Below are 72,089 nucleotides of genomic sequence, written 5' to 3'. Positions count from 1 at the left end.
TTAAAGGTGCAGTTCTAGATACAACCAAAATGAAGGAATATAATCATTCAAAAAGTGTGTTTTTTTAACCTTGTTAACATTGTAACCAGGAGTTTAGGGTGGGTTTAGTGCAGGGTGGGCAACTCCTGTTCTCAAGGGCCACTAACAGATCAGTTTTTAAGGATATCCCCTGCGTCAGCACAGGTAGCTCAATCAGTAACTCAGTCAAAGACTGAGCCACTTGTGCTGAAGCAGGGATATCCTGGACATTTTACTTAGCGGTGGCCCTTGAGGACTGGAGTTGCCCATCCCTGGACTTTAGTGTCTTATCTTTACCCTCTCCCCCCCGTAACCTGTCCCCTTTCCAAGCTGATCCTTTTACAAGTGCTGCAGAAAGCATAGACATAAGGTAGATTACTACATCACTGGAGTATAGCAAAGAAGATTAAATATCCCTTTTAGAAACTCTGCTGTAATTGGAAAACGTTAACACTTTTTTTGCCTATACAGTATACAGTATATAACAGGCCACCATTAAAGCAGCATTATTCATCAGGGTACCTTTTTGTTTCGTCTTGTTGCTAGTGTATTTCATAGTGAAACAAGCATTTGATGCTAGGTTCAAATACATGGTTGGTGTGCAATTTATCTATGTGTGACCATGTATTATTTGTCATCATAACTCTGTGCCCAGGATATACGACAGGTAACTCTCAATGTATTACTTCCAGCTAAAACATTTTATAAATAAATAAATACATGTAGGGCCATGTTAACTATGTAGTGCTACTTCTAACGACTCCTTCCAGCACGCCTTACTAAATGGTCTATTCACTTGAATAGGCTGTAAGATATTTTCCAGCACAGCAGGTGTGTCATAGTGTAACACTGTTTAGTAAGTTTGGCCCATAGACTTTTATGCAGGTGTTCATATTGGAAGTAAAAAAGACATTATGAAAGCAGACATATTTAACGCCATTCTATTTCTTTTGATAAGTATTTTTTTTTTCATTAGTCCTTCGGTTAACCTTCTCACTGCCAGAGAATCCAGCAGCCCCAATGCCCTTGACCAGCACCAGAAACCATATAGCATAAGGTTATACTGAAACAACACCTTCCGTCAGAGGGCAGAAAGGGTTACATTTCCAGCAATTGAAAGAAGAGAAGGATACTTAGTGTGTGTGAAAGAGTATTTATTACTCCACGTTCAGTAGGTGTGAACGCACCATTAAATGATTTCACACGGAAAGAGATGAACCATAAAAATAGATACAGTATGCAAAGATGCATCTTTTCTTGTCAATGTATCCCATGGGAGCAGAGCAGCATGACTGTGTATATGTATTGGAAAAATGGACTAGATTCTTGGAATGCTTTAATGATCCAAAGGTCACTGGGGACACAGATTATTGCTGGGCATCAATAGGATGTTTATGAAGTTATTTCTTCAGAATGTCAATGGTGCCAGCGCTAACAGTATGATTGATACATTGCTGACCTAATAAAGATTGTACCTTGGGGCTTCATGTACTTTCAGTCATTAGACTTTATTGTCAGCCAAGAAAAGCTTCCACCTGCCTATGCTTTATTAACCATGTACATTATATTCCAACATCAGTTCCTCTTTGGAGGTAAACATCACTTCTTCCTCGTTACCAACGAACACGCCAGACTGTAAAAGAGCATGTGCTTTTGTTTCAGTGTATACGAGTGGCTTTTAATCAGTGCTGCATGGATCCCTAATGTTCCCCGGGATGTTACCAGAGGTGCTACTAGAAGAGTCGGTCATTGAGGATATTTAACATTACAAAACTGCATTATTTTTGCTATGTTTTTAATGTGAACTCAATCCTTCAAAAGGGTATTCAGCGTTATATTTTACACTTAGAAATTATATGCAACATAGAAAGAGGGTATTTAATAAATAAAGGGCCTACTACAGTGATCGTATATTTATGTATATAGTAAAGGTAGGTTGGGGTTCTGCAAATACAGTTTTAAAGGGATCCTTGCAAATGTTCAGAGGTTCAAAATCCCTGGACTGTACAAGCAGGTTCATGAAAACATATGGATGGTGTGGAAGGTTAATGGGGAGAAAAGCAATCCCTTTCAAGGCATGGATGGAAGAGCCTCGCATTTTCAGCCTGGGTGACAACAGGTACTATTCTAATAGGCTCAGTACCCCTGGTGATCCTACTCGTGGGAGGGAGAGCACCGCAGCAGATAAGTATGAGTACCAGACATAGAAAAGCGGTTGGAAGTTCTGGTTAGAGGTTCCAAAAATAATATGGGAGGCTGCAGCTTGTATAGATAAAAGATGATTTTCCAAATATCAGTAGGGAATTGGTGATCCTATTCTCAAAACCAGGAGAGCACAATCTATTTTAACACAAGAGAGCCAAACTTGTTTTACAAGAACAAGAGTAACACCCTGTGCTCATTTGCATGTCATTACCCAGAATCCCTGGCTGCAGTGGAAGCAGTGTTTGCTAAGCGACAATGGGGAAAGACATGCAAATGCACCGCCAGTGGGATTTTTATTTAGTGGTACAAGAACAATACACATAAAGTTTGTAGACTGTCCATTTTCTTCCTAAATAAGTGGAGATTAGAGGTTTTTAAAATTGTGATTCTTAGCGCTGCCAAGTACCATCCCACTTAGTGTGAAAATGAGCTTTTCTTCACTGAACTACACAAAACATAATTTTCTTCGTCACATGACTAACAATTATGGCCATTGGATGGTGGTTCCCAACAGGGTAACCTGCAAAGGGACTTCATTCTCCAAGAACAAAGCCATTCAACCCACTGTAGTAACTGTTGTATGGTACATATACCTATCGCCAGTTTAGAAAACAGGAATATATCTTAAAGGCATTATATATCTATTCAGAGTCTGACCTCAGCCATTTCCTCTTGACGTTAAGTATCCTTTTGCTATGCTGTAAATAACATAATTTGACAAAGAGCTCCATAAAGTGTCGAAAATGCCATAAATCATTGTGAAAAGAAACACGGTAACCATGGCTGTTCTGAACTTAAAAAGGGCACTTGTGACCCTTCTCCATTCATCACATGGTGAATGCAATGAACTGCATATCATGTCGCCCAGCAGTCAAGGTTCCAGGTTTCAAATCAGCTTGCAAAATCACACACATGAATTACGGGGGCAGGTTGAGAAGGCGGGAGATTCTTTCTAGGAAATGCCAGCGCCAGCAAGCAGGTGCTCTGGTCCACGTGAGCTAATCTGAAATGAAATCGCCCGCTGTAAATCAAATGCCGAAACCGTTTGGGAGTTTTGTATATTTATATATTCTGCCGCAGAATATAAACCTGCAGTTCAGTAAAAGTATTCAAGGGTAACCCCTTCTCTGCCAGAGGAGCCAGTGAAGGGGATAAGCAACTGCTGTACATATTCCCACACACGAGTTGGATAACACACTTGTATTAGGCTTCAGTGAGCAAATTTGGGGCCTGTTTCCTACGTCCACAATGGAACCTTCTCCTTCTTGCTCAGTCAAGCCTACAGATGTAGCACGCCTTATTGTATTAAGGTTGTGGGGTGACGACTGCTGTGGTGCTGGAGAATTATTGCTGAATGGGGGACGATCCGGAAGCATAGAACCCCCCCTTTCAACTTCAGCTCCAGAGACAGTGCTACATCTGTACCATGCTCCTCTCCCTTACAACCACTAAATAAAGTAGGGAGACTGCGTAGTGGGCTACAGGGTCAGTCATAGGACCGACGTGACTTAATGTCAGTGATTTAAGTAATTGAGTACATGGTCAGTGCGATGTAGGACAAAAAGCACGGGATAACAGTGATCCTAGGAGTTAAAGGGAAGATTCTTGGGAGTCATCTTTACCTTGATGCCCATTTTACAGGAAAGTGGGCACCATCCCCTGGCTCCAGCATCCGGCTTTAATTAATACGGACATCCTTCCCTTAATATCACTCCAAGTTTGAAAAACTGAACCTTTTAGTATACTAGGAACTTTTCTCTGATTCTTAGGAGATCATTCACTGACGTGAGATAGCTAGCAGCCTTGTAAGTCCTTGGTGGCAGGATGTCAAGGTCGCCTCTCATCAGAGGTTAGTTACGGTATTTGAACAGGTCCAACAAGCAAGTTTGATGGCTGCATACAAGGTGGTCTGCAAATTAGTAAAGCTGGCAAGGTGTTGAATAAGTTACGTATACCATTATGAGTAAAGCACTGAGGACATGGTTACCCCAAAACTTCGGGCACTATTCAATAAACTCTGAAGAGTACCGTATATGCTCTGTCAGTTTTCTCATGTAACAAAAAGTTGTGAAAAAGAGGCAAATTCATCTTGTTTCTATTCAACAAAAAGTGGAGAGGCAGCCTTGCAAGCATGTTGTGAATGTCTTTTCAATTGAAATGCAAATGAGCAGTATTTGCAGAATGAAGTATTCATTCAGTATTTAATTTGCTTCAAAAGTGAGTTTCTTTGATATGTGAGCTTTTTAAGCATTACTCATTTTTTCACTGTGGGTTTACTCAGCTGTAAAAAAAATAGTTGAACAGACGTGAGAAGCAAGTAGTGAAAAAGTGAACAAAACTAAGGCTGCGGCCACGCTGCCGCTGAGCGCGCTCATGCGTGAGAGCGGTGACGTCACCAGCTCTCCAAGCATGAGCGCTCGGTTGTCCTTCAATAATGTTAGAGCAGGAGCGGGGGGGCATGGCGTTTAAGGGAGGGGGCGGGCGGATGGCTAAAGGCTGCTGTGATTGGTTTGTGACTGGTGCACTTTCATTGGTTACAGAAGGGTCATGTGACCATTCCCATCGCTTGTAAATCAAATTTCCATGTCTCTCCAAGCGCTGAGCTTTGGACCGCGTACATGCACGTGCACGAGCGCCACCTGAGTGTGTCCGTATTTATTGGGAATCACTGAAGTGATCGCGCTCAGCGGCAGCATGGAGGCAGCCTAAGCTGCTAAAGTTAAAACAAATAATTAAAAAAAAAAAACTGAAAAGCATCCTATGCAAGTGTAGTAGAGTAGTCCTCCACACCTCTGGGGGGAGCTTAGCCAGCTCCTCAGACTGTTATGCGAAGGTGCAGTGGCCATTTTGGGATTGCCAGGGACTGGATAAAGGATACCCTCTGCTGGAGACAGGATATGCTCTGGAACTGCTAGGGCAAGGTCAGAGCTACCTGAGCCCGTGGAGGGGAAGGTACTGTCCTGGGAGTCAGTCAGGCTACCTAGGGCTAGGACAGAGAGACCCTGTATGCCCCAGTTAGTCCCTAACCACCGTAGTGGAGTGTTGAAGGGCCGGCCATAATTCAGGGATATTGCCTGTTAGCCCGACCGCCAGCGAAGCAGCGGAACAGGACATATTGCAGGGACGATTCCCCGGGCCTGGAGGAACAACCGCGTGGCTGCCAGAAGTAAGGAGAAAAGGGATATTGTTTGGAAGGCCCTGCATCGTGGGATCACTGATGCAGTTTCTCTCCTGAGTAGGATTCCCTGGTTGTACAAGTATAACAAGGATGGTGCCCATGTGCACCACTGACACACTCACCCCACACTCACATTTGGTATTACCTTGGCAGACATCTTGCTCTCTTAGGTGCCCGAATGAAATGGTGCCAACAGGAGAATAAGGGGTACATATTGCTCCTTTGGAGAAAGTGGGGTTCTGTCATTATTATTGCTATATTATGCGACAGCCAGATGGGGCTCCCCAAGCGATGCTCCCCTCTGCACAGGACCAACATGCTAAGGGTTAACATTTGCTTGAGCTTTGTGGAATGTCAACCCCACCCACTGGAATGTTAATGAGCAAAGAAGACAAAGAACTTTGTGTTCACAGCTGCATTGAATCTCAACACCCCCAGTGTACATCTGCATTGCCCCAAAGGCGGACAGCCTTTGGCGCAGCGGAAGGCCAGTTAAAGGGTGTGAGCCGTTTGCTGCCGTTCACTGATGTTTGCTGATGTTAAAGTGATGATTGAATAGCTACTCTATTTCAATCTCAAATTCACAAACCCTTTATCCCTTGTACCCAATTTTCCAACTGTATCTGTCCATGAAATGTCTGTGAATTGACTGCATAGCCTCTGTTCTTTTAATGTAACCATGTATTTTTATAACTCTGTGCCTAGGACATACTTGAAAACAAGAGGTAACTGTCAATGTATTACATCCTGGTAAAACATTTTTATAAATAAATATGATACCCTGCTGGTAAAGTTAATATTGTTTACACGGCTGTGTGAGTGGTTATTCACTGTATATATATATACAGTGGCGACACTGTTTATTCTAATGCAGCTAGAGCCGCAAGCCGCGAGGTTTCCCGGCTTTGATGTTGAATCCCCTCGGCGTGCTGCGCGTCACCGATGCGCAGTCACGCTTCATCGGGAGCGTGCGCGCACGGCGTGCGTGCCCAGGGCTCCCCGAAGGGAGCCCTGGTGTCCTGAGATGTGGAAGATGGCGGTGGGGGGCTCCGGTGGACCCGGAGAGGGGAGGGGGATGCCTCGATCGGAGGACCGATCCTCCGAGGCTCCGGTGCGCGTGCGAGACATCTCAGCGCGCGCCCGGTATCTGTCGCGGCCGAGACCGGGCAAATGTTAGAATAAACTCGGCCGCGACAGTATATATACTCGGCCGCGACAGTATATATATATATATATATATATATAAATATATAGGTTCCTGTGAGGGTTCATCTCGTCTGTGTCGGGATCCTCACAGATGGAGGCTCTGCACCTTGCACCCCAAGCTCCCTAAGAGCTCCCACAGTAGCAGTAAAACCCATAGTACCTGCAGATTCCTTAAGCAGGGGATAGGGGTGTTACACAAGTGAAAACAAAGCAGAAACATAGTAACATGAGAGAGAAAGAGAGAGAGAGAATGGTGAGTGACAAAAGTGAGATAATGGTGAGTGAGAGCGAAGGGTGAGAAAAAGAGAGAGAAGGGTGAGTGAGAGAGAAAGAGAGAATCGTGAGAGAGAGAAAGTGGTGAGTGAGTGAGAAAGAATGGTGAGTGAGTGAGAGAGAGAGAGAATGGTGAGAGAGAGAATGTGAGAGAGAGAATGGGGAGTGAGTGAGTGAGAGAGCGAGAGTGGTGATTGAGAGAGACCAATTTAATCGAAAATAAAGAGAGAGAGTGAATATGAATGTGAGCGTGCATGAGCTGAAGTCAGCCATTAGACATTTTTGCCAAAATGGCTACATATCACTGTTTTTATCCTAGATTTTATCGCATGTTTGAATCACTGGTTTTATCGTTCTTTTTTATCACTCCTTTGAACCTGTGCTTTATTTGCGGGATCTCTGCATTATTTGCGGGATCTCTGCATTACTTGCGGGATCTCTGCATTATTTGCGTACGCTAATTAGATGTTTTGTTTGGCAGAAAACCCTGCATAACTATTTTTTATTGAATAAGGTGAAAAGTGTAAACATTTATCGCGGGAAGATGCCACCGCTGCTTTATGGGAGTTTAGAGAATGGGGCCCTGTGTCATTGCATTTCATGAGCGCAAGTTAGAATAATAGGAAGCAACTGAGCATTGTCAAATACATTTACAGTAATGAAATGTGTTCCCAGAACATGAATGGAAATCCCCCTCACGTCAGGCATTGCGAGGCAGGGTCTAATCTTCCGATTTGTGTATGTTTGAGATGCAAAGTTCTGGTGCATGTTTGGATTTATCTGAAGTGATTTCACTTCAGACAGCTTTACGTCACATTGACTTTTCTTGCTCCATTTACCCACAAATGGATGATTACATTTATTTGCTTTTAACTGATTTAAAATGTCAATTTGTCATGATCACAGCATGAATCTCAGTGTCCTAGAAGTTTGCTTTTCAGGGCAGGAATGATATACATGGTATGGTGCATTGGAAAGTTGGGTATATACAGTATGCATGAGCCTTTGAAATCACAAAGATGGCGTCTTCATATATCAGCTTAATGTGGGCTTAGTACTTTGAAAACCTTTCAAAGCAGCCGTCCAAGCTGACGTTTTAAAAGAAAAAAAAATATATATATATATTCCCCTTTAATATGTGCATCAATGCCATCCACATAAGTAATTAGCTAAGTTGCCGATTGATCCGGCACAGGGGTTCACTAAATGGCTGTCAGTGCAGCAGAAGATGACCAAAGATGCAAAGTTCTATGGGGAAGGTCATGTGACCAGGCCATCGCTAGTTACAATTGGTGCACTGCTAGAGAGAGGGTAGGGCTCAAAAAGGTGCCACAGCCTGTTTCAGAAGAGGAAGTTGATGTGACTTTGTAAATGGTTGCTATAGAAACAAAAAATGCTTGTTACATTATAATACATAAAAAATGTCATTCTGAGGTTTTTCTTTTTTAAATGCTACAAGTATTTTCTCATACTACAAAACTGATTTATTAAAAAAAAAACACCTTTTACAGGTTGAACTTGATGGACGTACGTCTTTTTTTCAACCTCATCTACTATGTACTGTAACTATGTAACATTGCAGTGGGAAGAGCTCATGCATAACATTACCTGCATAATGTTCACGTACAGTACTGTAGGTCCCTTCTACAAAACGAAAGGAACAAAGAAGACTGATGGTTAGGGTTACAGCACTGTGAGCATTGCTTCATTTCCTTCTGAAGCTCGAGAGTTTTCATAACTTGAAAATCCCAGATAGGATTCTCTGTACGACACAAATATCATCTCAAAGAAGCCATCTCTCTCTTGAAAAATGAAAGGTGCTCATCCGTAGGAAGATTAAAGCCCTTGGGACGATTAAAGAGTTTGCATTTAGAACGTCTGCTCACGTCTCGGTGTAGACTCACGGCTTTATGACAGCTGACAAAGTAAAAAGGACTGGCTTGTCAGAAACAAAGAATGGCTCTTCTACTTTTGGCCAATGTCCCTCTGGTCTATTCAATTAGGATTGATCAAACTGTGTCAAAGGTCCCCTCATGTTCCAGTGGTCACCAAAAGCTTTCATGATGACTAATGATAGTAGATCCTTTAAACAAAAAAAAAAAAAAAAACCCCACAGGATTTCAAGGTACTGTGTTTTTCTTCTTCTCTGTAGACATTCATATTATCCCTCCAGGTGGTTGAAGTTTTATAAGCTATTGAGTCTAGTTCATTAATCAAAATAATTTCTTGACATTTCAATACTCTCCAATAGAGAAAGTAAAAGCACTTCTTTTGTAACCTCCACACAATATCTCCCTGAATTTCAAGGGGGGTGGGGGGGGGGACGCCTCTGACTCCTCTGTTTTCTTTTGCATGTTGCCGGGACAGAAAAGACAGAGGAGAGAATAAGCTTGAGAAAGGCAGGACAGGTGCAGTAGTGAGGTTTTCTGTTTGGTAACGGTGGAGACTTGTTAATCTCCTTAGATGCCGCAGGGTATGAATGCAACGCCAGCCCTTCCAGCACGCAACTAGATTAATATATTTGGGATGATAGGTATAATATATTTGCAGAGTACGTGGACCCCAATGATCACAGCCCAGATGGATTAACACTGCCGGGAGTCCCAGAAACACGGGCCCCAGCGCCACACACTTTTGCTTTTTCATCCGTGGCGCGGGGGACTAAGGCTGAATCCCCAGTGTAGGCTGCCATGACGTGCGCAACCACACACCGCAGCACAGCCCTTTGTGGGGCAGGCCCCAGTGGCTGTGTGTGTGGGTGGGCAAAGTGCAATGACGCGTACGCTGACAGGGAAGATAAGAATTTTGTCTTCCCATGCCGGGACGCGATAATGTGGTCGGCGCACAGCCAATGGAAGGGCAGATCTGACCCATCATGGCCGCGCCACCCTGCATCCCATCACTCCCCTACAGACCACACAACGCGGCTTTCAACTGTGCATGCGCCGCTAGGCGCGCGTGCTGCAGGTAAGGCTGGGGCCGTAGCCTTAGTCTTGCTTGTATAAGATACTCTTGACTCTGGAGATGTATATCATACAGTAAGTCCACAAACTCCGCTTCACCATTGTCTTGTGCCATAAAGAGGTTCAACTTCAGACAAGGATTCTGGGTAAATGCAAGCAAAAGAGAATGCAGGGTGTCATGTTTCAAACATGGAGGTAGCGCTGGGGCATTTGCATGCTGCATGTCCCAGCATGTGTAGCAAGGTTTGCATTGAAGAAGTGCTGTTATTGGAAACCCACTTAAAGACTGTTTTTTTCCCCCCTTTTGTGTGGGCTCGCTTACTGATTCTGTATTGGGAAGCAAAGTACAATACGGTGAGGTGTACCTTCAGTTTAACCTCTGCATGGCACCCGGCAATGGGGTGAATGGATGGAAGAGGTGTGGAAAATATGCAGACTCAGGGCTTTCTTATCTTTGATGTACGCTGCACAGTGACAGATTTGTGTCTCGCCCTGTTTCGGATTTTACAAAAAAGTAGGGGGAAAAAGCCACAGTCTATGTGGGCACACTGATGGTCACGCCACGGGCGTCGGCGTTGCATGAAACCTCACGATATAAGTGAGCAAGCATTCTCTGCGGCTCAATAAAAAGAAAAGAAAAAATGTAGATTACTTAGCATCACTTAACATTAAGAAACTGAAAACTTCTATGCCCTAGAAAAAAAATAAAGAATTCCCTTGTTCTCCATCTAAAGACACATTCTAGCAATTAGATTGTGCTGTGGAAAGGCTCCAACTTTCTGCTGTTTGATGGCATTATATAACTTCAATGGTTTACAGCCCTGTGTTAGCAGGCACGCCGCGTTTGAAGCCATTAAGCAAGCTTCTGTCCAGGCTTCGTGCCGCTGAGTTGTAAATAAATAGATGGAACCATCACAAGCGAGAAAATATGGTCGCCAAAGAGCCCACTTTGGAAAAATAATATAGTTGGTTGCTAATAAAATAAGCGGTGGAGGCATAATTTCAAGCCTACGTTATTCATCAGATCAAAATGGAGCGGACAAGGCTATGATGGAAAAAACAAAGAGTAACTTGTAACCAAGAGATTCGAGCCCCAAACTATTTATCATTAATATTTATTGCTTTAGAAAGGAAGACATAGGCGGTGAGGCGTTCGAGCAAGACCAAGGGAATGAGAATATCATAAGGAAGAGGAATGAGAGGGTGCTTGTGGATTGCGCAGTGCCGGGCGCCGATAGTATTGATCTGCTGGGTTTGGGATGCCGCGGAAAAACCCCAGGTTAAAAATGACTGTGTCTTTCCCTATTCTGGTCTCTCATTAATCGAAATAAAGTCTGCATCGCTCTCTCCTGGAGTCAGACAGGCGCTAGGTCAACTTGGCTGCACGAAATGTATTCAACAGAGACAAGTGTAAGGAGAGTCGCGTGAGACTTTGCTGCAAGTGAGATCTTCATACTGCGGTGTCCTTTCAGTGTCTTGTACGGAGGCCGAAGTTCAGAGACATCCTTAGGTGCTCTCAGGCCGGTGGATTTGTAATCATTTTTAGCATGTGACAATCAGTCTCAATCTCATGGGTGGCCGACTCCAGTGCTCAAGAGCTACCAACAGGTCACCTTCTGTGGATATCCCTGCTTCAGCACAGGTGGCTCAATCAATCAGTCACTGATTGAGCCACCTGTGCTGACGCTGGGATATCCTGAGAACCCGATCGGCTGGTTGCCCTTGAGGACTGGTGTTGGCCAGTCATGGCCTACCCTACCAGAAGATGATGTGATTTGTAGTAACAGCTGAGCAAACTCTGCAGCCTGCGTACCACATAACTTTCATGTGCGGTTACTTTGGGCAAGTATGAGGACACATTCATAAGACTTAGACAAGACGTGTGTTTATATAGTTAGGTGCTACTGGTGCTGAATCAGTGTAGTTCCTTCGCAAGATCAGATGCTAGTGAATAAAATATGAAGAGCAGTTAAAATACAGGAGCAATATGTTGCAGAAGCCTCCGGCAGGAAAAGGGTTATTTGTATTTTAAATCTTACCTCATTGTGTATAATTCACATTTTATGACTCACAGCTTTAGGGTTTAGTGATATTTATGCGCTCACTTGTATAATGAATGCCAAGGCGACTGTATAAAGGGGCTACATCCCTCTTTCCCCTAAAGAATAAATGTGGCACTACATGATAATAGAGTACTTCCATTGTGTCATCCCATCCGGTTTTGGCTAGTCGGGAAGATCTGGTGTAGATATATAGATATATGTGTATATGTATATGTGTATGTGTGTGTGTATATATATATATATATATATATGTGTGTGTATATGTGTATGTGTGTGTGTGTGTGTGTATATATATATATATATATATGTGTGTGTATATGTATATGTGTATGTGTGTGTGTGTGTATATATATATATATATATATATATATATATATATATATATATATATATATATATATATATATATATATATATATATATATATATATATATATATATATAGAACAACATTACCATTCTCACGTCCGGTAAAGGAAGACTGCACTCAGATCAGTAAAGGCAAAAAAAGTCTGTATTAGGCATCAATACAAAATGAACAGGCCGCCCAATCCGACGTTTCGGTTCCGGAGTGGAACCTTTCTCAAGGGGGGTGCAAAGGAACCGAAACGTCGGATTGGGCGGCCTGTTCATTTTGTATTGATGCCTAATACAGACTTTTTTTTGCCTTTACTGATCTGAGTGCAGTCTTCCTTTACCGGACGTGAGAATGGTAATGTTGTTCTATTATTATTATTAGAGACTGGCACCTGTTGATGTTTTTGAGTACATTGAGTGCAAGCTGAAATTTGTTTCTTTATGTATATATATATATATTCTTGTTGCCTTTTTCACCCACCATAACTTAAAACGTGATGGTATACACACACACACACACACACACACACACACACACACACACACACACACACACACACACACACACACACACACACACACACACACACACACGAGAGAAAAATAATTGTAAATGATACACTAGATACATAGATACATGATAGATGGATAGATACACCCGGATTTAGTCCCACAATGTTCCCCATTATGTGTTTGGGGTCCCCTTTGACAAAGTAAAATCTTTAGATGATATTTGCCATATAATATTTCTTAGCATTGATTAACATTGCAGCATGTTGATGCCCCTAAACACACACACACACACACACGCAGTACTATTTTGTTGCAGGCTCCTTCAGCAACCAAGGAGTTAATTAAACTTCTAATCATGTCCATTTTTTGCTACAAAGGTTATTTAAAAAAAAAAAAAAAAACCTATCTCTCCTGTGATGTGGACCTGGAGGTATTTAAAAGTCAAGCCTAATTACTGCTCTTCTGCACAGAACGGCTTTTCCAGCTCTTCCATGACTGTAAATTCTTGAAACTTAGCAGAACTTCCACAAGAGGAACAAAACAAATCCATAAAAAACCTCATGTTGCAGAACCCCCGGGGATCCAGTGCCTGCCGTGTGCGCACAAAACCAAGAAGCAATTTAATAGAGTGAATGACTGTGGAATTATTATAGGCAACCCGAAGGCGTCACCGTGTTCCTGCGGCATTTTAATTAGGAGTACGACCCCTGGTTGATAAATGAGATAGACGATGGTTTGCTTTGTCTATGAAATCGTCAATCCAATTTACTTCTTCACAGAACAACTTTGTTGGGAACCATCTTTGAGTTTCCATTTCTTCTCCTGATGATGTGATTAATTAGAAGGGTGTTTTTCTTTTGTTCATTGTTAACCCCTTTCCTGCCATTGGCACAGCGGTTAAGCGTCCTCTCCGCGTACGGATAAAGCAAGGCTTAGGCCGTGGCTATGCTGTGTGCGTGCGCGCGACGGAGTGCCGTGACGGAGCGCGCGCCTGTAGTCCAAGCGATCTCTGGCCTGTGATCCGCAGCGACGGGGAGGCATGCCGGGGGCGTGTTCATGACGTCGCGTGAGCGTTTCACCCTCATTGGCAGAACCGCTCACGTGACCCGGTAGTGGCGAGACAAAAAAAAAATGTTGTCCCATGAAAAACCAGCCGCGCCGTCGCTCCCGTGCACGTGCGCGCACTCTATGAACGTTCGCATACACTTAATGTGTCTGTTTGCGTCGCTCGCGCCATCACTCTAAGCATGGACGCGTCCTTATTGTCTCCAACACCCGGGGACCGCGGCTGTCCTGGCGCCTGAGGATCATTGCTTTGATCCGGAAGCATGGACCCCCCCAATGTGACTGCGACTTTTTGCTTTCTCACCGGAAAGTACGTTTTGCTGCATCTGTGAACCTTTGTGTCCCGTCGCCTGAGACCCGCGCACCATTGTTTATTCAAATGTTTCAGTAAAGTGGCCTGTGACTGCGGACACGTCCCAGCTGCACTGCAGCCGCTCTCCTTAACCAGCGCGCTATGAAGATACGTTAGTAATAGATACTTAGAGACGTTTATGTGAGAGCAGCAGAGGTGCCACTTTATGGGGTTGCATTTAATACTGAGGGGCATGAACTGTGGATTCAATGGTTACGTTTAAAAAGCAATTTAATAAACCCTACAGGCATGTTAAAATAACATAAAATGTGCACCGTATACTGTATATGCAATGTACTGATGTGTGGAGGGAGAATTGTAGATTACACACTAGATTGTTATATTTATATACATACATACATACTAGCCAGCAAACCATATATATATATATATAATCAAAAAAATAAAAAAATACATAGATGATACCGTTCTGTGGCTAACGAAATGCTTTTATTTGTGCGAGCTTTCGAGATACACTGATCTCTTCTTCCGGCGATGTTACAATGAATGAAGCAACATCGCCGGAAGAAGAGATCAGTGTATCTCGAAAGCTCGCACAAATAAAAGCATTTCGTTAGCCACAGAACGGTATCATCTATTTATTTTTTTATTTTTTTGATTATTGAAGCTCGGCTAACACGGTACTGATACCTCTACATATATATATATATATATATATATATATATATATATATATATATATATATATATATGGATTGCTGGCTAGTGGCTACGTATGTAGTGCCTGGGAATGCGCCTCCCTAAGCACAAAGGAAGCGTATTACTTTTTCTGCGGCTCTAATGATGAAATGGAACATTTGGTTGCCACCGTTTCGCCGTGACCAAATGACCGCCGGTCATCGGCCGAAGACGGACCCTTCTCCGCAGCCGATCCGCCGCTGGAACCCCCGCCACCGGTCACATCTAAGGTAAGTTTCACTGGGTAGAGTGTTAATTTAAGGGCTTTTTTAGCGTATAGGGAGAGGGTTAATTTAAGGGGATTTAGTGGTTGTTGGGGTTTTAGGGTAAGGGGTATTAGGGTAAGGGGTTAGGGTAGGGGTTGTTAGGGCTGAGGGTAGGAGGTTTTAGGGTAGAGGTTATAGGATAAGGGCTTAGGGTAGGGGGTGTTAGGGTAAGGGACGTTAGGGTAAGGGGTTAGGGTAGGGGTGTTAGGGTAAGGGGTTAGGGTAGGGGGTGTTAGGGTAAGGGGTTAGGGTAAGGGGTGTTAGGGTAAGGGGTTAGGGCAGGGGTTGTTAGGGTAAGGGGTTATGGTAGGGGATGTTAGGGTAAGGGGTTAGGGTAGGGGGTGTTAGGGTAAGGGGTTAGGGTAGGGGTGTTAGGGTAAGGGGTTAGGGTAGGGGGTGTTAGGGTAAGGGGTTAGGGCAGGGGGTGTTAGGGTAAGGGGCTAGGGCAGGGGGTGTTAGTGTAAGGGGTTATGGTAGGGGATGTTAGGGTAAGGGGTTAGGGTAAGGGACGTTAGGGTAAGGGGTTAGGGTAGGGGTGTTAGGGTAAGGGGTTATGGTAGGGGTGTTAGGGTAAGGGGTTAGGGTAGAGGTAGTTAGGGTAAGGGGTTAGGGCAGGGGGTGTTAGGGTAAGGGGTTAGGGTAGGGGTGTTAGGGTAAGGTGTTAGGGTAGGGGGCGTTAGGGTAAGGGGTTAGGGCAGGGCGTGTTAGGGTAAGGGGTTATGGTAGGGGATGTTATTGTAAGGGGTTAGGGTAAGGGACGTTAGGGTAAGGGGTTAGGGTAGGGGTGTTAGGGTAAGGGGTTATGGTAGGGGTGTTAGGGTAAGGGGTTAGGGTAGGGGGTGTTAGGGTAAGGGGTTAGGGCAGGGGGTGTTAGGGTAAGGGGTTAGGGTAGGGGTGTTAGGGTAAGGGGTTAGGGCAGGGGGTGTTAGGGTAAGGGGTTATGGTAGGGGGTGTTAGGGTAAGGGGTTAGGGTAGGGGGTGTTAGGGTAAGGTGTTAGGGTAGGGGGTTTCAGGGTAAGGCACGTACCTTAGTGGTGACGCGTCCCGTGGTGACAGGTCCCATTGGTGGGCTGAGTCGCCGAGAAATGGCTGCAACCATATGTCCGAGACCATCTGAGGAAGTGTGTTTTATATATATATATACAGGCATATCCCGCATTAACGTACGCAATGGGACCGGAGCATGTATGTAAAGCGAAAATGTACTTAAAGTGAAGCACTACCTTTCCCCACTTATCGATGCATGTACTGTACTGAAATGTAAATAACGCATTTGTAACAGGCTCTATAGTCTCCCCGCTTGCGCACAGCTTCGGTGCAGGTAGGGAGCTGGTATTGCTGTTCAGGACGTTATGACAGGCGCATGTGTGAGCTGCCGTTTGCCTATTGGGTGATATGTACTTACTCGCGAGTGTACTTAAAGTGAGTGTACTTAAAGCGAGGTATGCCTGTATATATATATATATATACATACACCCACACATGTGACTCTATGGTTGCTAGCCCTGTGGACATTTAGGGTTGATGTAAATGCGCACATACAAGTAAGTTGACATTTCCAGGTCAGGCATGTTGGTCGTTGCCGCCTAGCAACCGGCCAGCGTCTCCCACTCAAACGCTATTTTTATCCAGCCCACATTTTTCGGCTGTCATTGGGGTATGTGTTGGGGGTACGTGTTGGGGGTATATATTTGGGGTATATATTGGAGGTATATGTCGGGAGTATATATTGGGGCTATATGTGGGGGGGCATATATGTTGGTGGTATATATTGGAGGTATATGTTTGGGGTGTACAGTATATTGTTCACATTAACTGCACCTTTTTATCTTGAGAAAGGTTCTTGCTAGAACTTGAACTGTTGATGCTTTTGTAATATAATAAAGTTTGTCTTTAATAAGACCTGTGAGGGCCTAATCTCTACTACTATTATATAATGTATGAATATATATATATATATATATATATACTGCATGTATGTGTATACACAGTGTACATATATATTGCGCACACAGACACGTACGCAAGCACACACACACACACACACAGGCACACACTGAATATAAACAGCTTAGATATTCGCAGCAAATGTCAAAGCAAATCTTTAAAGAGAGGAAGTCCTATGACCAAGAGTTTACAATGTAACGGGATTATTGAACGGTAACAGTATTTCATTAGCAAATTGCTGTATGTCGCTATGAATCCATATATATTTCCAGGTGCGATTACAGTGGGAATGATCCTTTAAGCGTTATTGTTAATCTTTCTTTTTTTTTTTAAGTCACTCAAGTTTAAATGCTTTATGAAAGCCTAAAAATGTTCTCCTGATTGTATCCACACAGAGTACTCTTTGCTCTATCTGAATGATGGGGTAATTCGATTTATGCGCCCTTCCTGTATGTCATATAACAAATACAAACCGGCGCCTCAAAATTGTCCAATAAATGTCCAAATATGCTGATAGATGGTATTGGTAAACCATGTTGGGAAATCCAATCTGGCATACCCGGATCGGCTTGATTAATCCACAGAGAAGTGTCCCAGGACATGCGGGATTAAACACAAGAAAAAATCATAGTGTTATGATAATCATAGTGCTATATAAAACAGACAAACAGAAGAACAAACAATACAATACTAGCAGACCAAAACGCAACTAACAGACAACAAACTACAGAAACCGCACTACAAACAAATACAGAGAACAAAAAACAGATAAGAACAGCTGAAATACAGTTAAGCTAATTTATTGAAATAATTAAAAAGACAAAGACAAAGTTCCACAAATAGAGTGGCGTGGTGCCGCTGGTCTGGTGGTAAAAACCAGAATCCTACTCACAACAATGCGGAGAAATGAAGGCACATCCAACCGTGGCAAATGCTGCTACTGTCTCCTCCGGTGCAGGGGGGGCATCTGTCTGGGCATTCTGATGCCGTCTACGCGCTCCGTGACCCGAGCTCTGGAAAAGGAGCAGGCGCCGGGAGGGGGAAGTACCACTTGATGCTGCTTGGTCATTTTCACGGCGCCAAGAACGGTGCGCACACATCTCTTGCAATTAGCTGTGACCTCAGAGGTTACAGGGGACAGAGGTTACAGCTAATTGCAAGAGACGCGTGCGCAGCGTTCTTTTTTTGTTGTCTTCCTGCATCTCATAGACGAAAACACGACAAGAGATAAATAAGGCAAAGATAAGGGCAGTAAAACATACCCTAAAGTCACCAGGTTTAAAAATAACATTACTAGGAAAACAATGATATGAATGATATGTGTCTGTCTATTTTCAAAGTAATCTAACCTATTAAACACATCCATGTCTTAGGCTTTGTCCCCAGTGGGCGCGGCTGTGACGGCGTGCACGGCGCACACAAGGTACGGCTCTCTATGGGGCCGGCCCCTGTAGCTGCCTGCGCGCCGCGGCACAATGCGCGAGGCGCCGCTGCCTTTGCCAAAGGACAATCATTTTGTCTTTTGGCGTGGCGGACGAGCATTGGCCGCGTCACGGTGGCGGTTCAGCCAATAAGGGCGAACCAGCCGCGTGAATTAATGGCCACGCCCCCGCCACGCCTCGCCTCCCTGTCATAAGTTGCCAGTAGTCCACCTGGTCGCGCTGATGCCGGGAATGAGCGCCGCCAGGATGCCTGTCGCGCCCACTATGGCCTTAGCCTTAGGTGAGATTAGTCCTGCGCGGGACTGCACTTTCAATGCAAGAATATCAAACGGAGCTAATATTACAGGCTGAAATAACGCAACGAACACATCGTCAAACAGGAACAAACTGGAGTAAGCTGAAATAAACCTTGCAGAACAGAAATAGGCAGCATCCCAGCAATTTGGGGGTTATACATTAAACTGCAATAGTGCTGATCAGTGCACAGAAACTCCCAATACATCAATCAGCACTATCGCAGTTTAATGGATACCCCCCCTTAGTGTCACTTTGAAAAGGTCTAAGTGACACAATAACCATTTGATTGCTGCAGATTTTATAAACAGTGGCATCTTTATTTAAACGATAGGGTTTCCATTGCCGCGAGAGCGAGGGGTAGTGGAATAATGTGGTGAATTTAGGAAATTACTTTTACATGGAAGTGTTTTACACTGTCAGGCATAATAACAGATAAGACTGGGAATTTGTCCTACCCCTGTTACTATAAACCATTAAATTCTCAGACTGTCGATCCTATGTCCCCTAATGACTCTAAGCCATCTGGTATCCATACTCTGGAGTTTAATTTAATGTCTTCAAACAATGCTGTGGAAGTTAGAATTAACTGTAAATAAATGATCTCATGCATGCTATTAAATCTTCAATTATTGCCTGCTTTTTTTCTTTCTTCCTAATGTCATTTTTTGGTCATTTTAACTGGAAGCGCAAAGTCTATAAAACCTCAAAGGAATATTAAGATAGAGACAGGTAAAGTGAACCATTGCTTTGAGACTTCGGCAAGCTCAATTAATGCAACTCAAAGTCTTTTATCCCACTCTCGCCTACAAAAGAAAGCATATTTTTGTTCCTGAATTGCTGAGAGAGTGTAAGCCTGATGTTGCTGGGGATAAGTGTTCATTCCTTTTATTAGTGTTTATTATCATAACTGCTTATTGTATTGCCCATTATGTTAATGAATTAGAACAACAGACCGAAATGTTTGTTGTTATACAAAGCTCATTAGTCTCCGAGAGGGACTCAATGGAAGATGAAGGTTGCAGAATTTAGATTCAGGAATATAACCAATTAAGTCCTATGTGAACACCCAATTAGGTAGGAAGGCATGCATGATTTACTTTGTTTTATTGCTAAGCAGGGTTGGATATAATACATCATAGCATCAACCTCTCATCGTCTATCTCCACCAGTACAGCAAATGTAAATTGAGGATTGAATGGAAGGCAGTAGCCAGCCTGTCCATGCCTATTCCATTAGACATCCAATAGTTAATTCCCATATATATAAATATTATACAAACAGAAGCAAAGCCCCGATTCAATATGCTGAGATGTCTTCAGCTTCCTTGGGCAGATTTCACATTTTTACAAGTAAAAGGAAGACAGCCTCGTGCCATGTTGATTAGGGCTATCAGATGCTCAGTTTTTCTCTATTGGCTGTCATTGCTGACCTCCATGTGTACGGTAAAGAAATGTGGAGACAATAGGGGCCCATGGCCAATTTTTACTAAGTAGTCTTATACTGTACCCCAAGACACCTTACACTCGCAGAAGACACTTTACAGACTAGTCAAATGAATGATAACAAGCACCCAGGAGGTGCGAAACGCATAGGAGGGTTCTATACCTCCTTTGTGGTGATGTATATACATTAAATAAATATATATATTTTTACTATAACCTTGCCTGGCTCCCTTGCTATTTTGTACATTACATCCGGATTCTTCTATCTGCGGCTGGTCATGCCTCACCAAAGAAACTCTAGGAGACTTTATGTTCACATGCAGAAGAGAAGAAAACTGAGTATTCTGTCTTGTTGAAGATTTTCATCTACACTTATTTTTACCCCAGTGAGGTTGCAGCATTGTGGGACAACATTTTTGGCTGTCACCTTCAGGAGGGTTTATTGCTATTGATGATTTCAAGATCATTGATTTCCCCTCATTATAATACCCACTCCATGCATGAGTTTTCTTTTCTCTTTTTTTTAATTTTTTTGATACAATCAAGATAATTCTATATTCCGGAATTATTTGAGCACCCATTCTCTCTCTCTCTCACTCAAATGACTGGTCTGTAATGTGTCTTCAGCCTCCAAAAGGTGTCTTGGGGGATAGTAGTTACAATTTGGATAGCTATAATACCGTTATCAGTAGAGATTGGCCAAATGGACAAAATCCGTTTTGCTGAATTTCCCGAGCTTTCCATTGAAAATCTGATCAGCGGTGTAAAATTTGTCGACGGATACTTCCAGGATCCAATCCATACAAATTACTCCAAAACCACCTGTGTATCACAGACCCAGTATGGTTGTTCTCCCTCCCAGCAAAAAAGAGAGGTACATGAGAATTTTACCAGGTAGTGTTAAGACCTGCAAATTGGTTATTGATGTTGGCTGCAGGCTTATAACGCTTTGGCCAAAGGGTTTAACTAAATGACCCCTTACTCACGAGAAGAGAAGCACTGGAGTATTGTACAATATGTTGTGTCACTCTGTATGTTGCGCTGGGCATTTCTTTTTTTGTTCACCATTGGATACATCCCGCTGGGGGATTTTAAGAACCCAACCCGCTGGGGGATTTTAAGAACCTAACCCGCTGGGGGATTTTAAGAACCCAACCCGCTGGGGGATTATTACAATGTAATTGCGGAATCCGCGGATAAGATTGTCAGTGCAAAAAAATTAAAAAAAGAAAACCGGGAAAAGACAAATCGCTCTTTTTGAGACTGATTCGCGGAATTCCACGGATCCAAATAACCGGCCGATCCCAGGCGGATCCAAAACCGCCCCAAAAACTCACCCGTCTCTATTTCTCAGTCTCTGCCAGTGGCGCCCGCAATGCGATGCTTCGTGGAGGTGTTAAAAAAAAAAACCATATGAGAAAGTCACTGTGTCTCTTTTATTTCAGCATCTATTCTCTAAACCTGTGATGTCATCAAAGTAAATCTCCAATACTCAGGCTAATCAATATATCAGGGCTTGGGTGATAGGTTAATATATTATTTAATTAATCAACCAGATTCCTTCTTTCAAGAGTAAAACATTGTCATCCTCCAAGTATACAAAGCTGCCTATTTACCCAGAGGTGCTATTCCATAATACATCTTTCAGCGCTGGGAGACACCTTATGACACATTGTAGTGGATGAGATGCTTAGTAAATATGGCCATGGGTGCTCTTTTCATTGCCATACTCATGTTTCACCCGAAACCCTATTGTTTCTCGCCTTTGTTTTCCTTCAAACAGAGTACACTGACCAAAATAAACAACAATCTCTATGCCAGGGGTGGGCAACTCCCGTCCTGAAGTGCCACCAACGGTCAGGTTTTCAGAATATCCCTGCTTCAGCACAGGTGGCTCAATCAGTGTCTCAGTGGAAGACTGAACCACCTGTGCTAAAGCAGGGATAGCCCTAAAACCCGGCCTGGTGGTGGCCCTTGAGGACTAGAGTTGCACACCCCTGTTCTATAAAATGTTTTTTTGTTTAAACTTAGGCTTGTGAGATCTCCAGAGCTATGCAAATACAATCTGATAGCAAATATGGAGGACAATGGGTTCTATATCAAAGAACAATACTGATGCTCAGTCATTTCCATTCTTCGTACCAAGTTACTTTGCACCTGCTTGGGGAGCATCCGTACAAGGAGTTCGGGAGAACGTACATATTACAGTATATAGGCATGCATTCAATTCTCTTTAATTTGTCCTCTTTTTTTTTGTGTGTAAAAAATATACAGGTCTGAAGTGGCCTAAACCTCCCTTAAAAAACTGCAACTTGATTAACATCTTTTTGCCTCAACCCATAGCAAAAATACAGCAAACTTTTCCTTGCATTGATACATGGGCTTCCCTAAGTTTAATACACCTGTCCACCTACGAGGAACTAGATAACTGAGATTTGAGGGTTCTGGATCAATAAAGATGGCCCAACATCAGTGAGACTCAGAGAGTTGACACGTGCGAAATCAGTGACTATTGAGGGAAATTGCTACACATCCTTTCCCATGTTAGCATTCCATTTCCAAGTTGACAAAATCATATTTCCCATGGCAGGACCAATGTCAGAGCAAAGTAAGCACTGAAAATCCAGTAAACAATGGTTCGACTCCATGGAGGAGACATATTTCTTTCCATTGAGATTCCGATGGGACAGCTCATTGAAAGCGAGATAGGCAAGGAAACACTTTGTGCAGAAACATCTCACCCAACAGTATAAGGCATCAAATAAAACAGGGCGATTGGGAACCTGTGACTACCGATCATATTTCGGAAGGCCATCCAATGGCTGATCACCAGAGCTTTAGTAACAATTCTTTGCCATGGCTCCCCGAGGGCCTGACCAAAAATTCAACTGCTGCAAATGTAAATCAGACAACTTTAGAACGTCTAATCATTGAACCTGGTGCCCCTGCCTATTGCAATATGTCTGCAGCTCAGAAAACATACTAAATGCATCTGTCATTTGCTGAACTGATGAACCCTTTCGCATCCAGCAAGTCCTGCAATACAAGGACTTTCTGGAAGCCAAGGGGTTAATGGCGTCGCCACCACCATACATATGAAGAAATTGCCATTAATTCGAAGCACATCTCTCCGATTTTCTGGGAGTCTCACGGAATTTGGAGTCCGTCTAACTGACTGTTCACATTAATATTTCCATGTCGATGAATCACATAAAAAATCAAGTATTTCTCCTTCCAAATAAATCTGTCATTTCCTCTTGTGCTTTTTGCTATCTTCAATGCATAACGGCCCACAACATGAAGCTAAAGATGTGTTCCCCGTAGTGCAAAGGATGCTGGGAGATACACAACGGTGGGCTGCTCTATATGGTCATGATTAAAGGGACAGCTTGCATGCTAATTGAGACGCCGTTGTCAGTAATAAAGGTGTTATTGTTGTATCCAAAATTGTAAATTATACAAAGAAACCTACATTCATAAAAGAATGCAATGTCCTGGTGATTTATATGTGCTGTCTTACTTGGCAACGTGTTCTGGAGTTGCAATTAATGGGAAGAACTCAGACATATAACACCTTTTCTACAACTAATTACAGTTGTGTCATCATTTAATTAAGATATGTTTATTGGCTCTTTAAATTGTGACAAGCACAATAACATACCATACAATACGTTTCCTTTATGTCAGACCTTTCTGTACCATTCCATTGGTAGCCATATTTAAAAGTAACACTATATATATATTATTTAACTTTTTAAACTTATTATTTCTTATCAATATTTCACAAAAAGTTCATAACCAGCGTGAAGAGAAAATGCCACGGAGTGAGGTCGTTATTTATTTCGGTGACAATGTGGGACCACACCTGCCAATAAACGTAACGTTTTCTTTCGCTTAATGCCCTTAACTGGAGATGGGCGGACATGGATCCTTCGGTCCGCGGACTTCCACGGATCAATCTCAAAAAGGGCGTTTTGTCTTTTCCCGGATTTTGTTTTATCATTGACTATCCAATCGGCGGATTCCGCCATGCGCTGGTGGATTTTAAGAATCCGATCCGCGGATTTGCGCGGATTGCCGAATTCGTGGATTGGTAAAACCCACCAGCAGATTGTATCCAATGGCTTTTTTAAAAATTAACCCGCACGGACTGAAACGGGCACAACCCGTCGCCGAAATTTAAGCCACGGGACGGATTTTTAATGGAAATCTCGGGAAATCCCCCAAAACGGATTTTGACAGTTTCGGCCATCTCTACCCTCGACCAATCAATCACTTGGGATCATTAAATGGCGGCCGCTCGCAGAAGAACACAGAGAAAATAATCCTTTTTATGGAACACAATTACTGGGGAAGCAGAGATCCTGTCAGTGAATTTTCTGCGTTGTATCTTCTTCCCTCGGGTTTGGGCTGCTTTATAATTCAGCTCGATTCCTAGCTAGGCAGAGAGTTACCTGCTGCCTGCTATTTCAATATAGAGTTTTGACATATCTGCTCAGTAACAAAGAAAGCTGGGAGCCAGAGGAAAGCATAGAAGATGTTGTGAAGCAAATCAGCAGTGCAGGCAAATGACTTAAAAGCTTAACTCTGTGTGTGAAAGGATCATTACTGTAAGTTGCAGAGTGGGGAGCAGAGGGCAGAGGAAGCTTATTCCTTCATTTCTCACAAACTGGTTTTCAGAGAATTGCAGCAGGCAATGCCTCCTTCATACGATGTATCTGTCTTGTTATGATCTTTCATGGAGACCACAATGCCCAGAGGGGGTCGTTTGTTAAAGCTTCTTGGTCAAAACTAGTGTAATTCTGGGGCAAACAGCAGCATGTGTGTAACCGTTAGGGCGCTCTTGTGATGTTCACTGAATGGCACCTGGGGAGGGGCCCTTATGATGTTCCGTGTGTGTCCCTGAAATTTTGGGAAGCCACAGGTCTACAGAAATGAAGAAGAAGACATCTCTAGGGGATGCAAAGTGATCACCCGGTCACGATCCCGGGAGTCGGATGGGTCCCAATAACTTTGAGTATAAATTGTGAATTAAGTGGAAATATATAGTGGAATACATTGTTAGATTGTGGGATTTTGAAAAGGTTCACCCACCTCAAAAGTATTGATGTTACCTCCTCTGCATTATGCCAAACTCGAAGCTGGCACTGGGGGCTAAATATGGGACCTGTACTTCAATCTTACTGCCATGCCCGATTTAGATTTAGATGCACAATTTGATACAAACCATGACAATATGGGCATTATATTACTTTAACCTGGCTCATAATAGTAAAATGATCACAAGCTGGTGCGCAGGTAGAATTGGAACAATGTACTGTAACACTGTATATAAAGGGGAGCAGGAAGGGCAGGAAATGCCTCTCTGCTGTACACTGGTTTTTCCTTGGTACACAGACCCTGTAATGATAACGACATTTGATGGAACATGCTCAGCGCAGGGCCGCTAACTGAATCAGCATTGACTGGAACCTGGTGTTCCAGGGAGCTCTGAAGAAGGCTCGTCCTTTGATTGACAGGCAGAGGACAAACTGCCCAATGTCAAAGCGTTGTATCTTTCCAGATGTGGAACTAATGAGAAGGAAAGGGTCTTGTTCCCATGGACTTTTCACTTTCTAATTACACCTTCGGGTAAACAGTAAAACATGCATACGTATATTTCTTAAATATTCATTTAAATAAACTGTTATTAACGACTTCAGAGGAATTTTATGTAGGTAATAGTTGTAGACCCTTTATAAAATTGCACGGTTGAATTTATTCAATATATATTTTTATTTTTCATCTATATATTTCAAATGGTTGAATTCATATACACTACTATGATAGAAAACCCTAACATGAACAAACAGACTTACAGCTGCAGACCAAGCAATATCCTACATGTGTGTTTATTTAATAAATCAGTTCTGTACTATGAGAAAATACTTTTAGCATTTTTTTTTAATTACTCTGAATGACTTTTTAATGTATTATAATGTAACAAGCATTTTTTGTTACTATAGCAACCATTTACAAAGTCGCATCCCCTTCCTCTTCTGAAACAGGCTATGGCACACCCTTTTTGAGCCCTACCCTCTCTCTAGCAGTGCACCAATTGTATCTAGTGACTGCCTGGTCACATAATCTTCCCCACAGAACTTTGCATCTTTGGTCCTCTTCTGCTGCACTGCCTGCCATTTAGTGAACCCCCGAGCCGAATCTTCGCCGATCGATCACAGGAGAACGGATCGATCGGCAACTTAGCTAATTACTTATCATTGTGAGGATTGTACTGATGCACATAATAAAAAAAATAAAACATTTAAAAAAAACACGGCAGCTTGGACTGCAACTTTAATGCAAAACCAGAAATAAAAACCGAAAACATTTTAGCGGCAAAACCAATACCAGAAAACCAAGGTTAACTACCATGTAGACCAATAGTTCCTTTCCCCTGATCAAACTCCGTCCTCACATTATGTGTTATGCACCAACACGGTGTCTATTCCACTTCCACATTTTCCAACAGTTTCTGTCTGTTGCCATCCCTATTCTTTACATTCACGTTGCATGCTTGTATTCCAAATTGTAAACATCACTCCCTCTAACCTTCCTTGTTCATATGCTCCCTCAGTACAGCTCCCCAGCGCTGTATACACGCGTGGCGCGATATAACACTAAATAGGCGCGTGAGGGAGATAAGGGGGTGAGTGCTCCCACCTGGTCTTGCCACTCCGGTGGGGCCTGTTGGGAGACCCTGGTGAAAATGCATGTTTCCCTCTGTGGCTTTATTCAAATTGCAGTGGCAACCAGAAGAATGATATTAATGTGCAAATTAGCGCAACCTGGCTGACTCCAGATTGCCGCTGCAAATTTGCATATTAATAAATGTTTTTGTGACAGCATTTAGCAGATCAAGAAGGGCACATATTAAAAATGTCTACAAGATTTTTACATTTTTGGCTCGTGTTTTTTTTTTCTTTCTTTCTGGCTATTTCCTTGTGTTGGGCCACGTGTGCGCAGTGCTGTGGCCTTAACCGTTTCAGGACCGACGGGGTTCACTACTAGTACAATATGTTGCAGGCGTCACTGGCACCGTCGGCGTTATAACTCTTGGCAAAGAAAAAGAATAGTGTACATTTTCAGAAAATATGTGAAAAAATATATATATTGCATTTTGTCACTTGTTGAAGGGAAGTTATTAGTGAGACTAATTGGGGGGTTAAAAGATGGCCGCCTGGTGGGGATTCATGCAATGCTAAAACAAATAACTGCAGTCCATTTGCAAAGAAGAATGTGTCTTCTCCGCTGGTAGAGGGCCTTACATAGCATTTTAATAGCGTGTGTGTGTATGTTGGGGGGGCATAAGATTTTCCATGGGGGGTGCGGCGGTTGCAGACGCCCCGCGCTCTTCCCCAAGGCATTAAAATGATCGCAATTTCCCTTACCTTGTTTTCGGCGTCAAATGACGTTGCGGTGTCAAGTGGCGTCATGTTGCCATAGCAACGGGACCCCAGCGGCGTCATTTGACACAGAAGACATGGTAAGGAGGGGGGAAGCAGGGGGAGATGGGGGGGGGGGGGGCCACAAAACCTCATTGAATGTACAGTATGTGGCCGTGCTTCCACATGTATGTGAGTATATACAGATGCAGCGGCCGTTATTCGACCATTTCTCGGGTGGAATCATGCACTATAGTACATGGTGGTCCAAGATTGTCCGCTGCAGACTAAATGGCCCATCGGATTCACACCGCAGTGTTAATCCTACCGGGGTCTACCTGTCTGTAAGAGACGTGCAGTAAGAGATACGCTGAATCAGTCACTCTACCTGCGCGCCTCTAACAGGCGATCGCGGGGGGTTTATTTACATTTTAACAGTACAGTATTGTAGCAGGGGGTCTCCGGAGCTGAACCGCATTGATTTCAGGTCCAGGAACCCTCTGCTTCCCGAGATACAGACCCCGTTATGGGGTGCCGGTATCCAAGCCATGTTTAAATCCTGTGGCTCACGTGACCGTGTATCTCGGGAAGCAGAGCGACGTGTTAATATAGGGATCCTCTAAATGATTATTAACATGGATGGGCGGTATGGAAAAGTTTGGGAACGCCCTTTGAAACGGGTGTTAGATTGTTGAGCGCTTTTTTTGTGATTGGAGCTATACAACACACTGTCATGCCCTGCGTTGCGGTAATCTCTGGCAGTGTAGGGGTTACCCCGTGCGGCTCACCGTGCCTCCACCAGCACGGCAGTGGTAACGCGTCAGGCAGAAGGAGGTGATGCAGGGCTGTATCTTTCCATTTGCTTTCATCTTGCACGGCTGAATTCATTGGGACTCCTGCAAACTGTGATCTTGACAGATACAAGCTTTCCTGGGCCTTGTGTGTATGAAAAAGATAGACAAGAGAAAACCTCCAGGGTATTAGGGCAGAGCGGAGCCAGTGTAAAGGGGTTCCAGCCGCTCTGAATTATGCATTCAGACACAGCACCTTCCTATGTGGCTTGCTTTTCAGATTTTTGAATTCAGTTTTTAAGGCTCTAACATTAACTCTCTCGGAGGCTTGCTCCTCAGGCATGAAATCCGTCTCTGCCTAAGGCACGTTCTATAGTGCCGGGCGCGTGCTACGCCGTGCGCGCGCGCAGAATTTCAGTTGGCTGGCGGCAGTCAGCCTTTCTATAGAAGGGCCGCGCGCGCGCACGGCAGGGAGAGGGGAGCCGACAGACAGCGGCGAAGATGAAGAAATTCATCTTTTCGTGCCGCTGCCTGCGCTCAAATGTATGTATATGTGTGTAGTGTGTATGTATGTATGCATGTATGTGTGGATGTGTGTTTGTGTGGATGTGTGTGTGTGTGTGTGGGTCAAGGATTGTAAAACCAAAAAAAAAATATTTATTAAACTTTTTTTTTTTCTTTAAAAAAATCTATCTAGGACTTACTTTCACTCACACAACCCATGCACACACATATACTCACACATACACACACATATACACCCATGCACACACATATACTCACACATACACACACATATACACCCATGCACACACACATACTCACACATACACACACATATACACCCATGCACACACACATACTCACACATACACACACATATACACCCATGCACACACATATACTCACACATACACACACATATACACTAACCTGCAGCTCCCGACTCTATATACACGGAAAGCATGCGGCACGTGCACGCGCGTTCGCATAGGAACACGAGGCCGCGCGGCCTCATGCTGTGTACAACAGCCCTAAGGAGTCATCAACATATTGCTCTGCAACGCGACCCAGTGACAGGGTGAACGTACACATCATTACGGGGCTTGTTCTTAGTCGTCTCAAGCTGCGGTCGCTCTGCGGGGGGCTCGGAACTCGGATCCCAGCTGGGTGGGAGTTTTTCGTCCGATGGCAGCTTTCGACTATGCAGATCCCTCAAACACACACAGAACCCAGCAGGCGGAAGGGGAATCCCTGATTTTGCTTTTAGCAGCAGATCTCACCAGCAGCAATCGGTTGCATTTTCATTGGCATAGTTATGGCCGCTCTGCCTACTACGGGCCAGATGCACTCACCTCCGTTAAGATCTTTAATTGTAACGTTAATATAAGCGTAGAGTCGGGGATTAGGATAAAGGCTGAAGGTTTGTAGGGTAGGGAATTAACGTAAGGGGTAGCGTTAGTACAGTATTAGGGGGTTTGCCTTAGTGGCGTAACGGACAAGCAAATGTCCTAGGCAGAACGATTGCCCCAGCAGTATGCACTACAGCGGATACCCCAGTGCTACTCCCTAAATGGTCTAGTTTCTGCCATTTCTAAATGGCGAGCCGAATGCGTGGACATGGGTTTAAGGTTTATGGTAGAACTTACTCCAGTACCTTTCTTAGTATATAATCCAGTTACTAACAGGTCGTGATAATCGGTCCAGCATTCTTTCCTAATCTACCGTTATGTAACATTCTCCCTCTTTTAGAAAGCTACTAAACCTCCTTTAGGGGCGGTGACGCATAGCACAGCGCTGGCACCCGCGGGGTTAAATTAGTCGCAGTAGCTAAACCTGTCTTTTAAACAAGAATTAATGGTGTGCCAAAAAATGCCTGCAAAGTGACTGCGTGACATTTCTGAGGCTAATCTTATGAATGACAGAGGTGTTGCATGGGTGACTGCTTTCACATTATTGCAGCACTGACATAACTTTCTACGGGGCACATTTATCAGGCGCTAACCCCGTGCTGGCGCTTGATGCCCCTGAGTGTCACTGCAGCTTTAAACGCCTTGGGAGGCTCCAGCGTTTCTCTCTGGGTACATACTGTCGGCTGCCAGAAAATGAAAAGCAAAATACATAAGCAGAGCAGCTCATACATAACCGCTGCATTAAAGATATATTCCCCGTCTCATTTAATTACTTGTCATATCAGTCTTGGGGAGAAGAGGCTGGCGGATGGCCAGGCTATTTTATTCAAGAATCTTTCATTCGCGCAAACTCTTTCAAGCCTATTAGAATTTTTTAAACGCCAGGTATTATTTTTTTTTTTTCCGGTGAAATGATCTTAATGTAGGAAAACGAAAATATGAACTCCCGCTCCCCTCCCCCCATTATAGTAACGTTCTTTTTACTTGGTAATGTTTCGGTCGTCCGTTGTTGAACGTGTGCAGGGCAATAATCATAGTTACATCGTGAGTACTTGCTTGTGTTCTAGGGTAGGGCTGCTAAACTCCAGTTATCGAGCCCTCCCCCCGCCTATAAACAGGACAGGTTTTCAGGATATCCCAGCTTCAGCACAGGTAGCTCAATCAGAGGCTCAGTCTTTGACTGAGCCTTTGATTCAGCCACCTGTGCTGAAGCAGGGACTGATTCAGCCACATGTGCTGAAGCAGGGACCTATTGAGCCATCTGTACTGATGCTGGGACTGATTGGGCCACCTGTGCTGAAGCTGGGGCTGTTTGAGCCACCTGTGTTGAAGCTGGGGCTGTTTGAGGCACCTGTGCTGAAGCTGGGGCTGTTTGAGCCACCTGCGCTGAAGCTGGGATATCCTAGAAACCTGACCTGTTGGGGTGTGGGGGAGCTTGAGGAGTGCAGTGGAGCGCCCCTGTTCTAGGGGTTGATCAAAACAGAAGTGGAGCCCGGTCCCCTTGTGATTGCTCCTGGAGCGATCACATGACGCAGAAGTGTCGGAGTTCCGGAGACACACAGATGTCAGGAAGAGCAGCGGCAATCAGGGCTATACACAGGCAAAAACCTTAAGGCTCAAAGGCGCAGGGGCCGTCACTGTGCTATGCAAATGTGTCTACATGTCTTCTCACTGATTCCCCAAGCCTTGCCTGTTCCTTATACATCACATAGGGGACTATGTAGTAAGGCAACAGCGAGGCACTTATAGGGCACAACATCCCATTATCATTCTCAAAGTCACAAAATCCCATTGAACTCATTAGGATTTTTTTCTTTGCTAGATCTGGAGGAGTGTCCTAGCCGCACTTTAGCCTTGAGATCCCCCACCCCGGTACGCAGCACCTGGGCAGACACCCTGCACGCAGAGCCATGTCACTTTCTGCGTAGAGATGGCCAGAGCAGATGCATCTTGTGTTAGACAGAGAGACGGAGAATAGTCACTTCATACAGCACATAAAAAATGGGTCACAATTAAACAGGGACACTTTCCAGCTCCTGTTCATTATGCTGTGAATGTGGCTTCCTCCGCGCTGGAGAAGGTGTTAGCCCCGTTCATTTGAAATGCACTCTTCTCTCGCACTGGGAAGAGGTCCCACATCATAATGAATAGCTGGCCACCATGAGATGCATAACGTAGCTCCTGTTTATGGAAGCGAACTCTTCATTGTTTGTTGGGGGACTGAATGAGGTTATTCCAAATGGCGCTTTGTAATATTATATTAACCTAGAAATGGCCAACCTCACCGCTTGATAAACCAGCACCTCCATAACCGCTAGTGTGTTATGCCTTTGGGAATGTTAGGCCTTGTACATAGTAGGCGAGGCACGCGCGCCCGGGCGTGTGGCATCGTGCGCGCCTGCGGCAGAAGAGATCCCTGGCCTGTGGGCTCTGGAGGAGGAGACGTGATGGGGAGGCGTGCCCGTGATGTCAGGTGAGCGGATCGCTCTCATTGGCTGAACCGCTCACATGACCCGGCCATCACGCGACAAAATCAAATTATTTGGTTGCGCGAAAAAATTGGCTGCGCCGGCGCTCTCTCGTGCACGCGTAACACTATGGCCGTCCTCATTGAGGTAAGTCCTTTTGTTCACGGCGCGCATGGATGCGGGCTTATTGTTATGCGTAATGCTTCCTCCCAACGGGTAGAGCAGAGAGCTACAGGGCGCAAGTGACACTGCCGTAAAGCGCTCCTGCTGGGATAAAGCAGCACCGTGGCTCGGAGAGCCCACACCAAGTTCACCGAGAACTGGAACTTGACATCTGTGTATTAACCAGATTTATGAAGAGCTTTGAAAGTCAACTGTGTACAGCACCCAGATGTGAAAAGCTGAAAACAAAATGAGAATGTACTGCTGGCTTTACACTGTCATAAGTTTACCCATGGACGCCTCGACACCATATATATTTATATATATATACAGTATATGTGCGTGTGAATTATCCCAGGGATTGTGTAGGCAATTTTCTCTTGCTTTCAGCTGGATTTTGCAGAGATGAGAAATACGGGCGCAGATCAAAGTTGTGTATCTGGATTTAAAAGGCAAACAAAGTTGGATGACAAACCCTCTTTAGCTAAGGGAAGTGGATCTGAATTTTCGAACAGCATTACTCTGTTTAATGAGGTTTAAAATGTCTCGTATGGTGATGAGGCAGAAGACGTGAGTGACAGTGTCAGCTCTGGTGCCTTAGGCTGTGATTATTTCTGAGGCTGAAACTTTTTACAGAGGTTCAATTAGAAAATGGGGTGGTTGTTGTAAGGGAGACAGAGAGAGAATTAAATATCACAGATACACTTAGCTCCCTAAAGCTTCTTACGGCGGAGTAGACATGTGTTAGGTTTGTATATTATGCAAATGAACTGCAAGTGCAGTCAGTTTTAATGCTGCAGTGCCACTCACAACGTGTGGGTGTGTGGGTGTGCGGGTGTGCGGGTGGGTGTATATACAGTATATGATATATATAATTTTTACTCATATAATACACAGTGCTGTGTATATATACAAGCAGTCCATGGCTTGAGGAGCTCACAGTCTAATTTTTTATTTATTTTTTTGATGCACATGGATTTAAACCTGATTCACGCACTGGTTATTCATTAAACTGCAATAGTGCTGATCGGGTCAGGGCACTATTGAAGTCAATGCCATTTTCTGTGCCTTAGTGCCCCCAATTGGCACAATTTAATAAATAACCTCAATAGCAGTCGGTATCATTATACTGAGCTACACCTTCCCGCTGTTTATTTACGTGTATATATGCGATGTGTGAAATCATCAGGTCCGGTAATTTTACTGTTGTGTCTTCCACCAGTTTTGTTTTGATAGCCTAAAATGGCACATTTTATTAGAATGTACAGCTTTCTAATTGATTTTATTGAAGTATATATATATATATATATATATATATATATATATATAAAAAGTGAAATTAAAATGTATTATCTCTTTCACCAATCACATACAATTTATGGTATTGCCCAAACCGCATCAGTGGCCTTCACAAAAAGACATCTGAGGATGGAGAATGAGCTGTATTGACAGGCCATACCTGGGAGGTAGCAAGTCAACTTAAACTGCAGGTGACTATAATTTGGGCTGTCATTGGAAGATCACAGGCTGCTTTCCCCTGTCCTGTGTATATGAATGAGTTTTTTGCTGTGTGTATGTTTCATAAGTGGCAGAAGAATGGTTTGCCCAATAGCAGATTTGAAGAGAACAGAAGGCTTATTTACACAATGGTACCCACCCATTCTATTGTATGCTTTTGCTTCTAGTTGTAGTTGATTTGACTGGATTGCCTATTAACTCGAGTAATGTATTAGCCATGTTGGTCCAAAAACAGAGTAGGGTAGTTGCAGATTGTGATAAAAGATATTCACAGATTTATTGTATCTGCTTAAAATTCTCCTTTTCAGGTTTCTGTTCATTGGAACGGATAGATCCATTATCGCATTAGAAGTGAGAGTTCCATTGTCTCCGGCCCCTATTTGTAACACTCACAACTTGATTCTATTAGGACAACTGACACCTGGGAGATGTATGACAGCATGTAAATTAGAAATGGCATAAGCCAAGAGTATATATTTAGAAAGGGTGTTATATATCTCCTATTGTAGATCGATAGGTAGATAGATAGACAGACAGAAAGATATAGATCCAACAACACTCTCTTTTTAACAGGGTCTCAGGCATTGCTTTCTGAATGATGTAGGATTATTGTATATGATCTCTTTCTCAACGTTCCCCCTAACCAATGCAGTTGATTGGAACATGGAGACTTTTTCTCTAACACACAGTCTCGTCCTTCTATGAGTCTTCATAGATTGTCTGTTCTTGTTTCAAGTACTGTACAAAATGTCACTTTTGTCTCGAAAATTAATCTGCAACATCTATGTTTATTCTGGGGTTGATAACGAGATTTATTAAGTCCCATGTATTTAAATGGAACTGACCTCGTCATGGATCGCTGCTTCGCAGCATATTGAATAGGTGGGTACAGATGTATCAGGACTCATCGTCTCTGGTGCCGCGGACTAAGAAGCGAAAGACTGCAATGTTTTAGACAGTGTCTGGCACGGTCGTGAAGCAGGGGGTCCATCCTTCCAAATAGGACCCCATGCCGCGTCAATCCTTGGGTGCTGCGACCAACCTGGTCGTATGACCGCAGGTGGCACCGGCACCGAAGACCGTTAGTAGCTTAGCTACATCTGTATGTCTTTGAATATTGATGGTATTGGTGTATCAAAGGCATCAGAACCTTCGGTAAGTCTACACTCCAATGGACAATGACCTCTGTGAAGCAGCCTAGATCCATGATGATCATTATGAGGAAAGTCGAGAGAAGGATATAACATACAAAGGTGCCCAGCACAAAGTCTGAGGAAAGTCAACACACACCCCACTAACTTGAAGTCCCATATATTAATTACCCCGTTCCACAAACAAATTAGTAGTTAAACGTGAGATGCTCACCCCCCACTGAGAGGAAAGCAAAAGCCGGCGTGCACTCTTGCCTTGGGGTGCCGTCAGCAGATTTCTGGAAAGTTCCACGGATGGCAGGTGAAGAACCGCCTTCTCCTCCCGTTGCTGTGATTTAATGCATAATTAGTCCTTGCTAAAGCACTGCAAGGGCATGAAATGAAGAAGTCAGCAAAGACGATCCATATCTGAACAGACCGCCATTACACAGTTACTTTTTCGCTACTGTAGTAGTTGTCAATACATTTTCAATTAACCCCTTTGCTGACAGAGGGGTGGGCAAAGCAAGCGAAGGGGTTGATGTTTGCATATGAACAGGATATATAACCACATAGTCAAAATATACAGGTAGGAGGAACAGAGCAACATCTAAATCTGGCTTTATACAAGAGCACTTTCTGGGTCTTTCTGGGTATATTTGTTTTTTCAAGACACAGATGAGCTTTTAAAAGACTGTATTTCCTACAATTAATTTTATGTACTATTCTTTGACATTTTTTTATGTTGCTGGAATGAAAAATGTGACAATTGGCAGTTTTCTCTCCTTTTTTTTGTGTGCCTGTGATAATAATTGCACAGACTTGGTCCCACATTAATCTCTGACTTGCGATTATTTTTATTAGGTATGAATGCCATTCACTTGGATATATGGCCTCAGTTAACAGACGAAGAGAACGCCAGGCATTTGCATAAACTGGATCTATGGCTGCCCTACTAAGTAATTCTACTAAGAGATCTGGGGAACATTCGCACGATTCAGAACAGGAAATCATTTTCAGATCGAAATTCCAAAAACTTTTTTTTTCTCTATTTAAAATAAAATGTTGGAAATTATATGACTTAAAACCTAATGATTTTCCCAATTATATATATATATATATATAAAATTAAACAAGTTTATACGTTTTCACTGATGGCACTAGAATAGTATGACACGATTACGGACCAAGAGATTACAGTTTTAGGATTTCATGCTAAGGAACCAAGGCTGAAGTACAATTCAAGAGTGAATGATAAGAACTATCCTTTAAAGGAGCAATATAAGCTACTTTTTTCTTCTTCTTTTAACATAGGATTGAAGCAGGGGGTCTCCAGAGCTGAACCCCATTTCAGCTCTGAAGACACCCTACTTCCCAAGATAATGACCTCCGTAGGGGGTGCCGGTATCTTGGCAACGTTTAAAGCTCCCGCGGCAATAGGAATGGACGCACTGGATGATGTTATGACTTCCTATTGGCCCGCAGGACATGGGAGCTTTGAAAATTAACCTTTACATGAACCACATAGCTGAGCCAGAGTAGCTACCAGCGTCCCCTACGGAGTTTAATATCTGGAGCTGAAATGCATGGAGGTCAGCTCCGGAGACCCCTCTCTGCTTCAATCCCATGCAAAAAAAAACCCCAGATAACAAATGGAGAGAAAAAACAGCCAGCTTGGATTGCCTCTTTAACTCAGCTATTTGAATTGTTATAGGGACACTATAGTAACCCTCACTAAGTAGATGTTCATGTGGTATTATTATATATTCAACTTTCCCTTGTATATCGTTTAAGTATATCTTGTCTGAAAAAGAGGCCTTTCTCTCTCAATGTTTTAGAACACAGAAAACAAACAAAATAAACACTTCTTGATGTCAACTTGTCCATGCAAGTGTTTAACTTAATAACCAGCCTTTTATGTAACCTTGTGTGACCTCTAAGACTAGATGCAGCGCATATATATATTCTCTAGAACCGGTCAGGAACTCGTAGATGAAAAACAATTTGGTGCAAACTAGTCTGAGGTGATAATAGTAACGTGAAATACACCCGATGTAAATTGTGGAAGGAAAAAAAGTGGTTCAAAATAAAATGATCTTTGTCCTCCGAATGGATTGCGCTTACATACGCTTCTTCCGTAATCTCTTCGACAGTGGGGTCAGCGTGTATACTCAGGTGCTCTTCATAATGCACCACTCCTCGTGGAAAAGAACAGAATGACCTGTACATAGCATACAAACGTTTACTACAAGTGAACAACATATGAACAGAGGGGGGAAGAAAATACACTCAAATTTTCTCCATTAAAAATAAGCACTTCCCCACGCGGTTCGCCTATTGCTTGGCCTCCTTTTTGCACAGCAGTGTTGCCATCTGATGTTCGAAAAAATGAGTTGGTGACAACCAACGGAACTTTCAATTACAACTTGTTCCGGGACACCCGACTGCCGTCCCGCTCCACGGGCTGCCCCGGACCACACTTCCTCTTTCTGTTCCCGGTCAAAAAAACACACCACAAAGAAAATCAATGCTTTGCTGAAAGTGAAGTGTTAAGCAATGTTGTTCCTCCCAAAGTAAATGCTTAAATATGTGTAATCCGATTGGGTGTTCGTTTAAGTTTTTAGGGCAAGCTACTGTAACTCCATTTGTAAACCTTTGGATATAGCCTGCGATTATCGCTGCTATTGTGGCCAACGTGTTAACACCCCAGGCACCCCACAACAAGGCAGGATTTAGGAACTCCCTGCAAAGGAGAAAGGCAGCTTCTGGGACCCCTGACAAATCAATCGGAAGGGGGGGCGGGCTGGGGGGAAACATCAATTAAAGAGCAGCGATGTAAATAAGAAGAGAAGCATGGAAAACTACTGCAATTACTAGGATTGTATGAAGTGAAATATTTTACCTGGCAATATGGATTAGTTTCATACACGACTTAACCTAATTAAGACCTTTTCAAGAGCTATTTTGGGTCCGCGCTGAAGCACAAAACAGGGCCCCCTGTTACAGTTCCATTTATTGAAAGCCAATAGATTTCTCTCCTAAGCATTATTAACTTCTTTGTTGCCACAGGGACATACAGCTTCCTGCAGAGCAATGTGTTAATATTGAAAATACAAACTGATGTCACACAAGAGCCATTTGTCTTCCCATTATCCCTAGCTGCTAGTAAAATGATGCTTCTATCACACAACCTCTCACCTATATTTAAAAGAAATTACCCCATATGCTTCTGTGGTGTTTATCCCAAGTATTTCTGGATTCATTGAGTGCCTTTGCCCTTGAAACTTCTGAAAGTTTAATGACTTACTACTCACTGAGTAAAAAGAGAACTTCCTCACTTGTCCCCCACATGTCCCGTGTCTGCTGCCCTCCGGTTCTTAACAACGGTGTTCAACTTGTGTTTCATTGTGTCTCTAAGATATTTTCCTCCTGTTTTATTTGTGGATCCCTTGGAGATATTTGAAAGTCTCTATCATATCTCCATGTGCTTTCTATGTTGTCCTCTTTTTTGAATTTCCTCACTTTGTCTATGACCTTGTGAGGATGAGGTCTCCAGAACTGGACACAGGACTCCAGGGGAGGTCTCACACGTCCCTAATTATAAGTGCTTCTTTGTGCTGGTAATATTTCTCCCCTATGCAACGTAACACCCCACTCTTTAGCCATGCTGCTCTATTATATTGCTTGGCCACTTTAAGATCACCAGACATGATAACCTCCAACTCCCTTTCTCCCTTGGCTGTTCTCAGGACAATACATTTCAGTTTGTATGCTATTTCCTAACAGCAGTAATTCAATCTGTCCATACCTGGCTCACCAGGGACAGTCTTGTATTGTATTAATTGATTAATTGCAAAGACAAAACATTTAACTTTTTTTTATTTTTTGCTTCTCAATGTTCTTCCAAGAGATAATCCAATTGCAAGGGCTGGTTCCAGCCTGTGCTTGGGGCACCGAAAATATACTAAGAACCAATCAAACTGCAGCATTGTAACCAGGGAGAAGGACTGCTGATTTACTGGTGATGTTTAAAGTGTGTGTGCGTGTGGGTGCGTGCCATACTTTATATAAGTTATGTTGGGTAAAAAGGGCGACAAAAACCCTCCACCGTGCAGCATATAGTAAATAAAATGAACACTTGTGAGCACATTCACATGTCTTACACAGGTCTACAACCCTGCCTTTCACCATTACCACCAGCATACAGTGCTTCCACTGCAGCAAGGGATTCTGGGAAATGACATGCAAATGAGCACACCGTCTCACCTTTTGCCTGAAATCCATTTTTACATGGATGCTCAGTGTTCACACATTTTTACAAGCTAATGCTCAGTGTTCACACAGCTTTTAAGCACTGCATGGGATTAAATGCAAAGCCAGTGAAACCACTCGCAGACAGCTGTTTCAACCTTTTGGATCTCATCAGTGTGAGGCTGATTGTACAGGCTCTGCAATTTTCAAGGCTGGGTATGTATGTATGTATATGTATGTACATATGTACATATATATATATATATATATATATATATATATATATATATATATATATATATATATATATATATATGTATATATCAATGTGGCTGTACTGTACTGTGTATAGTATATATATATATATAATGCAGCCACTTTATAAACAAAACCCAGCAAGTTGTGCTGTAACTTCAGGGAAGGGACAGGTCATTATGCATCATGTGTGTCTGTAGAATCCGTGGGGGAACATGACAGTGAGAAACTCCTGCACACACATTATCATAGAAATAGTTTGCCCTGCAGCTGCTCCAGTCCAGATATATTAACTGCTCTGGGATTCCTGGGAACCCATTGGCGGGAGAGCTGGAGAAAGATTGCCGCGCTGCCTTTTTATTAATAACGCTATCACTTAGGAAGGGTCTGCTCAAGCTGGACATTTAACATCTTAGTTGCTAGGGTTCCGGGTAAGGACTAAGGATGGGGCGTTTTTTGCCTTTGCTGGCTGCCCGTGTTGTTATGTTTAGAGTCGTCCTTGTGGGGGTTTATTTTTAACCCCTTTGCTGCCTGGGCAGCCAGCAATGCATCAATGCCACCATCTGGCACAAAAGAGGTTAATCAAATGCTACACCTTAGTGTAACCGGGCCCCGGAAGGCCCCTTATTGACTGTAGCATGAAGTGGAGTAATGCACCGTTAGTGATGCATTGTTTGCATTCACTTGAATTGAAGTTGATGCATCGTTATTTGTGCCTATTGAATAGGGGTTTATTATTATACACTCTGCACGTCTGGGTGTATCCATGTTTAACCACTTCAGTGCCTTTAGACCCGGGGTTTTTGACTGTGCCCCTGATAAGTCACTTGTGCTGAAGCAGGGATTTCCATAAAACCTGGCCTGTTGGTGGCCCTTGCGGACTTGCTTTAGACATACAGTGTGCATTATGAAGGGAGGCACCCCGGGGCCCTTAGGACATACAGCGGGGCTTTGCTCACATTATTTAGCAGGCCTTTGCAACCAGCGCTCCTGACTTGCAAGCTAAACGGAACGGGCGGTACTCCCCTTCCCTTTATCATACCAGAATCAGGAAGTAATCACGTGACCGCGAGTGGCCAAGGGAGGTGGCAGGACCCATGCGGCACTGAAGGGGTTTACGGATGGGAAACGGTTACAGTATTTAACATGATAGTGGGTGCAATGAAGTGCGGAGCGGTTTCAATTTGTGTGCAACATCCACGGGTCTTGTTGCAGCCTTGACCCATTCTCCCACCTGGGCCAAACCTGGATGCTATGTTACCCAGATGCCAAAATAGGTTACTCACTCACAAAATGTACATTCCCATCTAAGATCCAGTCCAATTCACTGCCCCCGGGTTCCATAAAGAACCTTTATATTCCTACCCAGACCTCACTGCTGTTATAATCCACCAAAGTGCTCTGATGTCCCGAACGCTGTCATTTCAAATTCAAGCCCCCAGCATTGTCCCCCTTTAAACATGTATTTTATTGTGAATGTTGTGCCTTGTATTCTTTCTGTGCCTTGTATTATTGGTCATACACGTTCCCAACAATACTCTATATCTCAATGTATCTACTGGCAAAGTATTTTTCTAACTAATGAATAAAGAAAGCACTGCGTAGCTCCCTGTGCCAATAAAAGGGGTGAATTAGTCTTAACCAGGGGTGGGCAACTTGTGTTCTCAAGGGCCACCAACAGGTCAGGTTGGCAGGATAGCCACTGATTGAGCCACCTTTGTTGAAGAGCTACCTGTGCTGTCTTCGAGTCAGCCACCGGTGCTGAAGCAGGGATATCCATAAAAGCTGGCCATTTGTGCTGAAGCTTGGCCTGATGGAAGCACCTGTGCTGAAGCAGGAGTATCCTGACCTGCTGGTGGCCCTTGAGGGCTGGAGTTTGCCCACCCCTGGTAAACTCATGAACTGAAACTCCCAAGTCTGAAGACCACGAGGGATTGAGGAATAAGCGAGGTGACCTTGCAGCGCGCGAGACCTCCTCCACCAGCTGCGGCACGCGTCAGCTCCGCTCTCCCTTTGCTTTGTTTTTTCTGTTGCATTGTGCCGGACAGCGTCCCAAGGGCCGGTATAAATCTTCAACGGAATTAGCACACCGAGTCTCCGGGGACGAGCCCGGCGGTGATGACTAAGGAAAGGGGTGATAAATGTTAACTGAACACTTTTGCAGACTGCTGATTTGCCGTTTGCAAAACGACTGCACACCTGCACAAAAGATGCAGAGCGAGGGGGATTTCTCAAGTGTTCTTGCTCACGGACGCTTTTTTCTCTCCCCCCCCCCCCCATCTCACACGCTCGGCAAAATATCCAGTGGGGATAAAACCTTTAAGTTAATAGTGGGCGACTCACATCATTTTTTTTTTTCTTCACTTTTTCTTTGTTAGATTTTTCTAGCTTTACATCAAAAAAGGATTTGGGGATTTTGTTGAGGGGGGGATGCAAAAAGAAAAAAAATGGGGGGGGGTAATGGGGAGGGGGAGGTGCACATTTACAGATACACTCCGGTTTCCTTACATTACACATAGTCCATCCCGACTGCACGACTGTTATTCCTTTGTGTTGATAAATTGGTCCGAGTTCTCCTCTTCTCTCAGTTTTATTGCTCCCCCTGCTCTCTTTTAGTCGAGTCGGGATAGGCTGCTTTGTGGAGTTGTTCCCGGATTTAATCTCCCATCGTTGCGGGATAACCAACTCACATCTTAACCCCTAAGCACCTGCAACATGGACCATCCAGCTGAAAAGGGCTAGCCGTTTCCACCCAGGATTACCCAGAACACTCCTGTGTAGAGCAAGGTCTACACAGAAGCAAAAATACTGTACTGTATGTCAAGAATAACTGTAGACAGCATAAAACGGGTATTTAAATCACCAACCTATGTGCTCACCTGCACGCACATGCAGAGTCTGAAAACTGCAGTCTAAACATTGTGTGGTGTCGCCGATGTAGCCAGACTTACTGTACCCATAAAGGCTTTATGCGCCGCCCCTCCTTTGTGGCGCTAAACTAAATAATGGAGACCACACAATGTTGGAAGAAAAGGTCACAGCTTTATTTTAACATCCGCTGTTAAAATCCTACCAGCCTGCCTGCCAGCCAAGCATGCTCCATGCAAAATGGGGGGGAGATCCTTGCTCAGCGACCAGCAATTGGCCGCGCTCCCTCCCCCCGCCCATAGCATGTGAATGGGGGGGAGATCCTTGCCCAGCAGCCAGCCATTGGCCGCGCTCCCTCCCCCAAAGCACTGTAAAGTGGGAGAGGGAGATCCTTATCAGCCGATGTTGGGCTGCATTCCCTCCCCTTCCCGCCCCTAGGGTCAGCTTAGGCCCAGTCCTACAGCTGGCGCTCAGTCTTTTACCAGCATTGATTGGGCATAGGCCGGCCCGGCCCTAAAGCCGGCGCCTCCAGCCATCCGCGATGTTCTAGGGGCTCCAGCTGAGGGACGGACCCTAAAGTCCTCACCCGTTCTCCGTCTCCTGAGCTTGGCTGGCGCGGCAGCTCCGCTGTGACGAGGAGACAAACTGCTCCTGTGTGATACAAATCATGTTAATATAACATTCCAACAGTTTAATACAATAGCAAAACATTGGGGATGGGTGGGTGGGAATTCCGTTAGCTCTGTCTCTCTCCCCTGAGGACCCACTCTTTATACCCTCTCCCCCCTCCCCCTGCATGGGAGGGGACAAGCAGCCTTCCCCACTCCGAGGGGGGAGGGGGGATTAGTCAACCCCCCCCCAGCTTACACCAATCAGGACGTTGCAGCCCTTAAGGAGCCTACGACCCCATGCTGGGGCCTCTGCCTCTTCAGAACCGCGGCATAAAGAGCAAAATAAAATGACTCTGCGGCTGCCTGCAGGGGGTCCGTTCTTCCTATTAGGACCCCCCCCCCCCCCCAACAGAGAGATTTAGAGTTGCCGGGGGATGACACGGTTAGGATTTCATGGCTTTCACACGGCAGCGGTATAGTCAGTCTGGTTACATGTAGCAGACCTGGTGAACCCACGAGATGAACATGTCCGTGCATTACTGAGAGGTTCCGGCCTAGTCAGCATCCGTAAACAATCCACGTTTTATTATATCAGGGCAACGATTACTTTGATAACGTGACACTGGATATTGGGTTAAGCCCCTACGACTCCTTGATGCTTACCACCCCCCCCCTCCCCTCTGTGACAGGCAAAGGCTTCTCTTTACTTGCATTAGGAAGAAAATCATTTCTAGGGATTGCACTGTGTAAAGGAGCCATCCATGGTGCCTTTTTTCTTTTACCTGCTGAAGCGGGGGGTCTCTGGAACTGAACCCCATTCATTTCAGCTACGAGAACCCCTGCTTCCTGGGATAATAATCTCTTTAAGGGGTGCCGGTATCTCGGTGGAGCTTATAGCCCTCGCTCACACGGGCCGATAGGAATGGACGCAATGGATGATGTCATGGCTTCCTATTGGCCCGCAGGATGCGGGATCTTTGAAAAGCGGCCATTACTTGAACCCAGCAAGCTGAACGGAGCGGCTACCGGCAACCCCAATGTAAGTCAGTATCTCAGGGAGCAGGGAGTCTCCAGAGCTGACATTAATGGGGTTCATCTCCGGGGACCCCCTGTTTCAAATCTTAAAAAAAAAAAATAGGGTGAAAAAAACACCTGCTTTAAGAGTTTTATTTCCCCCAATTAGCAGGTTCATTGGAAGAAAGTATATAAGTTGTCACCCTGTACACAGAGAAGGCGTTGAACTAAGATCCTACAGAACACCTGTAGTTAAGAAGTTAAACCATCACTTCCCCAAACAGCGAGCACAACGAAGGCAGAGCATGTAAGTAAGCAGACGGAGAGACTGAAAGGCAATGTTTAATTAGGAAAGCTAATCTTGTGACATCATTCCTCCTGGCCCTTATTCCATTAATGAAGCTGAAAGTAGGGCACACACTGCAGGGAGTTACGCCGGCGCCCCTCTTGGGGCTCAGCTATATTTGGCTGGAGGCGCTAGTATGGAAAATGCAGTCTCATTCTCCGTAGTCAAGTAACTTCATCCCCTGGCCCGTTCTGCGCTTCACATGGCCCTGATTTACCCGCACTCAACCTGCTCACTGCCGGGTGGCTCTGCAATGCACAGCTTTGCATCAGAGAACCCAGACTGGGGGCTTTTAATAGTTAATATGATTTGGAATGTTTTGTATACGACAGATCAGTTTTCTTTCTTTCGATCCATGCACAGCGATCAGCTGGTGACCTTTTCAAATGTATTATAATGATTTAAAGCAGCAATCTCCCCACGACATGTATTTTCTTGTAACCAGTATCTGACCCCTGGGAGCTGATATGTGACACGTTTAAAAAAAAAATAAACCATTAAAACAACATAAAGATGGCCGCAGCGTCACCCAATCAGTGTCTCTGGGTGACTTTGGCTGCTGGAGGGAGGGTCATCCTGCTGGCCATATTGTTTTTCTGTCCGAGAAACACTATTTACTCTTTCTGGAACCAGGGAACCCTCAGAATTCGGACCAAAAGAACAGCCTGATCTGCTGCGGATCCAAATTCACCCCCAAAAAATTCGCACCATCTCTAGTTGGAGATACTAAATCATCGCCTATGTCTACTATGCAGGGTTATTCCATGAGACACCTTCCGTTCCATTCACTTGAAATGGGTATAACGCGGTTTCCAGGACTGGAAGGTATTCTATGGCATAGCTCCACTTAGTAAACATGGGCCCATGTGTTTAGAAGGACATACAATATAAGTGGGGCAAAGAGAAGTGTGGCCCCCAGAATATACATGCTGCAGAAAGGAGAGAGTGTGTAGGCTTCTGCCAGAAACTTTCTAACACATCGAGGCGTTTATTTCATAGTCTCCCAGCTACAAAACCAGAGCAAAAGATGGCCCCAGATTTATCAAAGGAAAAAGTCCCCGTTGCTTTTAATCTAGTGCTGTATTTTGCACTAGTTTTTCCTCAGGTTTGCAGCCGAGAGACTTCAGTAAGTAGTCCCCAAAGTGTAGTGGATTCATGAAACAGCTTCCCAGCAGAAATGGTAGAGATTAATACAGTGCACAAATGCACTGCTTGGGATGAGTACAGGTGTGCTAAACTCCAGTCCAAAAGACCCCAACAGGTCAGGTTTTAAGGATACCCATGCTTCAGTGAAGGTGACACAATCAGTCCCTGCTTCAGCACAGGGGGCTCAATTAGACCCTGCTTCAGCACAGGGGGCTCAATCAGTCTCTGCTTCAACACAGGTGGGTCAATCATCGGCTCAAAGACTGAGCCGCTGATTGAGTCACCTGTGCTGAAGCTGGGATATCCTGAAAACCTAACCTGTTGGGTGGTCTTGAGAACTGGAGTTGAGCACCCCTGCTCTAAATATAGAAATGAAACATGCATCAAATACAGACTGAGGTTTCCCAGCAGCCAGGAAAATGGGGCAGGGCCCCCCAATATCGGGGGAGGTTTCCCTCATAGTCTAGCTTGCCCTCCACTGCTCTACCGACATCATTTGTGGGATGATAATCCGTGATTTATACTAATCCCGCGACTTCCGACAGTAAGATCCCTTTCCGCCGGCTCCTAATGAACGGTCCTTTCTATTAAAACTCGTAACCAGGCAACAAGTCCCCGCCCATTACCTTCCGTACACGGCGCGGCTCACTGCGAGCAGCTGGTGCAAGTCTTTTTGCAATTCCCTCTTGGTCGATAACAGACATTGTCTAAACAGGGAAGCAGTGATTTTAAAAGGAAGGTACACGGAGAACCCCAAAACAGCTCATTCTTCTCGCAAAACCGTTTCCCCGCTAATTAACACGGGGAAACAGACACACATACCGGCCTTCTTCATTCGGGATTCACACTGTAGGTCACGGACCAGCAACCATTTATACAGGTAACGCCACTGAATACCGTGGCTGGGGCGATAACGCGCGCGTTATTTAATGCATTATTAGGCGATAATGCGGGGGGGGGGGTAACAAGGTCGGCTATATGTTTTAGTAGGATATGGGGAGGATGGAGGGGACTTGGCAGGAAAGAGGTTAATTATGAGAGCGTCTGAAGCCTCTGCTTATGGTTGTTATACAGCAGGGGCGGCCAACTCCAGTCCTCAAGGGCCACCAACAGGTCAGGTTTTCAGCACAGGTGGCTCAGGCAGTGGCTCAGCCGTTGACTGATCCACCTGTGCTGAAGCAGGGATATCGCTAATACCTGGCCTGTGCGTTGCCCTTGAGGACTGGAGTTGGCCACGCCTGCTGTATAACAACCATAAGCAGAGTATCTCTGTTACTTACGTTTACTAAGGCCAGTCCTGTTTATAGAGGGTTGACGTTTAGTGTTACCAGGTGTAAAAACTTAACCTTTTGGCATTATAGGAGTTGCAGCCTCGCTGCCAGGGGGGGGGGGTGAGGTTGGGGGGCAACTTCAGTAACCCCATTGCTGCCATAAAGGGCAATTGATGGTGAAGCAATAAAGGGGGGGGGGGAAACAATGACCCAAAGCATTCTGCCAGCTCACCTGACCTTAATATTAACACACTGACAATGCTTTAACGTTGAGCTCTGGAACAGAATTCATTTTTAGTCTGTGCAAATCAATATGAACGCTGGAAAAAAGGTACTATGAAATAAAGTGCTAACACGTGAGTCTGTGCTGGGGAATTAGGGGGCAGAGTTTTATCAATATGAAACCACACAGGATAGTCTGAGCCTTGTAAGTAATATTGGGAAGTAGTGAAAGGAACGTAGCATGCACAGCTCCTTCTATTAGAAAACAGGTTTCCTCCTAAGCCATAAATCTTTAAGGTAATAGAATTGTTTAAATGCTTTCTGATGCTCCTTTAGAGACGTCAGCAGCACACAAAGACGCGTTGATGTCACTCTCTCAGATATTGACCCCCACCCCCCTTTCTATTTATAAGGAAGATTCTCTATAATTAGAATAGATAGTGTATAATCCCTGATCGCGGTTTGAACTGCAAAACTATGGAATAAGCCGCGACACCATCTTCTCCTAACCGGAGAGAAGAGAACTGAAATCTTCTCGCCCAAGGCCGCCCTCTGTAATACTGTACCCTACGTTGCATTGCTTGCATATTAGGCAGTAACCTTGAGCACTGTGGGATTGCACCTTGAAACACTTTATATGCGTACTGTCCATGGTTAAGTAGACGTTAAGCACTTGAGTGCTGGACAGTTCTGCAGCCCAATGCGCTCCTGCCCCCTCCTGCACTGAACTATCGACAAGAGAAGGTGTTGCGTATTTTATGGCTGAGTGCTTCAAGATTGTTTGAACGCTTCAGCGTAAAGGTGGGCTGGTAATCGAGCCTTGAAACGGGTTGAATGAGCAGCGGAGGCCAGAGACATAGAGAGAAAGCAGCCTGCAGCACAATTCTGAGCACAGGTATAGTGAGGCTGATGGATAAAATGCACGTTAGTGCTGAAGTTCCAGCAGCAGAAGTGTTTAAGTGGATAACTCCTGTTTCTGAGCCCCATGGTGTAGGGTAGCCATTTATTGCGCTGCCCTGCCGCTTTCCTTGCGGGTTCGGCGGTGCGGCGGTGAAGACGGAATTGCCCTGTTCCTCTGCAGCAGAGTGTAACCCCAGTGGCGCATTGAAGCCCGGGTGATTGGTCAGCTGTGCATAGAGATAACGAAGGCCCCGCAGTGATAATACAGAGCAGTGGCGCGGTGGCGATTCTTTCCTGCGCGATCTGCGGCTTCCTTTTTGTGATGCATGTTACTGCTGGTGGGGAAAGGTACTCGCTTTAAATGCTGTGCATTTGGAAACCGCCTGGGACATTTGGGGCGTTCAAAATCTCTGTCCGTGCATAGCCGCTACCCACCTCGCCATCGGGACCTCTCCGCCAGTTGCTTTCCCACCACGGTAAGTCTCTAACCTTATCCCCCCAATACTAATGCTACCCTTACCCTAAAAACCTTAACCACTTACCCTAAAACCCTTATCCCTTACCCTAATCTCTTAGTCTAATCCCCTACCCTAAAAACCTAACCCCGTACCCGAAAAACCAAGATGGGGGAAAAAAGCACTTTTCAGTCTATATAAAGAAGCTCCTCACCCCTACCACATGCAGCACTTATCATCTGAGATCAGACTCCAAAAGACTGTTCATGGTCCCAAGGTTCAACAAAGTATCTGTCCGCTCCTCCTCTTACGGTGCACCTCAAAACTGGAACAGTCTACCGGAGACTCTCACAGCCGCCACCAGTTTAAATTCTTACAAAACTAAGGCTGTCTCACATATTAATCTAGTCTGTAACTGCTACATATGCCTATGATATATATTATCTTTGGCTGTGCATGCAATGTCTTTTATATAATTTATTTCCAGTTCACTTATGTAACTGTATTAGTAACCATGTATTATTTGTTATCTTAACTCTATGCCCAAGACATACTTCAAAATATGTGGTACTGTACCTTTAATTCACAACATCATTTGGTTCAACTTCAATCAATGCAACTTTGTCAAGGACAGTAAGGGAATTTTTAACTAAACAAGAACACCTGTTAGCAACCCTTAAGGACCAGTCACTTGAATGAAAGGACACACGTATTATAATGAGACGAATCAAAACTTGTTTCTCTGTCAATTTTGTTTTGTTCATCCTTCCTTAGCAGCAAACTACTTTTCCAGGTCAGGGATGGGATAGAATTCATTGGCTAGCTGTCTGCATACCTTGTAAGGAACTTGGACTCACCACCAGTCTTATTGCAACTCAGACACAGATACAATTAGAAAGTTCAGTTTCCCACGCAAAAAGCAAAGGGTTAGCACAGGAATAGGAGAGCAGAAAGGCTCCGCGGCATTGGCTGATGTCGGGCCGCTGATATTGTGTCCTCTGGTATAAACATGTATCATTTTATTTTTTGGGAGTCAGACTAATTGGGACTTCAATGGGAGTTTCAGTGTGCAAGAGCCCCGATCGGCACTATCACAGTCGAATGAATAACCCACATTTGGATTACTTACCGGTGGCTGGAGGAGTAGCTCAGTAGCAATGCCACTGCCTTTGAAGTAGGTGAATCCAGTTTAAATCCCACTTTGAGGTGATTTTGGGCAGGTCACTATTTCCTTTCGTCTCTGGCAGCAACATTAGAATGTAAGCTCTTTGGCGCAGAGACTCATTATAAAGAGGGGTACAATAATTAGCACACGAGTTACATTTTATGATGCGTTTTTTATACTGCAAATTGTTTGGATTACTACAGTTTCTCCTTCCCTCTGGTATATACTGGATACAGCCTCTAATCTTGCTATCCATACAAACTGGGTACACTCATTTGCATCTCTCTATTTTAGACATGCCACTTTTATCCTCACTCCAGCTCCCAAGCTCCCCGAGACGGCAGCCTCATCCTCTCCTCATCACCCAGCCAGCCCGGGGCTCCTTTCTTTCCAAGTCTCACTTCCCCGCGTCTCTTGTGTTTTTGACTAAGCTCCTTCTTTAATTATGAGCTGTGCTTTTCTAATCCCACTTGTGTAAGGTGTTACCGAGTGCTGAATGTGCACAATCTCCCTCGTTTTCTTCAACAACAACAACAACAAAAAGGCGAGAGCTTCTCCTCTTGTTGGCTGTAACGTTCCTGCTGCTGGCAGTTTGTCAGGCTTTCCAGAGGAAAAAAAAAAGCATGTCAATAAAGATTAAAGGCCACTGACAAGGCTTGCGAAGGCTGTCATCTGCATATCCGGGCAATCGCAGCAAGCAAAAGCACCCTCTTTTACCCGGCGACACAAATTTGGAACACTGAGGCTCTTATTAGGTATGCTGGGAAGCCGCCTTCCCCTAATGCTAATGTGTATTCAAATGAGTAGGGCTCACATCTCCTCTGGCATGGGGTATCCCAGCATAGTGAATAGGGGCCCAAGGCGTGTATTCACTAAGATGTGATCGCAGTTGTTAGCGGTCAGTGCCCATTCAAGTAAATAACCATTAACCAAACTCAAGGATATCCCATTAAGTCATGCCCTGCCTTCTATGGTACTCTAACCCCCTAAGTTCCCTAAAAGAAAGGCTTGAGCACATTAGGGGCTGTGTATATTAACCCAGAGAAAAGTGTGTGTTGATACACTGCCCCGATTCTTGAAGCAGAGTTGCAGTACGTCCTATGAAAGAATAATTTCCTATATCTGATGCAGAATTTAACCACTTCAAATTAGGCGGATTTTGGGGGGGCATATAAAAAGGGAAAAGAATGGCGCAGAGAGATGCAGAACGTGATACATATCACTATAATGTGTGCCCCATGCAATTCCCCCCCAAACTCCTCCTACTGACTCTCCCCAAGGTGCAAGCTGGGGCAGAGACGCAGAATGTGATACACCTCATTATAATCTGTGCACCATGTAATTCCTCCCCAAACTCCTCCTACTGACTCTCCCCAAGGTGCAAGCTGGGGCAGAGACGCAGAATGTGATACATCTCATTATAACCAGTGCCCCATGAAACTCCTCCCCAACTCCTCCTACTGACTTTCCCCAAGGTGCAAGCTGAGGCAGAGATGCAGAATGTGATACATCTCATTATAATCTGTGCCTCATGTAACTCCGAACCAAACTCCTCCTACTGACTCTCCCCAAGGTGCAAACTGGGGCAGACAGGGCAACATTGGAGCACTAGATAAGTGCAGGGGGGAAATTGCTCCAAAATTGCCTTAATACATAGAACCCATAGAAGTTTAAGAACTTTCTATTGAATAGTTTGGGGGTGCATGTTCTTTTTTGCAGTACATCGGCAACCAGATCTGGTTTATATCGTGGACACGTCTCTACGGCTAGGTGGATTGTCCTCTACTGCCTCTCCGGCTGTCATCCCATTTGTATGCCTGTATTCTGGTCATTTCATAGTCAGACTGGGCCTTGTTCACAAAGTGTTCCTGCTTCAATGTCAACCTGTCAATACAAGCAGAGCCAACCCCCCACTGTTCGTTAATGTATCGCCGGCACATTCGACAAACCAATGAATGGCAAATCCATGTTGAAAGGTGCAGTCAGTGATACTAGAGGTGATAGTGAATAAAGTCACTAACCTAGTGCTAGGTCTGTTTTACAGAGGGTAGTACTGGGTCAATTCTCATCAACTTAAAGCCACAGTCCAAGCTGACGTTTTTTTTTCTTTAATGTGTTCCCCCCTTTAATATGTGCATCAATACAATCCACACAATTAGCTAAGTTGCCGATCGATCCGTTCTCCTGTGATCAATTGGCGAAGATTTGGCTAGGGTATTCACTAAATTGCTGCCGAGGAGTATTGACTCAGTATCTGTGACTTTGTAAATGGTTACTATAGAAACAAAAATGCTTGTTACATCATAATACATTAAACATGTCATTCAGAGTTGTTGTTTTTTTTATTTTAAATGCTACAAGTATTTTCTCCTAGTACAGAACTGATTTATTAAAAGAGAAACACACATGTATGATATTGCTTGGTCTGCAGCTTTAAACAGAGCTACCTTACCTGTCACTTACTGAAAAGTGGCCAAGTAGATATCAGTGATGTCTGATATACTACTACTTTACATCATTTTTAAAAAAATGTTTCAATGTTTGGTAACTGATAGCACATTTTGCTAGGCAGCAGGGTACGTGGATATACAGCTGCAGCTGCCGGTTGTAGATTGCTTGACGAGAATTCTTAAACCCATCCCACGCTGTGAGATTTCTGTGGCCAGACCAATGACCCATCGGGATTAACACAGCGGGGAGGTCCCTGCATTTGAATGGAACTCAAGCTGTCCGAATCCTACCGGGCTGCGAGCCTCATGCAAACGTAGGGTCCCCCGCTGTGTTAATCCGATGGGCCATTACAGCCTACTGTGGACCATCTTACAAGTTATTGAGAGATGGTCACAGATTTTCCTTGGCAAGCAGTCTGCAACCTGCAGTTGCGTCTGTACATTCTAAACAATATATGTATGCATCGTCCGGCAGTGAAAATGGTTACATAGTATTCTGTAGAAGAGAACACGAGTTCTGACACTTGAAGACTAGTCGTCCCATCTACTCAATTCTAAAATAAACATTTTTTGCGCATCAAATATTTTTAAAAGCCTTTTTAATTCATTCCACGGTGATTTTGTATTTTATATCCCCTGCCTGCTTATGATCAGAGATTTAGATTTTTATTTCTCATTTAAAAAAAAAAAAAAAAAAACAGATTTGTTCTTAATCTGGCGAAAATATGACATTCTGAGACAATTAGAACTTTCACTACGTTTTCACCCCAAAAAAAGGTAAATTTAGGAGAAAGTTGCGAAATAATTTGCAAAGCAAATCTGAAGACAATCCCACAGCTCTATTCCTAAATCTTACGCCTGTTAATGAAAACTGAAAAAGAAAAACTGAATGGGGAATATCGCTCCGCTTTAAAACACAAGAACGAATTTGTGTCTTGTAATATCTCCTGAGGGTTTTATTTTGCAGTTTGTATAAGTACCCATTCTGATCATGGAGTTTCTTAACTGGGGTCAAGCAAACATTTTTAAACCCAGTACCGAAGCCCAGTGCGGCTTATAAAATATCCTGGTACGGTCAGGCAGAGGTACTTGAGTATTTTAGTATTGATCCGATCAGCTTTCTAACTCTGGAAGTGAAAGGCTAGAATAAATCCATTACATTTCCCAGGGCTTGTGTTCAGAAACTCCTGCTAGGATTCAGAATCCTAAGAAAAATCTCCCTGCAATGGCGTGGTGGACAACATCGGCCTGACCATCTCACAGGGACAACTAGCCTTGGCTTTCTATCACCCAATCACGGTCATTTTCATAAGGGTGGGTGGGGTGTCAGCTGCCTCCTCAAATATATAGGTACCCCAACAGCTGCTACCATATTTGGATTCCTGCAAACTGGCTGCTTAGGCAGTATCACCGCTTGCATTTGATTGATCCTTTCCATGGCAGAAGGGAAGCTGCTATTTTGCAGATTTCTACCAGAGCCAAATAGGTGTTACATACCTACACTAAGTAAGCTGTCTGTTACTTATCTACTCATACTTGCGCTGATGAATTAAAACTTTTCAAAGGTCTAAGAAATGCTTTAAATCGTGTTCCTTATGGCGAACAAGGATGAGAAACAAGACTGCGTTGTTACTATGAGACTGCGTAATGGTCAAGTTTGTCCGCCATATAATCTCCACTGTTTCCAACACATTTACCCTATAGGTAGCTGCTTCAAAAGATGCAAATGAGAATGGTACGCGCTCATCCTTCTCATCAATCCTTCTACTTAACTTATAGAGCACCCACCATGCAGGCAGAGTTTTACAAAGAAGACATTTAATCACAGGAATTGATAATACAATGCAGGGACACGTATGTCGTGTTGGAATATGTTAGTACCGTATGATAATATGCGAGCGATAAATGGTAATAACATCACAAATAGAAAACGCTGCTTTAATCTCTTTGTAATCCCTAATCAATAGCTTGACTACAGAATGAAGAGCTGGCATGGCCTATCTAGCACCTCATACATCGTCACCAACACGCCATGGCAATGATAAATTATGAGGTGTGATACACAAAGGGATGAAACAGAAAGAAGAACCCAGTAACATACAAAGTGGAAGGGGGGGGGGAGGTATTTTAAGTTTCTAATTAAGAAGTATTGACTCTCCAGCTGCAGGACGTCACTAATGGGTTTTCATTCTACTTAGTTTATGCAGCCAAAGTCAAGGCCTCAGACATCCATCATCAGGGACCAGGAAGGCAGAAATACAGCACAAGCCAACACCGGCAGCAGCGTAATGGATTACCCCATATCCTCATGTTACTGCTGAGAAAGAGCACAATGTATGCAGTACCTGTAGGTAATGGGGAGTTAAACTGCTTGCTTGAGGTGAAAGCAGCAATACAGCATAGCAGTGTATCTGCGGATTGCTCTAAAGCGAAAACACTTATCCGTGTAACACTGCCTCTGTCAGTGTGTTTCATAACTCAATAAGGACTCTACCCAGAATGCATTTATTTGCTAAGGAAGCCAACACAGTATGAACTTCATAATGTTTATGAGGAATACTCAGGTATGGGCACATGAATAAACATTCAATAAAATATACTAGGGCCCCAGGATTTTTATATATGGCCAAAATATGTAATAACTTCCCCCCCCCCCCCTCTTTTGGATTGAATTAAGAAATGCTTTGAGGGCATAGTATTGTTACTTTAAAGAGATAATCCAAGCGCTTTTTTATTTATATTTTATTTATTTTTACACAGGATTGAAGCAGGGGGTCTCGGGAGCTGAACGCCATTCATTTAAGCTCTAGGGACCCCCTGTTTACAGAGATACATATCTCCGTGGAGGGTGCCGGAAGCCGCTCCGGTTCGGTAGCACTGTCCCCACTATGACCGCTTTTCAAAGCTCCCGTGGCCTGCTAGCCAATAGGAAGCCGTGACATCATCCGGTGCGGCTTCCTATTGGCCCACGTGACGTAGAGCTCTAAAAAGAGAGATACCAGCACCTCCTGTGGAGGTGAGTATCTCTGGAAGCCGGGGTCCCCAGTGCTGAAATGAATGGGGTTCGGCTCCGGAGACCCCCTGGTTCAATTCTGTTGGGGGGAGGGGGGAGGTTTACCGCTGGGATTACTCCTTTAAGAGTCGTTTGGGATTAGGCCTGGATGCTGTACTGGGAACGGCACAACGGCAAAACACACAGATCCTCGGTACAATCTGAGCAGGGTATTCTATGTGTATGTGTATACCTGTATTTATATTATGCATATGGTGACAGTCAGGCCTGGGTGCATAGGTTTCTCTGACACAAATTAGCATACATATGAGATAGGAAATTTACAAAGGCCTTTTTACAATATGCAGTGAAGCAACTTCCCCGTCCCAGGGAAGACCTGTGCTCCACTGAAATGATGGACCTCAGAGCTTCCCTACCACGGAGAAGCAAACTTCACAGCATATTCAATAAAGGCCATTGTATAGGATTTGTATATACTTGGGGTATCCAACACCAGTCCTCAAGGGCCACCAACAGGTCAGGTATTAGGGACATTCCTGCTCCAGCACAGGTAGCTCAAACTGAGTGAGCCACCTGTGCTGAAGCAGGGATATCCTGAAAAACTGACCTGTTGGTGGCCTTCGAGGACTGGAGTTGGCTACCCCTGGTATATAAGTATAGCGACCTGTGTTTATTGCAGCAAAGAGCATCTTCCAGCAGCTGCCGTTTCACTGCCTCTGCTGGCATTCCTATTATTGCACCGGGGGGGGGGGGGGGAGGGGGGCTCATTGGCTCCAATTTTGCAATTAGCTCCTATCATACATTGCAAAAAAGATACATATATACAGTATCCATATTGTGCACTTTTACTTGTGCTCATTTAATTAATCCCAGATTCCTTCCCCTGCCTGCCACAGTCCACCGCCCCGACGTCTTGCCCCACCGCAGCAGGTCTCTGTCAGTTCATTCTAAAATGCCAAATTTTTTATCCCACGGGATATTTGCTCAGGCTGGGTGTATTTTAATGCAAAAAAAAAAAAAAACCTTTCATATGCCTCTTATCAAGCGTGGCAGTCCCATGCCGTGCATTTAAATGTATCTGTCTCCCGGTGGAAATAGAATTGTCCTATATTTCAGCATTAGAGGAGATAGTTTTGTCTACTGATTTCTTTCTGATCTGTTACTTGTATACAAGAGTGTTTTATACCGTATTTAACCCTTTGCCCAATTAGAAGGCTTTAAATGTGTACCGTAGACAAGTGCTGAAGACTTTATTGTTGTAGGTTCAATGCCCGCTTTGCCCAAATGCGCCCCATGTGATCTTAATCAAACGACTCATTCTCTTTCCCGGAGACATTTCAGAATGTAGCAAAATATAACAAGTTTTTAAAAAAAAGTATGTGTGTGTTTGTCATAAATTAACATGCCCAGGTATAGCTCAGAATACGAAGAGTTTCCATAATATAATGTACTATATACCCCAACAATCCAACATAACCCACAGATCATGTGAATTAAGACTCTGTGATGTCCTCAGCTAGTTCTCTGGGGTTTAAGAAAATAACCCACACAAATCTGTTTACTGTTGAACTGACATCCACAGTTTATTTTTCTGCATAGACACACAGGTACACTTACTCAATACAGGAACAATACCCCTGCCATCTAGTGGTAAAATACCATATGGCACTCTATGTGCTTCCGGTCCTACTTATCATACCAACATATCCTTAACCCCTCACCTTCCATAAGGCGGAGACTCGATACAATTTACACAGCTAAAACCCTGAGTCTCAAAATAAATTTTGGCAGGAAAAATGGGCGGGTTGAAGTTGATTGAACTCCATTATGACATATGGCGAGGAACATTCTAAAGAGCTGGCAGAAGTGAGAGAACAGATCCAGTGTTACCATGACGACTGTCTGAGCCAATCAAAGTTTTGCGCAGAAGTGGTACCAGCAGCGCCTGCAAGGTTTAAATAAGAAGGCGCCGGAGTGAAGCCGGAAAGAGCATTCTGGTTGGGTAATGGCATGTCAGATTGGTAACATTGTGTCTTGCATCGGGTTCATTGCAAAGGATCGGTACAGCATTTAGGGGCCAATATTCAAGGTCAAATAAGGCATAATGTGATCTATACCGTCTGTTAGTGGCTTGTTAGCACCAATGATATGCAACCGATGTCCCCCTGTCAGTATAAATGAACCAATTGCAGCTAGAACTAAGCAAGAATGATTTTAATTATGCAATTGGTGACCTGCCATATGTACACCAGTTGTAATTCTTCAGTCAGGGACACACAATTAAATCAAGAAAGACCTTTTCCACGTACTCTAGGTGCTTTTTTTTCTCTCTCTTTCTTTTCATAAATCTGCCTTTCATCCATGTATATCTACCAAATTCTAGATGTCACATTACCAAAAATTCATTGAAGTTGCAAGTAAGAATATAGGCATTTTGATTGTCTGATAATTGCCAGCGACATAACTAAAGCCAAAAACACCAGCTGGATGGCAACCTTCATAATTTCCTCTATTAACCCACCTGCTGTTACAGTGGCAAGACTTTCCTGTGTGACTTTATGGGCTGTGCGTGCTCATTGAAGAACATGAGTACATGGTGCAAGGTTTGCATCAACAGACTTGTATAAGATACTGCATACAACACATAGAGCCTGCATCAAGAGGTACTTGAGTAGCATTACAGTGAGAGCACTTACCTATGTAACACCTTTTGTGCGCTTTGTGTTTAATGATGCAAGATGTGTAATGGCTTTTTAAATATAGACTGAACAGCACAATGACACAGAAAGAAAGTGATGATCAAGATGGTTTAGGCCACCTAAGGCTACCAATTCTATTCAATATGCCAGAAATTCACACGTGTTGGTGCAGCTTTAGCTTCCCTTCACTTGAATTTAAGATAACTGGATGTAAATAACATCAATAATAATATTTATCTTATATAGGCCCATATTCACTAAATGGTGCTAAGATTTAGCTCACTGTACTATTTGCTTGAACAGACTTTACAGTGGGCTAAATATTAGCACCATTTAGTGAATATGGGCCAGTGTCTGGCACGGTCACACTGTAGGGGATCATGCTTCCAGATTGGATTCCCCACAGCGATAATCCTCTGGCGCGGGGGGGCTGGGGTGGTCACGCAGCTTGGCCCCATTGCCACAGACAATAAGTCCTGCTACATCTGTAATTTAAGGATGTGGAAAAATAGAAGATAAAGTGGCAGATGGACAAAAACAGCATTTTAAAGTACATCATGGATATAAATATGGCAAAAGTATGGTAGATGTATGGTAGAAGTATTGTAGATGTATGGGAGATGTATGGGAAATGTATGGTAGAAGTATGGTAGATGTATGGGAAATGTATGGCAGAAGTATGGTAGATGTATGGTAGAAGTATGGTAGAAGTATGGGAGAAGAATAGTAGACGTATGGTAGACGTATGGTAGACGTATGGTAGAAGTATGGGAGAAGTATGGGAGAAGAATAGTAGACGTATGGTAGACGTATGGTAGACGTATGGTAGACATATGGCAGAAGCTGGAAGTATTTACATGAGAATGAAACAATGGCTTATTCACTGAAACTGGAGGTAGTCAAATAGATGAGTTTACCGCGAAGTGGTTGCAGCCTTGAAATGTTTTGGCCAAAGAATTGAACTGAACCCATACTTATAAAGAAAACATATAGAAAAACTTATAGTAATGTACTAAATAAATTGTCATACTGAATTTGCATTGGGGCTTCTTTGTTTATCGTAGTATCCCTTGGTCTGGGTTCTGAGCTGGCTAAGTTTGTGTTTGTTCGGTAGTCAAATAGTAGTTGGTCCATGGAGTAATCTCAATGCAGTCATTCTTAGGACGGGGTTGGCAAATGCAGAAGATTAAAAGAGCAGAGCAACTGCATTGCTGGCTTCCAAGGGGATACATTAGATCTTCCTCTTCAGTGTAAATAGGGGCACGCGTGCAGTAAGACCATTTTTTAACACTTCTCATATGTTACTGTAGGCCTACAGTGACCGACAACAACAGTTTATATTGACAAGCATTTTAGAAGCTACTCCAGTCCTCTTATCAGGTCAGGTGCAGGGAAAAGGGCAGACTTGCTGGGACCTTATCTGATGTCAGTCTCTATACTCCTGTGTTGAAACGGCTTTCCAAGTGTCTACAGGACAAGTAGATGAAATAGGTGCATTGCAGTAAATCTTAAATCGACACGCGAAACCCAGTCCTGCTGTACTTCTGCTTCATTAAGAACTCCATATCTGCTCACTGACTAACCTCGCAAATGAGTTCACGCTCAGTAAAGGAAATTGATTACTTTCCATTGCAATTAACATCTGGTCCTGGGTCAGATCATTAGGATAATTTGTTATAGAAAAACCAAAGGCGCCAGCTACAGGGTAATAAAGTTTCTTACGGGCCCAATTAAAGATGTAGTCTCTTTTTTTGGGTTAGGGGTGAGGTTGTGGAGTTTGAAAAATGTTGGCTGAGACTTGTAAATAATGGAATAAATTACCCAAGTCTGCAGAACAATAGGACTATAATATAAATGGAAGGCATGTAATATTCTGGTAGTAGTAGTATTCTACAATAAATACATTTTCTGTCTGGGAGATTTTAAAAGAGATGTTGAATCTGTATTTTTAGATACAGTATCAGGTACATTAACATTTTATTTCAAAGGCCATGTTTTTGGTGCTGGATCAATACTACATTTCTAATGAATGCTGCAGCAGTTCCAATGTTACAGTGGTCGGGACTGAGATATAATGATGTCGGTTTGATATTGTCAATTAGGCTGTTACAGTAGGTTTGGTTGTGGACATACACATTATTTTTAATCCATAGTCATAGTTACAGATACATTATAATAAATACCCCATTGAGTCCTGTGCTGCATGAATTTCAATGGCATTCAAAGTGAGCAGAACAGCAAAGAGAATGAGATTGGGGGGGAAACTTGTCATTTTAATGCTTCTGAGTTGTGCAAGGGAAGAACATGAGGAAGTCATGGGGAGAGGGAACATGGCAACAGGTATAATAATTTAGTGCAGGCGTACCCAACCGCAGTCCTTAAGGGACACCAACAGGTCAGCTATTAAGGATATACCTGCCTCAGCTCAGGTGGCTCAATCAACGATTGAGCCACTGATTGAGCCACCTATGCTCAAGCAGGGATATCCTTTAAACCTGAAGTCCCTTGAGAACTGGAGTTGAGGACTCCTGGTTTAGTGTGCGGTCATGGTATGGCTGTGAAGAAGACAGAGGCCCCTTTTCAATATACTGTGAAGACATTTTCCCAGTGCCAGAGAAGAGTTGATCTCCATTCAAATGAATGGGAATAATATTTCCACCTGCATTGGGGAAGGCAACTTCACAGCATATAGGGTGGAGGGGAGGAAAGCACAAAGGGAGAGAGGGCAGTTTAAGCAGCAGAGGATGAAGAGATGCAGGCAGCAGATGAAGGAGTCACTGCTATGTGCTGAGTGCCTGCAGTTATTCATAGTGACCAGGACAGGGGCTCCAACTTCCAACCCACGATGAGCCCTAAACTCCACATGCACCGGCACCGACAGCAGGATCCATAACACTGCAGAACTATTCCTATTGTATTCACTGTATTCAATCGGCGCTACCAACAGAACCAGCCAGTGCTCACAGAGGCCCAGATCTGCAAACGGTGCTACGCATTATCATGCCTTTACTCCTATAAATATGAATGCTTCAGCCTAGCACCTTTTTAGGGGATTTTCTTTCACGGGGCTGGAGCACGCGGGAGGGAGAAAACCTCGCACTCCTCCACTTCTGCTCCATTTGTCACTAGATTGAGTTCCTAGTTTATACGGCTGCTATTAGCGCACCTTTTGTTATCACAGAATGAAAACTCCCCATACAACTTCTATTCCACGTAAATATGTTGATTTCTTTTTAACGATGCTTTTAGAACATTGCCTGGAAATATATCCTAAAGTCCCATTATAATAACTGTTAAACTACTCTACCACAAAATACTAAGAGGCTGCTCTATGCGTATTGAGGTTTTAATGCCATCCTGCAGTATTTTGAGCTGCATGGCAATATTTTTGCACCATATAGGCTTTTAATAGTGCATTTTACAAAGCAATTACTTTGCCTTATTCAGTTCCTTTCTATTGGGGGAAATAACTATGAAAATGTTCCTGATTGAGGGGCCCCGTAATGTTTTACAGCATTAATACCGCTAATCCCTCTGGAAACTCTATTATGGATTCGGTTATGAACCATATAGACACCAATCTCTGATGTGTTTTGTGGGAAATTAGTTTTCTGCTGCAAAAAGATCAATATTCAGATGTGCTGCATTGTAGCCAAGCAAACAGATGATGGGGGGTCAGTAACACGCCCCCTGCTGGAAGGACGGCTTTGCGATGCTCGGACTGCAGTGATCAGGAGGTGATAGGTTTTTTTTCTCTCTCCGTTTCTTCAGCACCTGGAGCTGTCCACAAAAAGCACCTTGCCATTGCCCTGCTGCAGTGTTGCAGGCTCCCCAATGAAAGCACAAACTTTAAAAGTGCAGTCACTCTGACTCATGGTAAAAAAAAAGAAAATCAATCTTCATATAAATTCTTTCAATTGCTGTCACTTTATTGTAGCAGCTGAACTGCTGCTCTTGTAACTTTCTCTTTGTCACTGCCACGCCATGATGTCCGGGTGCCAACCGGGTCTAAATCAGCTGAGGCTAAACACGACGGGCCGTACATACGAAGCTGTGCTACTGCATATTAATAAAGTGTAGCGGCTGCAAGGCGTTTTCTGGTACTGAATGGCGTCTATTGGCATAGCACCGTTTAGTAATATGGCCCATTATGTAACATTTTAGCCAGTTATAAATACTGCTCTCCTGACATAAGCAATTCAGTGTTAAGGATTGGCACGTTGTCATGGAGACTCGGAGGTGGCTGTCTGCTTTCCCAGAATCCCTTGCTTTTTGCCACTCCTGCTCTTTATTGTCTCTGTGTCGGAAGTGAGAGCAGTGACATCAGCTTCAGGTGACCCTGTCTGCCATATCTTTCTTTCCCAGGCAGCAGGGATTTTCAGATGGACTTTTCCCCAGAGAACATTTAGGAATGGCCTGAAGGAACAGGGAGTGATTAACTTTCTAATGTAATGGGGAAAAAAACAAAAGGAAAGTTTATATATTTTTTAGAGCAGAGTGGAATTCACCTTTGTATGCAATAAAGGGCCATGTACAGTAATGTCCGTTCAATGCCAGCAAGGAGCTTTAATGCCATCTTACAAGAGTTCAGCTAACACTTTATAATAGTTATGTGTATATGTATATCTTTGTTTGTATAGCGCTAACCATGTACATACTGTAGCACTTTACAGCAGTAATACACGTGACATAATAATAGGAGACATAATAGGAAGAAGCGCTTCAGACATAAAAGTAACATTAGAAAAAGGAGTCCCTGCTCCGAAGAGCTTGCAATCTAAGTTGTGCATAGGAAGAACGTACAGAGACAGTGCATCTGCAAGGGGTCAAGGTCAGTGCATATGAGACGTAAAGTATCGGACAACGGAGCTACCAATATTCTTTTATAAAGATTGGCTATAAACGTAGAGAGGTGTGGGGCAGTGCGTGTGAGAGGTTTAAGGCGGGAGAGGGCTTTAGATACAAAAGGGGTAGAGAGAAGACATCCTTTAGCAGAACGCAAGAAATCGTGATGGTGCAAAGCGAGAAATTAGGGCTGATATGTAAGGAGGAGCAGAAGAGTGTAAAGCTTTAAAAGTGAGGAGGAGAATTGTGTAAGTAATACGGGGTTTGATAGGAAGCAAGGAGAGTGATCTCAGTAGGGTAGACACTGAAACAGGTGTAGGAGAGAAAAATAAGTGATTCTAGCTGCAGCATTTAGGGGAGATTGTAGGGGAGACAGGTTTGAGCAACATTGTGAATGTGAGAGGTGAATGTGAGGGAGGGGTCAACTGTGACCCCAGTGCTTGTGATACTGGGTGTATGATAGTACTGCCAGCAAAGGAGAAGGGGCCAGTACAGAGGGGATCTTATGTAGATCTTGATTCATATGTGGGTCTTTTAATGCTAGAAAAGCCCAGCAACACTTTGTGTTCCTCTCTTCTCAAGCGCTGACGGGGTTAAACTCTAATGTCTTCTCTGCATTTAGTAAATTGCCATCAAAGTGCCTAGAAGCAGCAATACAATTAGCATCACATGTTCTCTGCTATCATTTGTAACAATTGCTTCATCAGTAAATATATATATACTTGGTAGCTGTACAAATTCGGCCCCAAAGCTGAAATGGTCAGTCCCTCCTAGGACAACAGGGAACTAAGAACAATGGCTTGTTTAGCAGGTTAAATGTAGCGGGGTGTCTTTTGCTGATAGGACTGTCTGTCTAAATTGTTTATTTTGTTCTGTTTGTGGTATGCACAGTAATTATGACTGGTCAAACAGATAAACACAAGTAGCTGACATGCCTGAAATCAGTGTTGCTAGAGACAAATAACACATTCATTTTTCACAAGATACAAGTAATTAAAACAGTTACTTTATGGAGGATGTCTGTAAAGAAACCAATTACAATTAATACATTTAAAGAAGTCCCTTTCTACAATTTACGTTAGGCTGACCTTTCAGCCAAAAGCACCATTATTTTTTGCTGGCCTTGCTAGCATTTTAGGAGTTCCCACATTTCATGCTTTTACATCAACATTTCTCAAAAAAGAGAAAATGAAGGCTTCTCATGATGGAAGCGGCATTATGCCGGCTAAACGCGTTGGGTCTTTCTTCCTGGCCTCGGGCCGTTATTGTGGGATCCAGCGCCCCAACAAGAGGTCAACGTTTCGAGGAACGTGGAAGTGACTGACACAAAGAATGTCCCGTCGGTTACAATTCCACCATAGTTGGTTATCATTTAGAGCTGGGCTCCTCAACTGGTGGCTGTCAGCCAAATCCAACCGGCATAGGGCCTTAGCATGGCTGTCTGACTTTCTGCTTCCACCCATTTCACACCAGTTGCTTAAGTAGTTAGGTGCAGTTTTTCACACTGAAACTCTCTTGTAACTAACGCTAATGGAAATGTATATAGGACAGATGTGGAAATGCTTGCAAATTGCACCAACAATTAAATTACAATAGGCTGGTGGCCCTTCCACTCTTAATGTTCTTCTGATGCGGACCCTTTGGAAATCTAGTTTAAGAGCCCTACTTTACAGACTACTTGATTAACAAGTGACTCACTCTGTTGGTGAAACATATCATATTACAATAGCGAGCTCCGATACAATCTTATTCTGATGGTCAGTTGGAAGCTTGATGTATTATTGGAACATCAAGTTCAGACTCTTGTTCATTATATTCCGATTGAAAGCCTGCACAGATGCACTGTGGGTAATCCTCATTTGTCATCGCTTAATTAAAGACTCAATACACAAAGAAGCTCTGCCTCAATATGGATAGCAAAATCATAATTATACTGACTTTGGGGCAGATTGCTAACTACTGTAGCTATTGGAAGTACTTGTGAGATGTGAGGCTTCTGATGGGAATACCTCCCAACAAAAATCATATTCATTTTTAATTAAAAATGGCTTTTCCATTGAGCTTTACAGGGAGGCTGTGTTCGAGCCTTTAGAATATTACCTAACATGGCAGTAACCACAGAACAGAATGGGGGTGTCATCTTTGGTTGTGATATGGTTAGAAATGGCAGGTCTAACAGGTACATATTGACATCCAGATTATCATCAGCAAGTACAGGATTTTATATATATTATATTATATATGTATATATATATATATATGCAAATACAACTGTATGCTCATCTGCATGTCTTAGGCAGGTCTGCAACCCCGCCTTTCCCCATTATAAAGGCGGGGTTGCAGACCTGCCTAAGACATGCAGATGAGCATACAGTTGTATTTGCATATTTGCTTTCCTGTGGAGGGTTTTTGTCACTTTTTTTACTCACCATAACTTAACTCAGTATTATGGTGTATATATTGTGACAAACGGCTTACTCCGGGGCTCCGCCGTCTGTCCGGGACTGTTAGAACACGGTCTTTTAGGGTAGGTTAAATGATGAGACGTCACGTACTGTTCCTTTAAACAGGCTATGCCTGGTTTATTCAGTCCCAGGCACTGAGACTGCCACAGTTTAAACAGAAAACAAAGCCAAACAAAAAGCTGCTCGTCTGAGCGATAACTTAAACTTAGATGTCCCTGACTCAGAGTTGGAAGTGGCTTGTCCACTTCCACCAACAAAATAAGTACCTTTGCAGTCTTTAGACAAACTAACAGAATGAATGAAGCGATTTGGGAAAGAGGCTTTCTCACCCCTCTGCAGTTCAGCAGCCTTCCAGGCTCTTGGGCGGGGCCCAGAGGAAACAGGAAACATGTCTTATATACCTGAACTCTAATCAGCATGACAGGTGACAGAAAACAGGCAGCAGACAAACTGTGGAATGGAGTGCCTGTACCACGAGGCTGCCCTGTTCAGCTTAGACAGGACAGAAACTGTTCAGTATCCTGGGAGCCCTGTATATGGAGTTTATTACCAACCCCTGGTTTCTGTCACATATCCTCCCCCCCAGCTCAGACCTCGAGGGGTGAGCGACCATGGATATTAGGGAGTGCATCCTTGACAACCCGTCGGCATTGCCATGTTTGTGCCCCGACCTGTGTTCCACAGAAAATTTAAAGGGCTGTAGGCTTAGGAACCACCTGGTCACCCTAGCGTTCTTCTCCCTATTTTGACACATCCAGGTAAGGGGTGCATGATCTGTGACCAATCGGAACTTTCTCCCCAACAGATAATACTTGAGTGTCTCTACAGCCCACTTTATTGCGAGACACTCTTTCTCGACTATGGAGTAATTTTTCTCCTGGGGATTTAGTTTCCTACTTAAATAAAGGATGGGGTGCTCCTCCCCTTGAGACTCCTGGGAGAGTACCGCCCCCAGCCCTACCTCAGATGCGTCGGTTTGGACTACGAACTCTTTGGAGAAGTCAGGTGTGACCAACACTTGTTGGGCACAGAGAGCTTCTTTCAGGCTTCTAAAGGCCTGTTCGGCTTCGGGGGACCACTTTACCATTAGCGGTCCTCTTGCTTTTTTGAGGTCGGTTAGTGGGGTTGCCTTAGTTGCAAAATTGGGAATAAACCTCCTATAGTAGCCAATTAACCCCAAAAAGGTCCTTACTTGTTTTTTTGTGACTGGCCTTGGCCAATTTTGTATCGCCTCTACTTTGAGTGTTTGTGGTTTGAGTAACCCTCTACCAATAGAATACCCCAGATACTTGGCCTCCTCCAGACCAATAGTGCATTTAGCGGGGTTAGCAGTTAGTCCAGCAGACCGAACTGCGTCGAGCACAGCTTGGACCTTTGGAAGGTGGGACTGCCAATCTTCACTATGGATTACCACATCATCCAGGTAGGCGGCAGCGTACCGAACATGTGGTTTTAAAATTTTATCCATCATTCTTTGGAATGTGGCGGGAGCTCCATGTAAGCCAAAAGGCAGCACCTTATATTGAAAGAGGCCGTCTGGGGTTGAGAAGGCTGTTTTTTCTTTTGCCCTTTCTGTGAGGGGAACCTGCCAGTACCCTTTTGTTAGGTCTAGGGTTGTGAGATATCGGGCTTTGCCCAGTCTCTCTACAAGTTCATCCACCCTGGGCATAGGATAAGTATCAAATTTTGACACTGCGTTTAGTTTCCGGTAGTCATTACAAAACCTTGTTGTACCGTCTGGCTTTGGGACTAAAACTATAGGGCTGTTCCACCCACTTTGGGATTCCTCAATTACGCCTAGTTTTAGCATTTTTTTAACCTCTAAACTTATAGCCTCTCTCTTGGCCTCTGGGATTCGGTACGGTTTAAGGTTAACTCGGACCCCCGGTTCAGAGACTATGTCATGTTTAATTACGTTAGTTTTACCTGGCTGTGTAGAGAAGATTTCTTTGTTCCTTCTCACTAAACTCTGGACCTCTCGTTTCTGATGCACGGACAGTGTTTCAGCTATGCTAACCTCTGGGTCAGTTTCTTGATTCTCTGACGGACCTGGGGGTACTAGGGTTAACAAGACCTCTCTATCTTTCCAGGGCTTGAGTAGGTTTATATGGTAAATTTGCTCAGGTTTCCTCCTACCTGGCTGACTTACCCTATAATTTACTTCTCCCACTCTTTCCAAGACCTCATATGGCCCATGCCATTTAGCAAGGAATTTACTCTCCACGGTGGGAACCAGAACTAGTACCCTATCACCTGGAAAAAAAAATCTGACCCTAGCACCCTTATTATACGTATTCCTTTGTGCTTCTTGAGCTTTCTCCATGTGTTCCCTCACTATGGGTAGGACTGCAGCAATGCGGTCCTGCATTTGGGCAACATGCTCTATTACACTTCTGTAAGGGGTAACCTCGTGTTCCCAAGTTTCTTTGGCTATATCCAGTAAGCCCCTTGGATGTCGGCCATACAATAGTTCAAACGGGGAGAAGCCTGTGGATGACTGGGGAACTTCCCTAATGGCAAATAACAGGTATGGTAACAAACAGTCCCAGTTTTTCCCATCCTTATCGACCGCCCGGCGTAACATGCTCTTTAAGGTTTTATTGAACCTTTCCACTAAACCATCTGTTTGTGGATGATAGACTGAGGTTCTGAGATGCTTGATTTTTAGGAGTTTACATAGCTCTTTTGTTACTTGGGACATAAATGGTGTTCCCTGGTCAGATAAGATCTCTTTAGGAATTCCGACACGGGAAAACAGAAGTACTAACTCTTTTGCTATGTTTTTAGCAGAGGTGCTACGTAGGGGAACTGCCTCCGGATATCGGGTAGCATAATCTAATATTACCAATATATGCTGATGTCCCCTAGCAGACTTTATTAGGGGTCCTACTAGATCCATAGCAATCCGGTCAAATGGTACCTCTATTATGGGAAGGGGTACCAATGGGCTGCGGTATGCTTTGAACGGGGCAGTGATCTGACATTCTGGGCATGAGGAACAATAGTTTGTAATTTCTGCCAGAACCCCAGGCCAATAAAAGCTTCGGAGAACCTTTTCTTTTGTCTTTTCCACCCCTAGGTGTCCCCCCAATGGATGACTATGTGCGAGGTGTAATACTACGTTACGGAATGTCCGTGGTACCAACAATTGTTTAGTTGTAACTGATTTTCTTTTATCAACCCGATATACTAGGTCGTTCTCTACCTCGAAGTAGGGGTAAGCAAGTGACCTATCTGGTTGGCCATGAGTACTATTCTGGTCCCGTATATTTCCCCTTGCTACCGCTAATGTGGGGTCCTCCCACTGGGCCTTCTTAAAACTCCCAGGACTGACCTCTAGGTCAGCGAGGGTCTTATCCTGTACTGGGGTGGTAAGTGCCTGATCAACATCTTGATTTGGGGTATTCCCTACCAAAGTAGTGATGGGGAAGGGAATTTCACAGCACTCCTCCTTTTCCCCCTTCTTATTTGGGCCCTCGTCAACCTCCATTTCTGAAAAAGGGAAAGGATTTGTTTCTTCTAACACTTCGTTATGGTCTGCTATTGAACTCTGGGTGCTATTCTGAGCTGGGGACCACATTTTTAGAAAATGGGGAAAGTCGGTCCCTATTAACACATCATGTGCCAGTTTGGGTACAACACCCACCTTGAAATCTAAAGAACCAAATTCTGTTTAAAAAAAAACATCAACAGTGGAATATTCATGATTATCCCCATGTATACAACAAATTGCCACTCTTTGTGAACTGTTTACCTGTTTCTTCTTAATGGGCAATAGGTATTCGGACACTAGTGTGACCATACTCCCAGAGTCAAGAAGTGCCCGAACCCTCTTACCATTAACCTTTACAAATGCCCACAGATGGTTATTCAAGGGGTCCTCTGGGCTAGGGCCCATACATTGGGACAACAGCGAATAAGGTTCCACGCTGTTGCATTGCATGGGCTCATCATTTAGTGGGCAGATTTTTGCTGTGTGGCCCCTCTCATGACAATTTACACATTTAGGTACATAGTCTGTGTCCCACTTAGAGCCTTTTCCCGGCTCCCCATGTTGGCTATTGCCCTTAGTGTGCGAACCACTGTTGCTGGAGCGGCGTGAAGGTGGTCGCCGCTCTTCAGCGCCCCTTAACCCCGGTACCCTTTTACCGTCTCTGGAAGAGTCCTGGAACCTCGGATAGTGGGGTTGCTCCACGACTGTGGGTTGCGGGTGCTCTTCTGCTGCACTGTACATTTCTACAAGGGCCACAAGCTCATCCGCATTGTGGGGGTCACTCCGACTGACCCAACGGCGTAAGGCAGAGGGAAGTTTCCTCAAAAACTGGTCCATGACCAACCGTTCCACGATGTGGCTTGCTGAGTTGATCTCGGTTGTAGCCACTTCCGGGCGAGGTGGATGAGGTCATACATCTGGCTTCGGGTGGCTTTATCCATCGTGAAGGACCATGCGTGAAACCTTTGGCACGAACAGCCGTGGTTACGCCGAGGCGGGCGAGGATCTCGAACTTCAATTTTGCATAGACGTTAGCTTCGGCTGGCTCTAGATCAAAGTAAGCCTTCTGGGGTTCGCCGCTTAGGAAGGGTGCGATTAGACCAGCCCACTCAGCTTCTGGCCATCCCTCTCTCTGTGCCGTGCGTTCAAACGTGAGAAGATAGGCTTCCACATCATCCGAGGGTCCCATCTTCTGAAGGTAGTGGCTTGCCCTGGTCATTTTCGGAACTGGGGCTGCCTCTGCCAGTGGAAGGTTACTGATAGTCCCCCTCAGGATCTCGAGTTCCTGCTGTAAGCCCTGAGCGAACCGCTTTTGCTCCTCTCTCAGCAGGCGGTTTGTCTCTTGCTGGTTTGCATTAGTCTCTTGCTGGGCTATTAACAGCTGTCGCTGGGTTTCACTCGCCTGTTGCTGGGCTTCATTCGCGTCTTTCTGGACAGCGACATTGCGTACCAGCGCACTCACCACGTCTTCCATCTTGTTTGGAGAGAGAGAAAAAAACCTTCTTTTTTTTTTTTTTTTTTTTTTTAAAGTTCTTTAACCCCCAGACCTTTCAGTGTTCTGCCCGCATTCTCCACCATATGTGACAAACGGCTTACTCCGGGGCTCCGCCGTCTGTCCGGGACTGTTAGAACACGGTCTTTTAGGGTAGGTTAAATGATGAGACGTCACGTACTGTTCCTTTAAACAGGCTATGCCTGGTTTATTCAGTCCCAGGCACTGAGACTGCCACAGTTTAAACAGAAAACAAAGCCAAACAAAAAGCTGCTCGTCTGAGCGATAACTTAAACTTAGATGTCCCTGACTCAGAGTTGGAAGTGGCTTGTCCACTTCCACCAACAAAATAAGTACCTTTGCAGTCTTTAGACAAACTAACAGAATGAATGAAGCGATTTGGGAAAGAGGCTTTCTCACCCCTCTGCAGTTCAGCAGCCTTCCAGGCTCTTGGGCGGGGCCCAGAGGAAACAGGAAACAGGTCTTATATACCTGAACTCTAATCAGCATGACAGGTGACAGAAAACAGGCAGCAGACAAACTGTGGAATGGAGTGCCTGTACCACGAGGCTGCCCTGTTCAGCTTAGACAGGACAGAAACTGTTCAGTATCCTGGGAGCCCTGTATATGGAGTTTATTACCAACCCCTGGTTTCTGTCACAATATATATATATATATAATTTGTGATACTCTGTGAGCTCCCCTAGGGGGGCTCACTATACAGGAGATCTTGGAGTTCTCCTGTTGACGGCTGCACAGGAGTTTCAGGTTCCATGACATATATGGGACAGCACCAGCACAGGCTTCCTTGCTATTTGTAATTTGTGTAGATCACCATATATAGACACCAGAAGTGCTATAAACATGCTGTACTGTTGGACCATATTTCCCCTTTCAAGGAGTAGTTCCTTCTACCTGTTTTTTCATTAGACCCCATTTATTTTTTGCCTGGTGGGATCCAGGGGACCCTGTGATCTAAACAAGTTTATTTTCAGTTCGGGGGACCCCTGATTCACAAATGACTTTGAAGTCAGAATGACAGGCGAAGTTACCGGGTTAAAATCATCCTCAGGGGAAGCAAAATGGCTGCCAAATTTCTGGCCACTAGGAAGCGGCAACATGATCAGTTGTGGCTTCCTATTGGACAGCCATTTAAAACCCCTTTAAAAACCAGGAAGTAATTACCTGTAACTTCACCAACATGTATCTCAGGAACCTAGGAGTCCCCACAGCTGAAAATAGTGTGGGTCAGTAACGGAGGACCTCCGGTCCCCATCCTGTAAATACAATGGAGGTTAGTTCGGGTGGATTGCTCCTTTAGTATTAAGTTAGTGGACTCTGTTAGTGTATTGGGAGTGCTCTGTGTTTGAGGGAAGGGTGGTACCTGGGGGAGGTTTATGTGAAAGGAGGGCAGAGTTACCAAATACCGGTCCATAAGCTCCAGTTAGAGTCTGTAAGATGAACTCTCTCAGCAAATATGAATACCACGTGTGAGCACATTTACGTGTCTCACACAGGGCCACAAAGCTGCCTTTCCCCCTTATCTCTTAGCACACAAGGCTTCTGCTGCAGCCAGGGATTCTGGGTAATGATATGCAAATGAGTACAGAGTGTAACTCTTCACTTCTTACCCGTTATAACGTGGAGCCCTGTAAGCTTCTGCCTGCCGCATTACACAGGTTTCCCAGCACAACCTGGGTTAAAGAAGTGCAGAGCCAGTAACCCTACTCACAGAGAGCATTTTCACCCTTTTGAGTCTCTGCAGTGTGGGACTGGTTATACTGGCTTTGCCCACGTGAAGCTGATGTTACGGCAAGTCAAAAAATAACAAAAACCCTCCTCCGTACAGTGTACAGCAAATACAAATACCTGTAATGAGCAGATGCACATGTCTCGGACAGGTCCACAAACCTCCAAAGCCAACACACAACTACATG

The sequence above is a fragment of the Ascaphus truei genome, chromosome 1 (assembly GCF_040206685.1).
Source record: "Ascaphus truei isolate aAscTru1 chromosome 1, aAscTru1.hap1, whole genome shotgun sequence".
NCBI lineage: Eukaryota > Metazoa > Chordata > Amphibia > Anura > Ascaphidae > Ascaphus > Ascaphus truei.
The sequence above is the reverse complement of the archived record's forward strand: the minus strand, read 5'-3'. Positions refer to the sequence as shown.